This window comes from Papaver somniferum, chromosome 1, assembly GCF_003573695.1.
Source record: "Papaver somniferum cultivar HN1 chromosome 1, ASM357369v1, whole genome shotgun sequence".
In the NCBI taxonomy this organism is placed as follows: domain Eukaryota; kingdom Viridiplantae; phylum Streptophyta; class Magnoliopsida; order Ranunculales; family Papaveraceae; genus Papaver; species Papaver somniferum.
The window spans coordinates 146,485,820-146,557,908 of record NC_039358.1 but is presented as its reverse complement, the minus strand read 5'-3'; the positions used below and the strand labels follow the sequence as shown (position 1 = coordinate 146,557,908).

At 36.9% G+C, this 72,089-nt stretch overlaps 4 protein-coding genes and 1 long non-coding RNA gene across 6 annotated transcripts in view; 3 read left to right on the top strand and 2 right to left on the bottom strand.

The window, feature by feature from the left end:
* The first annotated feature begins 26,690 nt into the window (after nucleotides 1–26,690).
* Nucleotides 26,691–29,018, top strand: LOC113333286. Of its 2 annotated transcripts, none has more exons than XR_003351890.1 (4): nucleotides 26,691–26,724; nucleotides 26,853–26,918; nucleotides 27,051–27,129; nucleotides 28,961–29,018. It is a non-coding gene; the product is annotated as an uncharacterized LOC113333286 (long non-coding RNA). The 2 variants fall into 2 exon arrangements; XR_003351894.1 differs by lacking the exon at nucleotides 28,961–29,018 and adding an exon at nucleotides 28,139–28,167.
* A 23-nt stretch (nucleotides 29,019–29,041) lies between these two features.
* LOC113351872 lies at nucleotides 29,042–31,545 on the top strand. The gene is made up of 4 exons (XM_026595786.1): nucleotides 29,042–29,099; nucleotides 29,558–30,014; nucleotides 30,421–31,047; nucleotides 31,304–31,545. Exons 1-4 carry the CDS (start codon nucleotides 29,085–29,087, stop codon nucleotides 31,543–31,545), a joined length of 1,341 nt encoding a protein of 446 aa, XP_026451571.1. The 5' UTR covers nucleotides 29,042–29,084.
* Nucleotides 31,546–32,438: 893 nt separating this feature from the next.
* Nucleotides 32,439–33,099, bottom strand: LOC113351864. The gene is made up of 2 exons (XM_026595781.1): nucleotides 33,020–33,099; nucleotides 32,439–32,787 (listed from the first exon to the last, which is right to left on the bottom strand). The coding sequence occupies exons 1-2, from the start codon at nucleotides 33,055–33,057 to the stop codon at nucleotides 32,439–32,441; spliced, it is 387 nt and encodes a 128-aa protein (XP_026451566.1). The 5' UTR covers nucleotides 33,058–33,099.
* A 14,686-nt stretch (nucleotides 33,100–47,785) lies between these two features.
* On the top strand, nucleotides 47,786–50,699 carry LOC113303644 (endoglucanase 11-like). Its single transcript, XM_026552695.1, has 5 exons — nucleotides 47,786–48,117; nucleotides 48,210–48,422; nucleotides 48,536–48,736; nucleotides 48,867–49,121; nucleotides 49,816–50,699. Exons 1-5 carry the CDS (start codon nucleotides 47,893–47,895, stop codon nucleotides 50,476–50,478), a joined length of 1,557 nt encoding a protein of 518 aa, XP_026408480.1. The 5' UTR covers nucleotides 47,786–47,892; the 3' UTR covers nucleotides 50,479–50,699.
* A 20,580-nt stretch (nucleotides 50,700–71,279) lies between these two features.
* LOC113303634 overlaps nucleotides 71,280–72,089 on the bottom strand; it is a 5,321-nt gene continuing 4,511 nt past the window's right edge. Inside the window, exons 11-12 of the transcript XR_003337640.1 lie at nucleotides 72,037–72,089; nucleotides 71,280–71,545 (exon numbers count right to left, since the gene is read on the bottom strand). The exon at nucleotides 72,037–72,089 is cut by the window's right edge and continues 61 nt beyond it. The gene's annotated coding sequence lies outside the window, so the exon portion shown is untranslated. The remainder of the gene's footprint in view (nucleotides 71,546–72,036) is intronic.

Genomic DNA, 72,089 nt, shown 5'->3' with positions numbered 1-72,089 from the left:
TACTGTCTGAAATAGGGTAGATGATGCCTGCATCTAATAGCTTAAGAACCTCAGTTCGAACTACTTCTTTCATATTGGGGTTTAGTCGACGTTTCATCTCCCTAGAAGGTTTGGTGTCTTCCTCTAAATAGATCTGATGCATACAAACAGTAGGACTTATACCCTTAATGTCTGCTATAGTCCACCCTAAAGCTTCCTTGTTGTTTTGAATGACGGTTACTAGCCTACTTTCTTGATCTCCATCCAAGTCGGAAGAAACAATCACAGGTAAAGTCTCAGACGGGCCTAAAAACACATACTTCAGGGTATCTGGCAATGGTTTTAGGTCCAACTTAGGAGGCTCTTCTAAAGAAGGAACTAGGGTAGACTTAGAAACTGGTAGTGGTTCGAACTTAGGTTTCCATCCATTACTAGTATCTAACAAAGGGGTTGAATCTAACAAATCATTCACCTCATTAATTACATTATCATCATCAAAATCAATCCCAAAGTGAGCTAGGCATTTTTCTAATGGATCTTCTAACAAAGTGTTTGGTAATGACTCCTCGACTAATGTTCCTATCATGTTCACCTCTTCTACATTCGAGTCATCTAGTTCAGAGGGTAGCTTACTAATATTAAAAATATTCAGCTCAATAGTCATATTACCAAAAGACAAATTCATAATACCATTTCGACAGTTAATGATCGCATTGGATGTAGCTAAAAACGGGCGACCTAAAATCACTGGTATTTGGTTCTCTGGGTCAGGGACAGGTTGGGTATCTAGGATAACAAAATCCACTGGATAAATAAACTTGTCAACCTCTATGAGAACATCCTCGATCACACCACGAGGAATTTTAACGGACCTATCAGCTAACTGAAGTGTCATCTGGTTAGGTTTCATCTCACCAAGTCCTAGCTTAAGGTACACATGATATGGAAGTAAATTTACACTGGCTCCTAAGTCAAGCAAAGCTTTCTCAACACGGTACTTACCTATTGTACAAGCAATGGTAGGGGACCCTGGGTCTTTATACTTAGGAGTATTGGTATTCTGAATAATAGAACTCACATGACTAGCTATGAAGGCTTTCTTCTGGACACTGAGCTTACGCTTTCGCGTACACAAGTCCTTAAGGAACTTGGCATAAGAGGGAATCTGCCTAATTGCATCTAATAATGGAAGGTTGATATTAACCTGCTTAAAAACCTCCAATATATCATTAAAGTTGGACTCCCTCTTATTCGGAACTAGCAGCTGGGGAAACGGGGCTCTAGGAACAAAGCCGGGCTTAACAGGACCCTCATTGGTCTCTTTGGAGACTCTATCAGTCTCCTCATTTTCTGGCTCAGCAGGGTGAATTACAGCATGTTCACTATCAGGCATGGAGACCTTGTTGACAACTTTCTTTCCACTCCTAAGGGTTGTGACAGCATTCACATGATTGTACGATTTCTCTCCTTTGGGGTTAGGATCAGTATGACTAGGGAACCTTCCATTTTATCTCTCACTTATAAACTTAGCTATTTGTCCTACTTGAAGTTCTAATTTGGCAAGACTCTGGGAATTATTCTTCAATTCTTGCCTAGTTTCTTGTTGAAAGCTCATGTGGTTCTTTGTTAGCATTTCATGGTTATTTGCTAACATAGTGAGAGTATCCTCTAAGGTAGAGATCTTTTTCTCGGAAGTGTTCTGAAACTGGGTTTGACCTGAAGAGTTCTTAAAACCAAAACCTGGGGGAGGCTGAGAATTGCTAGACTGGCCTTGACTCTGGCCCTTAGACCAAGAGAAATTAGGATGGTTTCTCCAACCAGGGTTGTAGGTTTCTGAGTATGGGTCAAACTTCTGACGGTTCTCAAACCTAGAGTTGTTATAGACAGCATGGGCTTGCTCTTCACTAACCTGACCTTCCCAAAACGAATTATCGGGCTCTATTCCACAACTAGAGACTTGAGAGGCTCTATTAGGTTCTACAAGGGACCTATTTTTAGACTGGCCCATTTCCAAAGCTTCTAACCTTCTAGATAAAGCAACAAACTTAGCATCTGAACCAAAACTTGTATCTACCACATTGGTGCTACTTCTATTGACCAAGAGTCTTTTAGGGGGTTCAACACAAGATTCCCACTGTTGGGATTTTTCAGCGATAGCTCCTAAGAAGGCAAAAGCATCATCAGCATTTTTACTAGTGAACTCACCAGCGCACATAGACTCAACCATGGCTTTGGTCGAATAGTCTAAACCATCATAAATAATCTGTACAAGTTTCATATTATCAAATCCATGGTGAGGACACTGAGATAGGAGATCATTGAATCGCTCTAAAAACCTATAAAGAGACTCTCCCTCTTGTTGCACACTAGCACTAATTTTCTGCCTAACAGCTGCAGTTTTATGCTTAGGGTAGAATTTCATATATAAGGCAGCGATAAGTTCCTGCCATGTTTCTATGGATTCAGACGGTAGGTTGTTAAGCCAGGTCTTGGCTTTATCTCTCAAGGAAAAGGGAAACATCTTAAGTTTCAAGACTTCATCGGTAAGGTCCTTTATCCTAATTGTCCCACAGATTTCCTCAAAGTCCCTAATATGAAAATAAGGGTTCTCATCATCTTTTCCTAAGAATATAGGGATCATCTGAAGAATACTAGGTTTTATCTCGAAATTAGCCGTAGTGGCTGGCAATTTAATGCATGAAGCTCGGTTGGTCCTAGTTGGGAACATGTAATCTTTCAAAGTTGCCATCGCTGGCACAACAGAAGTACTAGGGGTACTTTTATCACTCAGAGATAAATTCTCAAAACTGAAGTTTCCAAAAACAGGGCTCTCCAAAGAAGAGTCTTCGAGCTCCCTGCTTAAATCAGAAGAACTACTAGGTTTTTCGCTAATCAATCGACCTAGAGTATCTCTTTTCCAAGCCCTATTAACAAAATCGGGCATACACTAAAAAGAATTCAAAAAGAAATAAAAAAATCCTAACAGGAAGGTTCTAGCAATCACACAGCAGGCTGACTCGACTTTACCACAGCAAACCTAAAGATTTCTAGCAAACAACAAGCATGATGGCTCCACTTAGATTGTTTCTAGACCAGCTTCTAATCCTTCGAAAGGGAATTCGTTACAATTTGAGCAAACCCCTCTGGAATCAATCCGAGTTTAAGCAAGTTGAATCGAGGCGAGGGAAGCTCAGTGGAGCTTTGATACCCAAAACCTCACCGATCCAATGCGGCGCAGTCACGCATTCAACTCGCAGAAACCTTCAAGAACTTCGAGGTGTGCTTAAAAGAGTAACCAATATTTTTCGAATGATTGTCCTGTTAAGCTCGATACCCTATAGGTCTCTTTATAGTCCAAATTTTAGGCTTAGGTTCGCTTTAGGTTTCGTTTTCCTAAGACGGGCAAGAAGGGAGCGGTGATGAAATCCGAACCCTTATCTTATATGGTCCAGTCCTTGCCCTTTACTAGGAATTTAAAAACAGTCCATATTCAAGTCCTCATCATATATTCACCTTAAGGAGTCCAGTAACCCGCTTGCAGGAGATTCGCGGGTGTTTAGAATTTTACCTCCCGTACCAGACGGGCGAAGAACCGCTGAAGTCGACTCGGGCCACGACTCCTATGCCGTGTGCGAACCCGAGGGGCCGAGGTGATATTGTAATCACCGTCCTTCCCTGCAAACAGTTTATATTTAAGGGTACCCTTCCGTAGGGTTTAAAAATAAAAATAAAAATGTCCCAAAATTAATGTCCAAAGTCCATAAAAAAAAAATACAAAAGAAAAGAAAGTCTAATAAAAAAAATTACAAAAAAAATGTCTCTCTTTTTTTATCTCTTTTTATCAAAATAAATAAATAAAATTCTTCTTCTTTCGCTCCTTTAGCTTTGCTTTTCGCTCCCAAACTTTAAGTAAATCACCACAAGCTTTGGCAAAATTGTCTTTAGCTCCAATCTTCAAAAATCTGCAAGGAAACAAAAAAAAAACAAAAACGTAAAGAAGAACAAAAATAATAAAAATAATAAAAATCTAAAAAAAAATGCTAACTAAACACAGGTCCGCGTCGGCGGCGCCAAAAATTTGATGGTTTATCAAAAGTGATTGTAGTAGTGGTAAAAACAGGGTCTTTTCAGACTTGTGAAGGTAACAAAATTTCTAGATTTAAATAAAATTTAGAAAAAATAGCAAACTGAAGTAAAATTTTATGGAGAAATAGGGGTTAAGATTCCACCAATCAACAATACATATGTGATCTAAATTTTTTTTACTATGCAATTTAAATAATTGGGTTGATTCTAATTATTGCCAAGAGCAGATTTTCCAAAATATCAAATGTTAATCACAAGTATAATGCATCAAGAGTCTAAAACTAAGCATGCATTATCAAGGGAAAACACAGTTGATTAATAAAAACCATTTAAATCATTTTTATCAATGCAATTAATCATATAAAAATATTGCATAAATTAATAAAATAGAGATTACCACATAATTATTGTGAGAATGGCTTCCTCTGTCACCCCTGGGATTGGGTTTAGCTCCTCATCTCAAAAACACACTCACAAGATGTATTCATGGCTAAATAAGTGTTTTTATTGATGAAAATAATTGATAATTGAAGTTTGTAACGCTGTTATACTGTTGCAGCGTCACTGTTACAAAGGGGTAGTGCTGAAAATAATCGATAGAACACAAGTGTTGTATAACAACGACACAGAGAGCTCGCTGTTTGCACTGTTGAAGAACTACGACCCGCAGTGGACAGTCGATGTCACTGTTGATAAACGACGGCCTTGGAGAGTCTGTTCTTCACGTTCTTCCTCCTCGCAGCAGCAGCAACAACAATCAATGGTATCTTCCTTGTTTCGGCTCTGAACTCTCTCCTCTTTCTCTCTAAACTTTTCTAACCCTTTTTATGACTTGAAACCACTCTTATATATCCCACAGACCCCAAATATCTCGTATAAATTCCGACTTTTTCTTTTCTTTTTCTTCTCTGCGCTGTTGAGAGAATAATCCCTTCTGTTGAGCTTTTTCACGTGCTGTTAGCTATAAAATAGCTACCAAACTCTTCCCTAGACTTGAATAAGACCGTGTACATGTTAATCCATCGTCAAAGTCCTCCAGAAATCTCTCAAAAATCTTTGAAAGTGCACAACAGGACACGTCTCTCTGTTTTAACTTTGATTGCTTCTCCCGGATATTCTAGCCCAATTAAGCCCATGAAATCATCCATACTAGAATTTTATATCCATATCACGTCCAGCCCAATCAATTTCCGGTGTTTAATCTCCCTAAAACAGCTCCAACAATCGGATCAAAATTCAACAGCGATATGCATGGCCTTTCCCGCCAAAAACCAGTATTTGAAATTTGAAGAAGACCTCCCCCTATCCAGTTCTGGTGTCCCTTTAGCAGCTGCCTGGAAATGGGTCACCCCTTAGTAATTAGGTTACCCCTTATCCAAAGTGAGAGCCCGTATAGTAATTTTCTCCCACGAGCGCAAAAACCACTTTCTTAGCCAATTTCGCCGCAAAAGCTTATTTCTCCGGAAATACCTACAGGGACATAAAAAGCCATAATAAGTACAAAAATGGGTACTAACACAATATACAATGGGGCTATATTAGACACATAAATGCGTCTGTCACCAACACATATTTCAAGAAATAGATACGCGAGATAAACTCGGCTCGAAATAGCAAATGTGTATAATCAAAGTCTGTATAGCAATACAAATTTTTTCTCAAGATAGGACATACAGTAGATAGACTTTTGAGTGATAGATAAGTTCAAGTCTCCACATACCTTATAGTCGATGAAGTTCAAAAAGTTCCTTGAGTAGTTCTTTGCCTTTGTGTTAGAGCATAGCTCGGTCGACCTCGCATGCTTTGCTATCTCAAGCATGTTTGTCAATGTTAGTGATCAAAACTATGAGTCTTGATTTCTAGCCTACATAGCTAAGTCTCGGACTAGGATAGAAAAGTGTAGTTGAGCTCAAGGACTTCATGGCGATCCATCATACAACGAAGATCTACACAAGGAACCGTGGAACTTCATCAACAAAAAGGTATGTGGAGACTTGAACTTATCTATCACTCAAAAGTCTATCTCTTCTATCTCCTACTTCTTATGAGGCAAAAGTCGTATGCTATATAGACTGGATCATACACATTTGATATTTCGAGCCGAGTATATCTCGCCTATCTATATCTCGAAATCATGTGTTGGTAAAGCGTTTCGCTTTGATCAAGTTTATCTTCACCTAGTGACGAAAGTCATGAAAAGTTTCAATTACTTTGAGAATTGCTCTGGCGTGGAACGGTCTGTGAATAACGGCTATATAATGTCCTCTGAGAATGTCTCAATGATTGGAATGAGAGTTTAGATTACATAACCATGTATTCCTTAATCTGAAGTTTTTGAACTTTGTTGATTGAGAGAAACCGGAGGAATTGGCTTTGCCAAGTCCGCGAACCCAGTCCGCGAACTTAGTCCGCGAACTGACGGAAGTTCTCATACCAAGAATTTCTGCTGGGATTTTCCAAAAACTCGTTTGCGTGTTAGTCCGCGAACTCAGTCCGCGAACCTAGTTCGAGAACTGGCGGAAGTCACTTTGCCGAGATTTTCTGCTGAGTTTGAAAAACTCTGTCGGTTGTCTTAAGTCCGCGAACTTGTTTGTGAGTTAAGTGGTTATGATCTAAAGATGTGCTCTGAACATGAAACTTAATTTACCAAGGAACTCTTTATGTAAACCGTGGCTATAAAGTTCATGAGCCGATTCATCGAATCGAATCATCTTTGTTTCAATTGTGTCTTGTGTAGTTACATAAGATCTCGTTGCAAATGAAAAACTCTCTAACTAGTTCATTTGAGTCAATTGAACTAGTTATGGTGAAAAGAACGAGGTTAATATGAAATGCTCATATGGTTAACCGTTTGGGTTACTATGTTGAACCAACATACACGTACACGTTTGGGCATGGTTTTCGCAAACCCAGCAAGCGTATACCCAAGTGTGTGTGACAAGCTAAGTTTTCGATCTAACGGTTAAGAAATATTAACTTGAATCTAAATCAGGTTTTCATCTAACGGTGAATATTGATTGCTTTGTAACTAAGGCAAAGCCCTGATTTGAAGGCTATATAAAGGAGACATCTAGCATTGTGCAAACTAATCCCCACACGTTTGTGTGATACTAGTGCTCTCGCTAGAGTCGATTCTCCTTTAACCTTTGGTTTTCTTCTCTAAAACCAGGTTAACGACTTAAAGACTTCATTGGGATTGTGAAGCCATACCGATACTACTTTTATCGTAGTTGTGTGATATGATCTTGCATCTTCTATCGTACGAGTACAATATATTGATTGGCTTGAGATCGTGAGAGTTCTCCGATAGGCAAGATAAAGAAGTCACAAACATCTTCGTCTTACTATTTGTGATTCCTCGACAAACCGCCTGTGTAGTCAGGAAGGATTGTAGAAAGGTGATTGATTAATCTAGGATGTTCTTCTGGAATATAAGACCGGATTATCAATTGGTTCCTGTTCACCTTGATTTCATATCTTAAGACGGAACAAAACCTAGGGTTTTTCTGTGGGAGACAGATTTATCCTTTGATAGACTTTTCTATGTGAGACAGATTTGTTTATTATCAAGTCTGCGATTTTGGGTTGCAGCAACTCTTGGTTGTGGGTGAGATCAGCTAAGGGAATCAAGTGCGCAGTATCCTGCTGGGATCAGAGGAGTAGGAGTACAACTGTACCTTGGATCGGTGGGAGACTGGTTTGGGTTCAACTATAGTCCAGTCCGAAGTTAGCTTGGAGTAGGCTAGTGTATGTAGCGTCTTAATACAGTGTGTATTCAATCTGGACTAGGTCCCGGGGTTTTTCTGTATTTGCGGTTTCCTCATTAACAAAACTTCTGGTGTCTGTGTTATTTGTTTTCCGCATTATGTTTGTTATATAATTGAAATAATACAGGTTGTGCGTTCGTGATCATCAATTGGAAATCCAACCTCTGGTTCTTGATTGATATTGATTGATCCTTGGACATTGGTCTTTGGTACCGTCTAAGTTATCTCTCTTTGATAAAGACTCGCAGAGTATATTGGAGTTTGTCCATACAGATTGCTAAGCGAAATATTGGGTGTTGTTGTTAGACCCCCTCTTTTTCAATTGGTATCAGAGCAGGCAAATACGTTTAAAGACCTAACCAGTCTGTGTTTGTAACGGTCTGACTATATGGACCATAAAATCTCAATTGACGCTTCACCAGTTTTAAAAAACAACCATAAGAAAAGGTCTGATAAACTTGCTACTCTTCAAAAGAGATTGGAAGAACAAATCCGGATCTATTATGGTCTTGTTGCAGAAATTGGAACTCTTAAGGGTTTGATATCTAGTAAGAGTCTCTCATTGAATCTGGGAGAATCCAGTTGTTCCTTTCTAAAGAATTGTCACCATTCAGATAATGTTCAACGATCGCCTGTTGAGAAAACTGATGTGACTAGGAACCACTCAGACAAATGTCAAGAGTCTGACTTATATGGATGCTCATCTGATCATCCTCAACAAGCCTGTATGTTTTCTTTAAGGAGTCTGGTGGCTGAAAGTAATCCTTGTAAGAATACTTTGCAACCTTGTGTTACTCAAAAAGGACATACAATTCTGTCAGGAAATTCCAATCAGAAAAGTACTGATAATATGAGTAATCTTGCCTTGATTTCTACCTCTTCCCTTCAATGGTGTAGTGACAGTCGTTGCGGTCTTTTTCTACATGTGCTAGGCAATTCTCCACCGTGTGTCGTCTATCGTTTCTTAAAGAGGAGTAGACTCTACAATCAGAATAAAAGGAGAACTTCCGGTTGGTTGTTATTCTTCTCAATTAAAACCAGAAAATATTGATACAACTCTAAACAAACTATTTGGGAAAAAAGATAATGGATGATGAGGTTGATCAACTTCATAGACAAGTTGTGTGGAGTCTTGTATCGTACAAGTCCAAAGTCTATATATTGGTTCTAAATGTGTATCCAGGAATAAGGGAGATTATTTAAACAGTTTCAGAGATAATCTCAGGCTCATTTCTCAAGGACACTCACAAGTTGAATAATTTGAGTCTAAAGAAACGTTTGTTACTACGGAATGCTCCTTATCTTTTCAACCTACTTATAACTGTAGCAAGTTCTATGTGACAAGCACTTCCAGGAATAAAAGAAGAAGAATCTCTGCTCATGTGTCTTACCTTAGAAAGTCAGTATGGGATAAACAAGGGGAGATTTTTGGTCCCATCGTTTCTATCTAACCCTAGACCTTCGCGTCCCCATGTTTGTCTTGAGAAAATGGGGATTTGCGTCTTTTTGGCTCAAGGAGTGTATTTTTGGTTATTGTTTTGTTTTTATCTATATATATCTCTAAAAATACAAAAGCTTTTGTTTGTCCAGGGTTTTAGTCGTTCGCAAACGGAGAGTCTCAAAGTTTTTGTTCCATGGCACCTGTTACTAGATGCAGCACAAGAAGGAATGCAACTCTGGCAGCTAACGTACGTCGGTGTACTGGGATTCCCTCCACAAGTTTGAAGAAAGTGAAGGCTACAATTAATGGTAAAAATCCTTCCTTAAACCGGTTCTTGTCTTCTTATCAAAGTTATGAAAATTTCAGGAACCTGGTAAAAGAATTCATCGGCAAAAGAAATAGCTTAAAATCTCGGATCGCTGCATCCTTAGATGATATAATTCACTACGAACGAATGTTGTCTCAATCTACAAACACTATACGAAAACTAGAAAAGGAACTTATTAAGTTGACAGTGTTTTCAAAAGATTTGGAGGAGTTGAATAATCCCGTTGTCAATGGACTTTTCAATAACGAGAAGGAGTTCTCTAAAGAAACTTTGGAAAAAATTCATTTATGCCAAGTATGTCTTCTTTTTGGTTTAGTTGGAAGAATAACTAGTGCTTTGAATAGCGAAGATTGTGATTACACATAGCTATTTTTGTTTTCATCTTCTTATGTTATTTTTTAGGTTTATTTGTTTTAATTTCTAAAAATATTTGGAGGATGATATTATTGCAGTATTGATCTTTATGATTTTGTGATATTGCAATTTGATGATGGGATATGTATTGTTTGCGTGCGTGAACTTGAATGTCCCATATGCTGTCAAAAGTAAAGTCGTTCATAAATTGATACTCGTATTGATGAAAGGAAGAATGGACTTTTGACAATTACAAAAGTATGCCTGTGCAGTCATTTATTTGATAGAAAATAGGATGAAATCTTTTGTTTTGACACGGATAAAGTCTATTATGTCGTTATGGTGGAAAATAGAATAGATCCTTGTATGTTATCCACGGTGTTGATCTTCATTGATCCGTTTTGTTATGTATTACCGTGAAGTCTCCATTGTGTGTCTTACGTTGAGCACGATACAACTAAGTCGATTATTCTTATTGGCTTTGTTGGTTGTTCCATAAGATGCTATATGTTGAGCATTATGAACTAAATTAATCATCTCGGTTGGTTATTTAGTTATTTGCTCCGAAAGTATTCTTTTGTCGAGCAAAACTTTTAACAATTAAATTGATTACTTTTTTGATTAGTTTAGTTGTTTGTATTCCAATTAGATTAATTATGGGTTCTCTTGTAATTAGTCTAGTTGAGTTTTCATATATTCCACAAGTCTTTGTGTTGAGTATATGAACGACTATACAAATCATGTTCTATTGGTTGATGTAGTCATATATTCCGTAAGATTTTTTTCCTTATGTTGAGTATGTAAACAATTAAGTTAGTCATCTCCGTATGATTACCTTAGTCGTAGCTCCGTAAGTTTACTTATGTTGAGCACTTTCAATTAAATTGATCACTTTTGTGGTTTGATTTAGTTGTGTATTCCAATTTAATTAATCATGGGTTTTTTTGTGATTAATTTGGTTGAGTTTTGGATATAGAAAATCATTTCTATGGTTTTTGGTGTCCAATTAAAAATCCTTCTTTTCTTTCGCAATTAAGGTCGCTCTTGTTGTTCTTTCGGGAATGACGTCGAATGAGGGAGAGTTCTTTTGAACTTCTGCTTAATGGTAATATCTTGCGGGTGTGCGGATGTGGAATTTTATAGGGGTTATATTGTATCTTAAAACTCCTTGATGAATGCATTTAGCTTCGGCTTTATGATTGCATCTAAATTAAGTTGGTATGTATTTTTTTCTTTTAGTCTATGAAACGTCTCTTCTCGGAAATTTCATTAGGATCCCGTTCTTGTACCTTTGCCAATTTTATTGACAAAAAGGGGAAGAATTAATGTGTAGTTCTACTACATATACATATGGTTTTCGGATCATTGTGTAAGGGGGAGTGGTTTCCATGTGAGATGGAGTATTGACTAAGGGGGAGTGATACATATCACCGTAGTATTATTGTTAAAGTCATGATGTAATTGGACTTTGAGGTTACATAATAATACTATGTCACTGTATAATGATGATCGAGAATCTCGATTTCTCTCATTGTTATAGCTACGGATCTTCAACAACGGTGATGCTAAACTTACAACCTTTGGGATCATTGGAGTACTTGGAAGGACGAATATTTCAAGGAACGTTGAAGATTAGACTATGGAATATGAGCCACTAAAATTTATCTTTTTTGTATTTCATATGTATTAATAGTTTTGTAACTAAAATTGACAAAGGGGGAGATTGTTAGAGCATAACTCGGTCGACCTCGCATGCGTTGCTATCTCAAGCATGTTTGTCAGTGTTAGTGATCAAAACTATGAGTCTTGATTTCTAGCCTACATAGCTAAGTCTCGGACTAGGATAGAAAAGTTTAGTTGAGCTCAAGGACTTCATGGAGATTCATCATACAACGACGAAGATCTACACAAAGAACCGTGGAACTTCATCCACAAAAAGGTATGTGGAGACTTGAACTTATCTATCACTCAAAATTCTATCTCTTCTATCTCCTACTTCTTATGATACAAAAGTCGTATGCTATATAGACTGGATCATACACATTTGATATTTCGAGCCGAGTATATCTCGCCTATCTATATCTCGAAATCATGTGTTGGTAAAGCGTTTCACTTTGATCAAGTTTATCTTCACCTAGTGACGAAAGTCATGAAAAGTTTCAATTACTTTGAGAATTGCTCTGACGTGAAACGGTCTGTGAATAACGGCTATATAACGTCCTCTGAGAATGTCTCAATGATTGGAATGATAGTTTAGATTACATAACCATGTATTCCTTAATCCGAAGTTTTCGAGCTTTGTTAATTGAGAGAAACCGGGGGAATTGGCTTTGTCAAGTCCGCGAACCCAGTCCGCGAACTCAATCCGCGAACTGACGGAAGTTCTCATACCGAGAATTTCTTCTGGGATTTTCCAAAAACTCGTTTGCGTGTTAGTCCGAGAACTCAGTCCGCGAACCTAGTCCGCGAACTGGCGGGAGTCTCTTTGCCGATATTTTCTGGTGAGTTTGGAAAACTCTGCCGGTTGTCTTAAGTCCGTGAACTTGTTTGTGAGCTTAAGTGGTTATGATATAAGATGTGCTCTGAACATGAAACTTAAATTACTAAGGAATGCTTTATGCAACCGTGGCTATAAAGTTCATGAGCTGATTCATCGAATCAAATCATCTTTGTTTTAATTGTGTCTTGTGTAGTTACATAAGATCTCATAGCAATTGAAAAACTCTCTAACTAGTACATTTGAGTCAATTGAACTAGTTATGGTGAAGAAGAACAAGGTTAATATGAAATGCTCATATGGTTAACCTTTTGGGTTACTTTGTTGAACCAACATACACGTACACGTTTGGGCATGATTTTCGCAAACCCAGTAAACGTCTACCCAAGTGTGTGTGACAAGCTAAGTTTTCGATCTAACGGTTGAGAAATATTAGCTTGAATCTAAACCAGGTTTTCATCTAACGGTGAATGTTGATTGCTTTGTAACTAAGGCAAAGCCCTGATTTGAAGGCTATATAAAGGAGACATCTAGAATTGTGCAAAACTAATCCCCACACGTCTGTGTGATACTAGTGCGCTCGCTAGAGTCGAATCTCCTTTAACCTTTGGTTTTCTTCTCTAAAACCAGGTTAACGACTTAAAGACTTCATTGGGATTGTGAAGCCAGACCGATACTACTTTTATCGTAGTTGTGTGATCTGATCTTGCATCTTCTATCGTACGAGTACAATCTATTGATTGGCTTGAGATCGTGAGAGTTCTCTGATAGGCAAGATAAAGAAGTCACAAACATCTTCGTCTCACTGTTTGTGATTCCTCGAAAAACCGCCTGTGTAGTCAGGAAGGATTATAGAGAGGTGATTGATTAATCTAGGATGTTCTTCGGGAATATAAGACAGGATTATCAATTGGTTCTTGTTCACCTTAATTTCATATCTTAAGACGGAACAAAACCTAGGATTTTTCTGTGGGAGACAGATTTATCCTTTGATAGACTTTTCTGTGTGAGAAAGATTTGTTTATTATCAAGTCTGCGATTTTGGGTTGCAGAAACTTTTGGTTGTGGGTGAGATCAGCTAAGGGAATCAAGTGCGCAGTATCCTGCTGGGATCAGAGGCGTAGGAGTACAACTGTACCTTGGATCGGTGGCAGACTGATTGGGGTTCAATTATAGTCCAGTCCGAAGTTAGCTTGGAGTAGGATAGTGTATGTAGCGGCTTAATACAGTGTGTATTCAATCTGGACCAGGTCCCGGGGTTTTTCTGCATTTGCGGTTTCCTCGTTAACAAAACTTCCGGTGTCTGTGTTTTTTATTTTCCGCATTATATTTGTTATATAATTGAAATAATACAGGTTGTGTGTTCGTGATCATCAATTGGAAATCCAACCTCTGGTTGTTGATTGATATTGATTGATCCTTGGACATTGGTCTTTGGTACCGTCCAAGTTATCTCTCTTTCGTAAAGACTCGCAGATTTCTATTTGCTTGAGTAAAGATCTAATCGAGAGATTGAGATACAAACTCTTTGTTTTTTTTTTATTGATTGAGTCTGACTGTCTAGTTGATTCTCATAAAAAGTATATTGGAGTTTGTCCATACAGATTGCTAAGCGAAATACTGGGTGGTGTTGTTAGACCCCCGCTTTTTCACTTTGTATGATGATCGTCATGGAGTCTTGAGCTCAAATACACTTTCCATCCTAGTCCGAGACTTATCTATAAGTAGACTAGAAATCAAGACTTATATTTTTGATTATTAACATTGACAAACATGCTTGAGATAACAACGCATGCGAGTTCGACCGAGCAGTGCTCTAACAGTTTCATTAATCGATTAAGATTATTGTGAGGTGATTGATAATACTAAGCTGTTCTTCGTGAATATAAGTCCGGTTTATCATTTGGTTCATGTTCACCTTGATTTATCAAAAGACGAAACAAAAACTCGTAGGTATATCTGCGGGAGATAAATTTATCTATTCAATAGACTTTTCTGTGTGATACAGATTTATTTATCAAGTCTTCGACTTTGGGTCGTAGCAACTCTTAGTTGTGGGTGAGATCAGCTAAGGGAATCAAGTGCGCAGAATCCAGCGTGGTTCAAGAGGCATAAGGAAGGCAATTGTACCTTGATCAGTGTGAGATTGGTTAGGGATCAACTACATTCCAGTTCGAAGTTAAATGGTAGTAGGCTAATGTATGTAGCAGCTTAATACAGTGTGGTGTTCAAATCTGGACTAGGCCCCGGGGTGTTTCTGCATTTGCGTTTTCCTCGTTAACAAAATTTCTGGTATATGTGTTATTTTTTTCCGCATTATATTTGTTTATATAATTGAAATATCACAGGTTGTGCGTAAGTTCAATCAATTAGATAATCCAACCTTTGGTTTTTGATATAAATTGATTGAAACTTGGATACCGGTTTTTGATACCGTCGAAGTTATTTCTTATATTCAATCAGGCTCGCAAATTCCTATTTGTTTGATTGCGGATTGAATTGAGAAATTGAGATATAACTCTTTGATATACTTTTCTTAAGATTGAATCTGACTGTCTAGTTGACTCTCTTGAAAGTATATTCGAGTTAGTCCATACAGATTGTTAAGCGAAATATTGGGTATGGTTGTTAGACCCCCGCTTTTTCAATTGGTATCATAGAAGATAAACACGTTTAAGACCTTAGTATTTGTAACGATCTGACTCTATGGAAAATAGTGTTATCTCTGACAACGCTACACCAGTTCCGAAGCACTCTGGTTTGGTTCAAATTCTTGAGTCTTCTGAGAAATATTTCATATCTTCTCATTTGACTGAAACTGTGTTCAACTAGAAAAATACCTAGATGAACAGTTGGATGATCTTTCAGATGAAAGTGATTCATAAGAAGGACAAGGTGTTGATGAGGAAGTCTCTCAATATATTAAGATTTTTGACCATATCTTAAAAAGAGAAAAGTCAACATCTTGCTTGGCTGAATATCTGACACCTCTCTGTCAAGAAAATAGGAAATTGAGAAAACTCTTTAAGGGTTATGATTATGGTTACAAACTCTTACACTGTTAAAGATCGTGAAGAAGATGTGCGTTCAAAAAGGTCTGAATGTGATAATCTTCGTCGAAATCTCTTTGTGTTGAAATAAAGACTTGCAAAATCTGAAGCAAGATATGACTCTCAACAAAAATGTTTTAATGACAGAGAAATCAGTCTTCTCGCCAGAGAAAAAAATTGGAGGCTGATTTAGCTGCTGCTCTTGATAAGGTCAATTCACTGGAAGTGAATCTGAAAAGATTCAATGCTAGCTCTACACAATTATCCTCTATGCTGGGAGCATGTAAAGAACATCGTGATACACGTGGTATGGGCTATAAAGGAATAGACACTTCAAGTACTAGTAAGATCAATTTTGTTTGTGCTAATGACAAGTTTCTAAGTTAAAAATCACTAACATCAAAAGTAAAAAACTTCACTCAGCAGCTGATGTTCCAAGGAACAAGGATTGTCAACCTTCGAAAACAGCTCATATGAGAACAGTCAAGAACATTCCCTACAACTGTTATTATTGTGGAAACAAATGTCACCTTGAAAGGAGATGTCGTTTCCGACTGCGGAATGAAAAACTTCATAACATTCTTGTATGGATGTCTAAAGAAGTAATTAAACCTGTTTCTCATCTTGCTGGAGTAAAAAGTCTTGTCTGCAATCAACAAAAGTGCTGTGATGAGCCAATTCTTGATCATAAATATGACACAAAATCTGTCTACAATTGTAAAGGGAAGAATTTCATATGGATAACTGACTCTCAAATTACTTTGTGAAGAGAAAAAGTCATCGGAGGAAAAAGAAATGTTCAATCTCCTTGCCTCTCACTAAAGAAAGTCTTGAATCTAAAATGTCTGCTCCAGACTACATTCACATTAATAATCGAGTCTCGGAGCCCAACACGAGTTTAGACGGACTCAAACGCAGCATTAAGAAGGCAAGGAAGGCTGCAGTTTCAGGTATCTCTTGTTCTCCTCTTGTTAATTCTTTTTCGACTAACCCTATTGTTTTTTCTGAAGATCTTCATGAAAGAAAAAGGGAAGATGTCAATATCCTTGATGAGAAAAATGCTCATCAAAATACTACTTGACTGCTCAAAATATCATCCTCCTTGTAACTGTGTGAGGATGCTTATAATTCTCAAGAAGTTTTTTTTGTCTTGAGAAAGTAATCTTTGTTGTATTATTACCCTTATTTTTTTAAAAACAAAAAAATAATATAATGATGATCATGCTACTGTTGAGCCCTGCTCCAGCATATTATTACATATTGTAATATATTTGATCAATAACTCTTGAGATTTTTTTTTTGTTGCTTACCTTGAAAAACTTATGTTTTCTTCCCTTTGATGGGTGAGTTGTTGTTTATCAACAATTATCTTATGTTCTTTTGAGCTAAGACCTGTTTGTCATTTTGTTTAGAATTTGTCTTTGATTTTCTATCAAAAACTACTTCTAAGTATTACTTTCGTGGTTTTGAACCTGGTTCATAACCATAAGTGCTCGTACACATGACCCTTACTGAATGTATACGAGTAACCCTAGGGTTTCCCTATGAAGCACTCATACATATATGTATCATGTTTTTCATCTTCTTCTGATACATAAATGTTCCGTAACGTCAAAAGTTCTCCTGATGTTTGTGGTGTGCATAATGGATGGATGCAACAAGGAAGACAAAGTTGAGAAGGGCAAGGTTATTGAGTTTCACGAGAACCCTGTTTTCATAAATTGCTACCATGATGTTGATCATGAAAACAAACTTCCAGTTCAGATGTCATATCAACTGGTAGGAAATCTTCTTCGAGATTTTGATGTTGTACGTGAACAACTTGGAATTGCAACAAAGAATCTTAAATTTCTGAAAAACGAAATGAAGAAAGCAACTGATGAACTTGTCTATGTTCGATCTTTGGTTGCTGGTCATGTCTGATGATTTTCGGTTGCGTTCTTCCTAGGAGTTATAATTCTTAATGTCTAGGAAACTTCTTATGAGAATTTATTCTTGTGTTTTAAGAAGGATAACTAGGGTTTGGAATAGCCATTATTGTGAATACACGTAGATATTTCCAACGATTGTTATCTTGCAATGTTTTTAGATTTATTTATTTAAATTCTAAAGTTTATTTGGAAGATGATTTTGCAGTATTAATCTTTATGGTTTTATATATTACAAATTATTATGGGATATGTGTGTTTGCGTCCATGAACTATGATTGTCTCATACGTGGTCAAAAGTTAAGTCTTTCATATGTTATTATGCAAATATTGATAAAAGATTGAATGAACTTTTGACAAACAAAAGTTAAGCCTATTACGTCATTATGCAAATATTGATGGAAGATAGGATGAACTTTTGTTTACAAAGATTAAGTCTATTATATGTCTGTATGCAAATATTGATGAAAAATAGAATGAATCTTTGAATATTCCGCAGTATTGGTTGTCATGATCCACATCTTTGTGTAAATACTGTGCGGCTCCGTAAGTTTTCTTATGTTGAGCATTTCCAATTAAATTAATCATGGGTTCTCTTGTGGTTAATTTAATTGAATATTTTGGATACAAATTCATGTTTCATGTGATTTTTTAATGTCCAAATAAATCAAGTAAGGTCGTTGTTGTTATTCCTTTGGGGATGACATTTTATGGGGGAGAGTTCTTATTTTATCTTGTGATTAATTTCCAAATCTTTGTGGGGAGTGCGGCTGTGGAATATTATAGGGGTTATCTTGTATCTTTATAGACTCCTTGATGAATGCATTTAGCTTCGGCTATATGATTGCATCTAAACAAAGTTGATATGGGGTTCTCTTTTGGTCATGAAGTATCTCTATGGAAATTTCATTAGAATCCCACTAGTTTTCGTACCTTTGCCAATTTATTTGACAAAAGGGGAGAATTAATGTGTAGTTCACACAAAAAATACATATGGTTTACGGATCATTATGTACGGGGGAGTGGTTTCATGGGAGATGAAGTATTGACTAAGGGGGAGTGATACATATCACCATAGTATTGTTGTCGAAGTTGTAATACAATTGAACTTTGATGCTGTATAATAATACTATGACACTGTATAACAATGATTGAGAGCTATTGTTTTCTCATTGTCATAGCTATGGATCTTCAACAACTATGATGCTGAGTTGAACACATTTAGAATCATTGGAGTACTTGGAAGTGACGAAGATTTCAAGTAATGTTGAAGAACCAAGGAGATCAAGCATTTGGATGAGAAGCTACAAAGTTTATTTATTTTGTAATCCATATGTATTGATAGTTTTGTCACTAAAATTGACAAAGAGATATTATTAGAGCAATGCTCGGTCAAACTGGCAAGCGTTGCTATCTTAAGCTTGTTTGTCAAGTTTAGTTGACAAAACTATAAGTCTTGATTTCTAGTCTACTTATAGCTAAGTCTCGGATTAGGATAGTAAGTGTAGTTGAGCTTTAAACTTCACGACATTCATCGAATGAAGACGAAGAACTACTCAAGGGAACTTGTGGAACTTCATCAACAAAAGGTATGTGGAGACTTGAACTCATCTATCACTCAAAAGTCTATCTACTCTATCTCATATTTGAGACAAAAGTCGTATTGCTATATAGACTTCAGTTATACATATTTGATTTCTCGAACCGAGTTTATATCGCTTATCTATTTCTCGAAATATGTGTTGGTAAGCTTTTGCTTTAACCAAGTTCATCTTTTATTCTTGACGAAAGTCAAAAGATGATCATGTGAAAATTTTCTTGTAACATCTTACATGATTTGTGTGAGACAGTCATTTGATGTAGGCTCAGAATGTTTCTTATTCATCATTCAATCACTTGAAAATTGCTTTGAAGCTAATAGTTTGTGTGAGACAGCTATTGTCGTCTTCCAAGAATGTTTCAATGATTGAAATGAGGGTTTATAACATGTAACCATGATTGGATATAAACATAGTGCGTATTCACATTTGTGTAAAGTCCAAAACCGGGAACCATGGTATGCGTACCCGTACACGTATTGGTTGGTTGTTGGAAGTACGGGAAGTAAGTATGCGTACCCGTACGCATACTGGTGGAAGTTCAAGTTCTGTGAATTTCTGTTGGAGTTTGGAAGTATAGTATGGTATGCTTACCCGTACGCGTACTGGCGTAACCAAACTCAGTCCAGCTACTTTGGTATGCGTACCCGTTTGCATACTTAAGTATTTTGTGTTCTAAAATCGATTTGTTCATGAAATAATACATTTATATAATAAGAAATGCAATCTTTTGCAAACCGTGGCTATAATGTTCATGAAATGATTCGATTGAATGAAAATCGATTTTGCTTCAATTGTGTCTTGTGTAGTTACATAAGATTTCCTTGCAATTGAACAACTCTCTAACTAGTTTCATTTTGAGTCATTTGAACTAGCTGTGATGAAGATGAATAAGGTTGATATGAAAGTGCTCGTATGGCTAACCACTGGTTAACTATTGTTGAACCAACTAAGTGTACACGTTTAGGTACGGTCACCTTTATTAAAATGGTGGTACATTTCATTTGTGTATAACAATCTAAGTTCGATCTGATGGTTGAAATATATTAGCTTGAATCTAATCAGGTTGTCATCTAACGTTGAATATTGAATGCTTTGTTACCAACGTAACATTGATTGCAAACCCTAATTTGGAGACTATATAAAGGAAAACTCTAGAAACTGGGAAACTTAATCCCCACACCTCCTGTGTGATACTAGTTGCAACTAGAGTCGATTCTTCTTTAACCTTAGGTTTTTCCAAAATCCTGTAGGTTAATGACTTGAAGACTTCATTGGGATTGTGAAGCCAGACTCAACTATTTTCTCTGTAGTAGCGTGATCTGATCTTGCTGTTTTCTATTGTGATTGAGTACTATCTTCTTTAGGATTTTCTCGAGATTTATTCTCCGATAGGCAAGATTGAAAAGTAGTCAGAAACATCTTCGTCTCATCGTTTGTGATTTCACAATATCTTGTTTCGTTAATCGATTAAGATTATTGTGAGGTGATTGATAATACTAGGATGTTCTTCAGGAATATAAGTCTGTTTTATCAATTGGTTCCTGTTCACCTTGATTTATCAAAAGACGGAACAAAAACTCGTAGGTATATCTGTGGGAGACAGATTTATCAATTCAATAGACTTTTCTGTGTGATACAGATTTTTTTATCAAGTCTTTGACTTTGGGCGGTAGCAACTCTTAGTTGTGGATGAGATCAGCTAAGGGAATCAAGTGTTCAGAATCTAGTGTGGTTCAAGAGGCGCAAGGAACGCAATTGTACCTTGATCAGTGTGAGATTGGTTAGGGCTTAACTGCATTCCAGTCCGAAGTTAACTGGTAGTATGCTAGTGTCTGTAGCAGCTTTATACAGTGTGGTGCTCACATCTGGACTAGGTCCCGAGGTTTTTCTGCATTTGCAGTTTCCTCATTAATAAAATTTCTGGTGTCTCTGTTATTTCTTTTACGCATTATATTTGTTTATATAATTGAAATATCAAAGGTTGTGCGTAAGTTCAATCAATTATACCTTTGGTTGTTGATGACACTTGGTTGTTGATTTTTGATACCGTCGAAGTTATTTCTTATATTCAATCAGGCTCGCAAATTCCTATTTGTTTGATTGCGGATTGAATTGAGAAATTGAGATATAACTCTTTGATATACTTTGAAAAGGGAAATTTGATTCTAAGATGAAGGTATCTTTCTTGGCTATGCTTCTGATAGCCGTGGTTTTCGAGTATTTAATCTCAGAACCCAACTTATGATGGAATCTGCAAATATCATCATTGATGATCTGAGCAGTTTTCGTCATGATAACCCTCCTGCTGAGTTGCCCCCAACTAAGACAATTGAGAAAGTCAAGGAAATCCCAGAATCAGTTGAAGTTGTTCCAACAGTCGTTGATCCTGATATTTCCAGTGACGAGGAGAAGACCACTGTTCAGGATATTCCTGTTGAACAACAACATGTTCCTCCACGTCACCTCTGGGTTCAAAGGAATCATCATACTAACAGTATTATTGGAGGAAAAGATTCCACAACCAAGAAAAGAGGACAACTTCAAAATATTTGCAATTTTGGTTGTTATCTTTCACAAGTAAAACCCAGAAACATTGATGAAGCTCTTAACGATCCATTTTGGGTGAACGCAATGCGTGGAGAGTTAAATCAATTTCAAAGACAGGATGTATGGGAGTTTGTACCTTGTCCCTCCAATATTAATATTATTGGTACCAAATGGATATTCAAGCACGAGTCTGATGAATTCGGCACCATTTTCAGAAACAAAACCATACTTGTCGCTCAAGGATACTCACAGATTGAAGGTATTTATTTTGACGAAACCTTTGCTCCTGTGGCACGCCTTGAGTCCATTCGGTTGCTATTAGCTCATGCATGTTTTCTTAAGGTTAAGCTGTTTTAAATGGACATAAAATCCGCGTTCCTAAACGGAAATTTAAAGGAAGAGGTCTATGTTGCTCAACCAAAGGGATTTGAAAATCCTGACTTCTCAAATCATGTCCTTAAGCTCAAAAAGGCATTATATGGGTTGAAACAAGTGCTTCGTTCTTGGTTCGAAAAACTAACTACTTCTCTTCTCAAGAAAGGTTTTTCAAGAGATAGAGATGATAAAACTTTGTTTACAAAGTGCAGTGGGAAAGATGTTGTAATTGCTCAAGTTTATGTAGATGATATCATCTATGGATCGACTTCTGAGAAACATGCAAAAGATTTTGAAGTCTCCCTCGGTAAGGAGTTTGAAATGAGCAATGTTGGTGAATTAAAATTCTTTTTAGGATTACAGATTCAACAACATAAGGATGGAATTTACTTATCTCAAGAAAAATATGCAAAGGATCTTGTGACAAGATTCAATCTTGTGATAAAGGAGTAAATGTGGATCAAAATATTTATCGATCTATCATTGGAAGCCTTTTATATCTTACAACTACTAGACCAGATATTGCTTTTAGTGTTGGTTGTTGTTCCAGGTTTCAGGCTAATCCAAAGGAATCTCATCTTGTAGCTGCGAAAAGGATCATGCGATATATCCAACACACTATCAGGTTTCGTCTATCCTATACTTTTGATACTAACACTGATCTTACTGCGCATTCAGATGCATATTGGGCAGGATGTGTGGAAGACAAAAAGAGTACTTCTGGGGGATTTTCTTATGTTGGTTTGAATCTTGTGGCATGGCATAGCAAGAAACAAAACTCACAATCGCTGTCTACATGCGAAGCAGAATACATTGTTGATTATGGAATTGACACTGGTGTAATGAAGATCTTTTGTGATAATTCAAGTGTGATTCGCATCACTGAGAATCCTGTTGAGCACTCAATAACTAAGAACATTGACATAAGGTATCATTTTATTAGAGATCTCTATGAAAATGGTATCATCAATATGAAATTTGTGCCTTCCGAACAACAATTGGCTGGTATTCTCATCAAACCTTTAGATACTGCTACATTTCAACACTTACGAAAGTCTATTGGTGTTGTTTTGGATGAATAGTTTTCTAGACTTTTTCCCCTGAACTTATTCGTATATTTTGGGAAATCAAGGCTTAGAACGTTAGTATAATTTTGTTTCAATTTCGTATTTCTCCGTAGAAAATAATTTTGTTAGGAATCAAAGTATACCTTTAAATCCTTTTTTTCTTGTGAAAGTAAGGTCGCTCTTGTTGTTCTTCCGGGAATGACATTTTATGGGGGAGAGTGCTTAATTGAACTTGTGCTTAATTGCCAAATCATTGGGCGGAGTGCGGCTATGGAATATTGTAGGAGTTTTCATGTATCTTTATAAACTCCTTGAAGAATACACTAAGTTTCGATTATGTGAAATCACCAAAACAAAGTTGATATGTTCTATTTTAGTCATGAAGTATAACTATGAGAATTTCATTATGATCCCACTAGTTTTGGTACCTTTGCCAATTTGTATTTACAAAAAAGGGGGAGAATTAATGTGTAGTTCACACTACAAATACATATGGTTTACGGATCATTATGTAAGGAGGAATGGTTTTCATGTGAGATGAAGTATTGACTAAGGGGGAATGATACATATCACCATAGTATTGTCGTCAAAGTTGTGATACAATTGGACTTTGATGCTGTGTAATAATACTATAACATTGTTGAACAATGATTGAGAGCTACTGTTTTCTCATTGTTATAGCTACGGATCTTCAACAACTATGATGCTGAGTTGAACACATTCAGAATCACTGGAGTACTTGGAAGTGATGAGGATTTTGAGTAATGTTGAAGAACCAAGGATATCAAGCATTTGGATGAGAAGCTACAAAGTTTATTTATTTTGTAATCCATATGTATTGATAGTTTTGTCACTAAAATTGACAAAGGGGGAGATTATTAGAGCACTGTTCGGTCGAACTCGCAAGCGTTGCTATCTCAAGCTTGTTGTCAAGTTTAGTTTCCAAAACTATAAGTCTTGATTTCTAGTCTACTTATAGCTAAGTCTCGAATTAGGATAGAAAGTGTAGTTGAGCATTAGACTTCACGACATTCATCGATCAAAGACAAAGAACTACTAAGGGGAGCTTGTGGAACTTCATCAACAAAAGGTATGTGGAGACTTGAACTCATCTATCACTCAAAAGTCTCTACTCTATCTCCAATTTGAGACAAAAGTCGTATAGCTATATAGCCTTCAATTATAAAAATTTGATATTTCGAGATGAGTTTAAATCGCTTACATATTTCTCGAAATATGTGCCAGACCCAACTATTTTCTTTGTAGTTGTGTGTTCTGATCTTGTTGTTTTCTATCGTGATTGAGTAGTTTCTTCTCTAAGATTTGCTCGAAATTTAATCTTCGTATCATAGTTTTGCTACCATATGATTAAGATTATTGTGAGGTGATTGATATTTCTATGTTATTCTTCGAGAATATAAGTCCCGAATATCAATTGGTTCCTGTTCACCTTGATTTATCAAAAGACGGAACAAAACACATAGGTATGTTATCTATTCAATAGACTTTTCTGTGTGAGACAAATTGGTTTATCAAGTCTTCAACTTTGGGTCATAACAACTCTTAGTTGTGGGTGAGATCAGCTAAGGGAATCAAATGCGCAGAATCCGGCGTAGTTCTAGAGGCGTAAGGAACGCGAATGTACCTTGATCAGTGTGAGATTGGTTAGGGCTCAACTACATTCCAGTCCAAAGTTGACTTGGAGTAGGCTGGTGTCTATAGCGGCTTAATACAGTGTGGTGTTCAAATATGGACTAGGTCCCAAGGTTTTTCTGCATTTGCGGTTTTCTCGTTAACAAAATTTCTGGTGTCTGTGTTATTTCCTTTCCGCATTATATTTTCTATATAATTGAAATATCACAGGTTGTGTGTAAGTTCAATCAATTGTGAATCCAACCTTTGGTTGTTGATTTAATTGATTGACACTTGGATATTGTTTTTTGATACTGTTCAAGTTATTTCTGATATTCAATCGGGCTCGCAAATTCCTATTTGTTTGATTGAAGATTGAATTGAGAAATTGAGATATAACTCTTTGATACACTTTTCTTAAGATTGAGTCTGACCGTCTAGTTGATTGTCTTAAAAGTATATTCGATTTAGTCCATACAAATTTCTAAGCGAGATTTGGGTGTGGTTGTTAGACCCCCGCTTTTTCAAAGTCTTTAAGTCGTAAACCTAATTATGTTTCTCAGAGGAAACCTAGGTTCATATAGGACAGCTATAGCAAACAACTAGGACACAAAAATATCAGGGATTAAGTTTCCTAATTGTTTGAGTCTCTTTATTTATAGATTGTCAAAACCGAGAATAACTTAAAATTCAAGCTAAGATAACTTAAGATTCAAGCAAACACTTTCTCTGTTTGGATGAAACTCTTGTTAGGAGTCCATGTTAGCATGTGATAAATATATGTCTTGAAATCACATTGAAGAATACACAATGGTCCGAGTATAATGATAGTTCTTGACAAATATGCCCCTCGAACTTAAAAGCAACATCGTGTTCATTTAAACGCTTAAGATTTAAATCATGATTCTCAATACAAAGTGTTTTAGTGATCAATAATGTCTTAGAGATGTCTATGAGAGTCTTAACAATGTTAAGCATGTTTGGGAAAATAGTCTATAAGCATTTGCATGATTCGTACTGGGTAGGTATGCAAAACGATACGCGTACCTATGACCAATTCGTGATTTCAAGGACCAACAATACGCGTACTAGGTACGTGTACCGCTTGGTTGTTCACCAACTCAGATACTTTACAATACATGTAGTAGGTACTTTTCATGTACCCGTTCACGAATCAAGAACCTTTAAGGTACACATACTAGGTACATGTCGCTACATGAATCCAAGTTTTAGTAAGTTCTTGAAACTTTCTTTTGACGTTTTGAAACATTCCCAAATATTATGGATATAAAATATCATTGCTTGTGCAATTTTCAAATGATCCATATGACACAAACATAGTTCTTGAACATTAAATTTCTTCTAACTAAGATTGTTCAACAATGAATGTTCTTGAACATCTATTGTTTGAATCATATTTCAAGATGTTTAACAAGACAGGCTTGACTAATTGATTATTGTTTTGTTATATTGTTTGTTGTTTTCTTTTCTTTCTCTCTCCTGTCCTTTCATCTTCTCTCTTAGAAAAAAAAACCTAGCCTCCATTTGCCTCTTACTCAGATTTGGTCCTTTTTGGACCAGATCTGAGCAATTTTTCTTACGGGAAATTAGGCTCAGGCCCAACCCATGGATAACCCATAATATGAGGCCCCTAGATAAAAGAGTTTTATTAGTAGGCCCTGAATTAAAAAATAAATTTAATAAAAGCGAAAAGACTAAATTAGCCTCAAGTATATAAGAGGCGTCACCTACCTTTCTCTCGTTCAGACGCCATTATTTCATTTCCAAGGAGAGAGAAAACAAATCTCACTCACCTGAAACAGAAAGAAATCTAGAAAAAAACCCAAAAAATCAAGAAATCTTCCTGAAATCTGTTCCAAAACAAAGATCGAGATCAAAAACTATTCATCATTTGCTAACCCCTAAATCAGAGAAACAGATCGAAAAAGTTTCAGATTCAAAAACCAAAAAAAATCAAAAGAAACAGTTTCAGATTCAGTTTCAGATTCAAAACCTAAATCGTCGTTGTTACTGATTCCTGTTGATGAAATACTCCGACGATTAATCACTAGGTAAGTTTTGATTTGAAGCTGTTAGTTTTGATTCCTGTTGTTACTGATTCGTGGGTCGAAAATTTCTGAACTAGGGTTTGTAATGAGATTACAACAAACATAACTCATTCTGACTGATAATTTTACAGATCGGAGAAGGAGAACAATCGTTTGTGCATAAAATCCATGAAATAACTGATTAAATAGAAACAAAGGTAAGTCATGGATGTGATATAACTGATTGATTTAGTTGATTTCATTTCTGAGATGTTACTGTTTGAAAACCCTAGAAACTCTAAGTTGAATTGCAATCAACTAACTTGATTTTATTACTACATCAACTGCAGATTCAGAATCAAATTTCTTTTGGAATAAAAATGGTGAAAGGAAAAATGAATCCCCCTAGAAAAGATGATACAATTACAGGTACTAAGTTGTGAAAACTATTGTTGTCATGGTCTCATGTTTATTTCTCATATAATGCTTGTGAATATGTAATTACACAGACAAGGACATGTGTAACTATAAGTTACACACTCAAAATGTAACCACTGACTGTGTTGTGGTTTGTATATTGATTGTGTAACTTATAGTTACACATACCAAGTGAGCCTGTCACCACTGACTTGCCTAGGGATGTGTAACTAGTAGTTGCACATAAAAAATTGGTTGTGTTTAGGATGTGTAACTTGTAGTTACACATAGAAAATTGGTTGTGTAAATTAAAGTTACTCATTAATATGCATGTGTAAGTTAAAGTTACACCTTGTAGAATGTCTAGGATTGAGTGTGTAACTTGTAGTTAAAATCTACTAACTGAAGAAATTTAAAAGTTTCTAATGTAAGTGATGCTTTTGAATGTATAACTACGCAAACAAGGGCCTGTGTAACTTTAAGTTACACATTCAAAATCTCACCACTATGTTGTGGTTTGTATATTGAGTGTGTAACTTGTAGTTACACATACAAATGAGCCTTGCAGAAGTGGTTGTATAACTTGTAGTTACACATCTTAACTGTGAGTTACACATTCAAGATGTTACCAATGACTTGCAAAGTGGCTGTGTAACTATAATATACACATTGAAAATCTAATCACTGACTTTCCAATTGACTGTGTAACTACAAGTTACACATGCATAATAACATAACTGATTTGGCAATTGCCTAGATAACTAAAAGTTACACATGCAAAAATATAACCTATGACTGTATTGTGTTTGTAAATTATAGTTGGACATAAAAAAATGACCCCTTTAAACCTTCATATGCATGTAAGTTAAGGTTACACAACACAGAATAGAATGATTCAGTTTGTGTACTTGGAAAATACACATAGTTTGTAACATGATTTTCATTTTGTAGTTAAAAACGAGTGTATTTGATAAGTACACAACATACTGACTCATGCTATTTTTGTGTGTGATGTGTACAGGAAACCTAAGGCAGTCGTTGAATGCAGTAAAGGATTTAGTAAAGGTGATAAAGCCTATAGGACTGACTGATAGGGCTCATAGATATCTTAGGAGAGCTGCTTACGGAGAACTCGTAATGATGTATTACGATGACTATGATACAACTGTACCAACTACAACAAGACAGATAACTACCAACAAACACGGCGTCTTGAAGCTTGAACTGCTTTGACATGGATTGTGAGACACCATGTTCATTCAAGTTTGCTGATGATAAGATTATAGAGTCTACACCGCAAAGCTGGCTGGTATATTTTGCATGCAGAGGATTGGAAGCAGAAAGGGTCAGAAGCTGTTAAAGTACTATTGTCCTAGTGATTTGACTGACAATGTTTTATACACAAATACTTCACCGATATCAAATCTACAAAGCATCAGACGACGGTGACTAAGACAAACATTTTAGAGAAGATAAAACAACTTATGGCAAAAAGGAGAAAAAGTGGGAAAAGAAAGAAAGTTGATGAAAAGGATCTAGTTTGCCTGATAGGTCTTTATCTTTGCTGTGTATTGTTTTTTGGCGACAAAAATGCCAATGGAGTGAACGCGAATATCTTAGTATCGTTAAACTTATGATACGGTGCTCAAGGTGTCGTGGCCTGATTTAATACACGAGCACTTGTTTGAAGAGATTCATACTAATCTTAGTTGTTTGTCAAATGTGAAGGCTTGTGTGCAATACCTACTGGTAAAAGCTTGTGTGTAATTTCTATTCCAGCAGTTTTAGTGTTACGTGATGGATATTTTTGTTCAATCGACTAATTAAAATTTATATGTTGCAGTTATTGTTTGCTGAACACACGCCAGCAGGATTAATCCCGAAAGTTGAGAACCACGAGGAAGATATCCCGATGGGTTGGGAGATGGGATATATACCAGATTTCTGATTACATTTGGAAAACAGACATGACACAGTTTTCGGTAAGTGTTATATGTCAGTTGGTTTAGGTTTTGTAAATTTATGGTAATGTAATTTAGATAAAACTTTGATGTAATCAAAATTGTCATGTGTAGCTATAAGTTACACATTTAAATGTGCTTGTGTAATTTATAGTTACACATGCAAAAGATAACACAAGTGAATGCAACTATAGGTTATGTAACATATATATCCTGTTTGTATATATATCCTGTGCTTATGTAACTATAGGTTACACATTTTATATGTATATCCACTTTACATTAGATATATGTGTAACCTTTAGTTACACATATCCACTTTACATTAGATATATCTAATGTGCTTATGTAACTATAGGTTACACATATAAAATGTGCTTATGTAACTTTAAGTTACACATACAACCGAAAAATGTATATTTAGAATGTTCAACTGTTTTTTGCAATCTCTTTTTAACCTCTCCATCTGTTAATTGCAGCCAACTCCTAGCTTTGTGGCTGAGTTTTCACAGCTTGAGAAGCAGCTGGGTATATCAACCGTGGTACCCAGCAAGGACGACCTGCAAAGTTGGCTGAAAGCGCAAACTATTGAGAATAGCCATCTGAAAGAGCAACTGCAAGAAAAGCAAGCAATGCTTAAAGCAGTGTATGCAATTGCAAGAGAAGGGATATCAGAAGGGGACCTTTCAGGAACAGCGGAATTCAAGGTTCACAAATTTAGTTGCCAAATTATGCAAGCAATGGGTATTGATCCTTACAAAGTGACCCAGGAAGAGTTTATGCAACATGAAGATGATGTACATGGAGGTACTGAGCATGGAGCTACTGAGCATGAAGAAGAAGAGTTACAATTAGTTGAGACAGAGCAACAAGGAGATGGAAGTACTGAGCAAGAGAAAGAGAAAGATGACGCGGAAACTTCCTTCCATGAAGAATGTAAGTAGTTGTTCATTTTTAATATGCTTCTTTAACTTGATAGAGGTACCCAATTAGTTGACACTAAGGTCTTTGAACCTTTTTAATTTCATATTTTACTTGTTCATTTTTAACTTGCTTGTTTAACTTGATTAGACTTAATAAATGTTGAGTAAACTGATCATATGGATGTGTAATCCCTAGTTACACATGCCACATGCATGTGTAACTTCTGGTTACACTAGTTAGATGCATGTGTAACTCCATGTTACACTAGGTATCCATGCCATATTCATGTGTAACATGAAGTTACACATATTAGTTATCCAAGCCAGTCGATTACACATGATATATTCTTCTTGAAATTTTATTAAAAAAATTTAACATCATCATCATCATCCTAATTCTCGTTTCAATACTTGTGCAGTTCCATGTATGAGCCTTGCAGCTGGAAATACGCCAACAATTCTGCAAGCTCAAACTGCTGCAGAGGGGCACAAAAGACCACTCAGGACATATAGTTCGAGTATGAAGAGTGTGACAACTTGCAAGACTCCACCAAAGAAAAGGCCTGTCGCAAAGCAAAAGCCCACTCCTACAAATAATGTTGATGAGGAGCAGAAGAAAGATGTTGAAGAGACACCTGTTACGGATGAGGCACAGAAGAAAGCTGCAGATGGTGGAGTTGTGGATGGGGCAGGTGATGATGTAGCTGCAAAAGCCGTAGGTGATGATGTTACTGCAAAAGTCAATGAGGATACACCTGCAACTGTTGGTGACGGTTTGGTTATGACTGCTCCAACTCAGCCAACTCCTGGAACTTTTGATGACAGTTCTGCTTCAACACAGTTTGAGGACTCCATGGTGATAACTGCTACAACACCGCAAACACAGCCTGACAATGCTCAGACCTACAGGTTGGTGCAACTAGGAGCTAACCCCGATGATATGACGAATGTTGAAGTGAGTGAAATGATAGATGAGATCGTCAGCAACATTAACAAAACTGAACATGGACCCGCAGTGACGGAGAATGCAGAACCTACCTCAACTGGTAACCACTCTTCCGTTCTATGTTTTGTTTGTAATGGAAGTGTAACTTCAAGTTACACATTGTAAAAGGCATGTGTAGCTTGAGGTTACATACAGTGTGTTTTGTTTGTAATGGAAGTGTAACTTCAAGTTACACATTGTAAAAGGCATGTGTAGCTTGAGGTTACATACAGTACATTATTATTTTGGCTTGTGTAACTTTAAGTTACATACATGTGCTAATTTTACTGAGATTCTGCCTATATTTGTTTGCGCAGCTACAACGCAGGAAAACGTTTTTAGCCTTGGATTAGAAAAAACTCCAAAACCTGCAGGAGAGTTACTGAAGGAAGCTGCGAATACAATAAGAGAAAGGCAACCATCATTCATACAACAACGTGTGCTGAGGAATAGAAAAATCCCAACACAAGATCTGAAACAATATCAAATAAATTCAAAGAGGATTAAGAAGACAGCTAATGAAGAATCTCAATGCGCCCCCACAAGGTACAATTCCTGACTGTCTTCCATGTGTATGCAATTACATGAAGATCAGGATGAAGAATAAACCACTTGACAAAAAATTAACCTCAACTATGATGCTATGGTGGACTGACAAGCTGAACCGCATGAGAGGAAGCATGCTATACAAGATTCTTTCGGATCCATCTAGAGATGTGTAAAGCAGTCATTAGGATTAGAAAAAATTCTATACTCGCAAATATGTTGTTAGCCACAAACAGATGTTAGACTTGGAAAATATGTTGTTAGAAACTTTTAAATTTCGTCAGTTAGTAGATTTTAGCAGTTCTTAGTTTTGCAAAATATTTTTGGGTTGAAATTCTTTGAATTAAAAACTTTTATCTTGTTAGAACTACTACTGCTGTGTGTACAGGTTTCAGAAAGTATGCAACAGGTTAAGTAACTACACATCTTAATTTGATGCAGAAAGTGTAACCTGAGTTTACATATACATTTATCATGTGTAAGCTAATGTTACACATCCATATATTTGAGTGTAAACTGAAGTTACACAAGCCATTGATCGGATTGCCCAATAAATCAAAATAAAGTTACACCAGCATTTATCATGTGTAAGCTAATGTTACACATGCATTCACAGCAGTGTAACTTCCGGTTACACATCCATATATTTGAGTGTAAACAAAAGTTACAGAAAGCATTTGACCACTGATCAGACGTATACAATAAATCAAAAATAGAATAAAATGCATTTCAACTGTGAACTGACAAAATATAAAATCTGAATGAATCATCCTTACACATAATCAACGTTGAAGAAAAATAAAAACGTTTGGTCCATGAAAACCAACATGAAGAAAACTAAAAAAACAAATAATCAAAGATAAATAACAATCAAATCATTAGTTGCAGAAATGAATTTTGTTAGGCTCAAGCTAGTGGGGTGTGAACTTCCGAGGATTCCTGCAACCTGCCTTGTTGTGACCTGTTTCCTTGCAGTTGCTGCAATGAACTTTCCTCTTCATTCTTCTCGTGTTTACTTATAATCCTTTTCCCTGGTGGTCTACCTGGTTGCTTCTTCACGGTAGGTGGGTTGACGGTGTCGTCTGGATGATATTCAACAGGCCTGTTGTAGTTGGGAATCGGCTGGATGGCATGCATATAAGTCTTCCTAAAATAGTCGCTTGTAAAATACGGTGAAATGAAATCAATAGCCTCACGTTTAATCTTGCGTATGGCTGCAAGAGCATGAGCACAAGGAAAACCATATACGCGCCACCTGGAAGAAAACAAAAAACAAATCAAAAATCAGTTAGTTGCACATACAAATCATAAAACACTCAAAATTAGCTAGCTACAGGTGCATGTACAGGATGTGTATCTTTAAGTTACACTTGCAAAATAAATTTGTAACTATTATTAACACATGCATATATCTAATGTAAAGTGGATATACACATTCTTAAAAAAAAGAACATACAAAGAGAAGAAAAAAGCATAAGAAACCAAACCTTTGACAGGTGCAAGTCTCGTGTTCGAGGTCCACCATGTGAGACCTTTCACTAATAACTTCAAACACGGTAGGACTAGCAACCAATACTTCCCAAGCCAAACCTTCATCTTGAAGAGCCACAAGCTTTTCTTCATACTCAGGGGTTAATGGAGTCATCATATTAGCACCAATTTCACGACGCTCCGCCATCAAACACATTATTTTCCTCCTAATCTGAAAAGGAGAAAAAAACTCATCAATGCATAAAGTGACAAAACATGAAATAAAAAGACAACAACAAAACAAAACAAACACACACACTCAATTAACCTGATCAAGAAGAGCAGATGCAGGCATCTTCTTGTGAACCAGAACCCAGCTATTGACTGATTCTGCTAGAGTACTAGATGTTCGTCCATACCGACAACCTTTGAAATAGGCATTCGCATATGCTTCAGGTGGGATTGTCTCGATGTAATCAGCCACCCAATCGCAGTTCAAATCTCTAATCTTCTGTATGGCTTTCGCATGGTTTTCAGGTGAGAGTGCGTATGTCGCCTCTCGGAAATGGTCCATCACAAGTGAGTACCTAGGATCTGTTGCAGTGATGGGTATATTCTTCGTCAAATGATAGTAGCAGAAGCTGTGGAACCCATCTGGATAAACAAGTGGAACACCTTGCAAGAGTCCTTCATGGCGATCCGAAAGGAAGGTGATTGGCCTCCATCACCAACAACTTCTTTCAAATTCCTTAAAAACCACTCCCAGTTGTCGATCGTCTCAGAATCGACTAGTGCAAAAGCAAGGGGGAAAAATCCTACAAAAAAATTGTGCAGAATCGAAAGAATAATAAGTTTCACACATGCTAAAACAAATATGTAACTTAAGGTTACACATGCTAAAACAAATATGTAACTTAAGGTTACAGATGTTGTTTTCTTAGTTACACACTGAGTAAAGTAATGTGTAACTGAGAGTTACACATGTGTAACTGTTAGTTATTTGTCAACTGAAGTTGTTCATAAAAAAAAAACACATAGAAAAAACATACCTTTACCACCATTGATCCCAGTAGCTGCCATCAAGCAACCTTTGAATGTACCAGTAAGGAAAGTAGTATCCAAGTATACCATGGACGACAAAACCGGTACCCTTTGATGCATGCAGCAAATGCGATGAAAATCCGCTGGAACTGTTTATTTTCACGTTCAAACTTTATCACACTACCAGGGTTGGTTTCCCTTATAGCATCAATATACCATACCAAGTGCGAGTAGGACTTGACATCGTCGCCATAAATCGTATCATAAACCTTTTCCCTAGCATTATATGCCTGGTAGTACTCCATGTTGATCCCATAGTTGGTCTGGAAATCAGCAGCAATTTGCTTGGGCTTCTTGTGAGGATTTTTGCGAACTTCTTCCTCAATCAAACTAGACGAGAAGCTGGTGGAGTAAGTTTGGTTCAAGTTGCGTCCACCAGCACACAAATGTGCTCAGGGTTATAAGACCTGACCTGAAGAGATTCATACAAAATATAAACAATTCAACCAAAACACAATATGGTGCCAAAAACATCATGTGTAAACCAAAGTTACACATACTGTAACAAAACATAACATATGCTAAGCATTAGATGACAGAACACGGAAAACCTACCTGAAACATTTCGTTCCTTTCATCGATAGAAGCTGCATGGAATTTCCAGCCGCATTTTTCATCTGCACACTTAGCCGTGAACCTAGAACGCTCATTGTGAGTTACAATCATTTGGAAACCAGTGCGAAGACGATACTTGGTAAAAGCAACCCTGACTTGCTTAACTCCTTCAACAAACACATGGCCAATATCACCAAGAACCTTGGGCCAACCATCCGATAACAAAGGTTTCGCTGGCTTACTTTTATCTTCCAAATACATTGCAACAGTAAGATTGTTTGTGGACGAAGACGTACTACTAGACCCATTAGAAATAGAAGAATCTGCCCTAGAGCTAGAGGAAGAGGCCACACGAGGAACATTTTGCAAGAAAATATCAACACTGGTCTTCTGTTTACTATTTGTGATAGATATAAGAGCTTGCAAAGAAAAATCACAGTCAAGCGGAAAATCTTTCCCACTTTCTCGAAAGAAGAAAGTAATACCAAGTGGAGTAAACTGCTTCCATTCCTTGCAAACTTGTTCCTTAAACTCATCAAGTTTGATATCAGTATTAACACGCAGGTAATGAAATCAGAAAAGTAGCGAACAACAGCAATGCAACTAACAGCAGCGCAACTAACAACAGCCATGACAACCTGAAAATATCAAATACACAATAAGAATATCAAAATTTGAAAACGAACGCAATTCACTCGGGGGCGTTGCCCCCTCGTGAGAAGTATATTCTATGCGGCAAGCTAAATATAAGTAAAAGATACAGATGATACAATTGTTTACAAATAAAACATGTTACAGGACATATATATGTAACTTCAACTTACACATTCTTAAAATACAACAGGATATATATGTGTAAACTAAAATTACACATGTTGTAACTAAAAAAACATCTGCATCTTCCTCACACATGCTTAAAAATACAAAGAGGATATATATGTGTAAAATAAATTTACACATGCTGCAACTAAAAAACATCTGCATCTTCTTTAAGCATGCTTAAAATAACATGATATATATGTGTAACCTCAAGTTACACATACTGTAACAAAAAAAACAGCATGTATACAAATCAATTTGAAGTTGTTTTTTTGAAACAAAATTGTTTCTTCATACTTCTCTCAGTATCAACAAAAAGTAAAACAACAAATTAACAGATCGCACATGAAAGAACAACAAAATAATTCAAAAAAAAATTGAAAACAGATCTGAAATCAAAAACAACATAAAATTCTTACCTAGATTTTTGTTTTCTTTCTTCTGAAACAATGTTTATTTTGTTCCTCTTCTCAGTATCAAACAAACATGTGTAAGCATCAACAAAAACATGTGTAAGTATCAAAAGTGACAAAAATAGATCGAAACGGTAAAATCAAAATCAATTGAATTTGAAAACTAAATCGAAATCACAATTCGTACCTATTTTGATTTATGTATTCCCAACTGTCTTCTTCCTCTTCTCAGACTCAACAAATTCGAAACAGAACAAAAATCGTAATCAGTAGAAGATCGAGATTCAAAAAATCGATGAGAAAACTAGTGAATCAAGCAACAGAAAAGCTAAAATCGAACAAACCTATTTGTTGTTCATCAATGCAGCTTCACTATCTCGTCAGATCTGAAAAACAGACGAATACACCTCAACGAATTGAGAGAAAATTCGTTTTCTTCTTCTTCTCGTTTATGTTGTTCTTCTTCTCGTTTTCTTCCTATCAAATTAACGAAAATCAGTATGAAACTATCAAAATTCACGAATTCGTCTGAAGAAAAATCTCCAATTCTGTTTCTGAACGAGAGCGGAGAGAAGAAAGAGCTGAATCTGATTTGGTTTTCAGTTTCTGGTAGGTATAAAACGTCTATAAATAGGGAAGGTTAATTTCGGTATTTTTACTTTTATTAAAAATCCTGATGACGTCAGCAATCCGGGAAAATTGAAAACCAGGCCCCAAAAAAAAAAATTCTGGGCCTAGAAATATCAAAAACGGAAAGTGTGGAGTTGAGGGTGTAAGATCCATTTTGTGGGGCTTGTATATGGTTGAACCCATATAGTAGGGGGTTCTAGTATTTTTCACTTTTTCTTATTCTTTTAAAGTTTTAATTTAATAAAATCATATTTTGTTTTTATATTTTTGATGTCTCTTGACATATTTCTTCGCTATTTGGAGAGATTTTTCTTCGCCATTTTGGGTGAGTTTCTCTTCGCTTTGAGGGAGATATATTCAAACCTTGATCGCTGGTTCGTTACTTGTTATTCTCGATTCAAGAACATCGACTGTTCAACACGGTATTGCTTTGAATCCATATTCAATCCAAGAGATTTAGGGCATCCAGATTAGTTTGGGTCTACAAGATTTTGGGAAAATTACTCATTTAATCTAGGAGCATCTCTTTTAAAGAAGAAGAAAATCAGATTAAATGGTCAGAATCAATTCCGGATTATACCATCATCCATCCCTATTACACTTCCAAAAGTTGGATATGTTTGCAGTTTATATCTCTCTCTCTTCGCGATTTGCTTGTAATTGATATCTTCATTTGTATTAGGGTTTTGATTATCTTGTTCTTTGATGTTTTTGTTATTCTTGTAAGCGATCATGTAATCACGATTTTGATTTGGATAAATTGAAATTCGTTGATTGACCAAAAAACAACAACAACAAGACAAACTTGACTTGAAACTTCTTCTTTGCAATATTAAATCTACTAGAAGTCATACAACATAGTCTCATATAGATAGAATGGTAATCCACATGAGTAGATAAAATGGTTTAATCTTCACATACCTCTTCGAGGGTTATTCAATGATGTCTGATACTCAACTATAAACTTCTAAACCTAGTCCGAGACTTGACTTTAATAGACTACAATCAAGATATAGTTTTGTATATCTAATATTGACAACAATCTTGAGATAAAAAAACTTCCAAGTTCAACTGAGCAGTGCTCTAACATCCGTTGTATATAACGTATTGCTTAATTTCCCTGTAACAAACTTGTTACTCATAAACCAACAGAAACCGCTAGTTCTAACACTAATAACAACTTATCCGTTAACGATGAATGTGGCAGTCAATCTAAATGAATTATTTGGTAGCATATGAGCCATAACCAACTTGAATACAGTTAGTAAAAAGAAGCGAAAAATGAGACAAAGAGGAGAAACGAAGAGTAAAAGGAAGAGGCGGAAGAAAAATTGTATGTTTAGTTGTTTTTTTTTTTTTTGATTTTGATTTTTTAATTTTGTATGATAGAGTTAAATTACCATATTACCTTAATCTTTGGCGAAAGCTTATTACACATATGTCTCATGCAGTAGGTTTTTATAAAACGTGGAAAGAAACGTGATAATGTAGCATATTTATATATCAATTTTTCAAACTGCACAATATATTGGATTAGCATATTCAACCCACCTTTTTTAACTGGTAATTCACTCATGTTTTTGTCATTAACTTTATTTTACTTTGGTCAAACCTAGATGGCTGCTATAACAGTGAGACTGGCGAAAAGATGACCGCTTAATGGCCGATGAAAACATTACGTAATCTTGATTATGATGTGAATTCACAATCACTATATTAAGTGTCCAAATATCCAATAGATGCAAAGAGAAAACTTTTCACTTAGAAGATATTTTAGAATGACAATGACTAAATACAACCTTCGTTTATATTAAATACAACCTTCTTTTAAAATAAAATTTGGTAACAACTACTAACGTGGGTAAACAAAACCAATGACAAATTTTAGAATAAAAACAGTTCCACCAAAATATAAAATTGTTCATCTCCTTTCGTTTTCAAAAGTTAACTATTCAAGATTTTGTGATTGGTTGATCTACATAAATTAGAATGACAGTTTCCATTTGAAGGACGACAATCCAAATCAACTTTAAACCCCAAGCCTCAACTTGATAAAGAAAATTTCACATTGTTCTTCGTAATTTTGTTTCTTGCCATGTAATCTACAATAACAATTATGATTAATGGAGAAGATTGAACTGATGAATTAGGTAACATACTGTATAATGAGAAACATGTAATCTTTATTATGATGAGAAAATAATCTGTGACCAGTTTTCACCGACTTGGACGTATATAAACAATTGTAAAAGCTTTCGATTTATGATAATGAGCTCGTCTATGCATTATTGGAAATTGACGGTGCGGCTACGATGTGGTCGGGCCACATACTTCAAGTATGTGGCCCTTCTTTAAATGCTGACACCTCATATAAAGTAAGAAAAAGTTTGGAAAACTGTTTTATTACATAACTGTTCTGCCTTTTATATTTTCAACTTCCAACTTTTTCTCGAAAAGTGAAACAATTAAGGGGGTTTGGAGGGGGTAGTTTTTTTGGTTGAATAGGTGTCAAAAAATAAAAAGAGGCCACATACAAAATGGATGTGGCCCGACCACATTGTAGCCGGGGGGAAATTAATTGTGATTAATAATTAACATAAATAAAAAGGGATAATTGGCCTTTGGCACTCAGGTTTTGTCCAGGACTAAGTTTTGATCTAACATTTGTTCAACGTTAGTGTTTGGTACCTGGACAAGACGTTGACCTACGTTGACTAGGTTAAGTTGAATTTTAATTAATGGACCCGAATTACTTTTTACTATTTTATATAGACTGTTGATCTTGTTACGCATGGACGGCCAAAAATATCTCATAATAAATTAACCTAAATCTCTTATTTTTCTTTTCATCTTCTTCCTCCCCCACCGAAAAAACCAGCCACCATTTTCTTTCCTGCCTCAACCACCACCTCTTCCTCCGACATTTTCTTCTTAAGTTTTTCGTTCGTGGATGATAGATTAGCTTAATCAGAATCAGTATTGAACTTATTTTCTTCTTTCCCTCTTATCACTCTGCAGCAATTCCAAACTGCTCCAGTTCAATCCATTAACAACAATATTCTCAAAACCGTTTTAGATTCCTTACTGCAAAAATCAAATCTTTAGATTCTTCACTTTTTGTTAAAATTGAACTTGACCCAAATCACAACCCTAACATGAATATATTTGAGTTGAACACGTTCCATCAACGTTATCATCTAAAATTACAGCAGCATCTTCATCGGAGAGATCTAAAAGTTCTTCAATAATAAATTGTTGATTACCGGTATTGAACTATTACTTGCTCAATTTGGTGATGGTTGTTTCTGGGTGTTGATTTAGGATGTTGAATTTGCTCAATTTGGTGTTGATTTAATTTGGGGATTTTAATTTGAGCATCAATTTCATTTTTAGGGTTAGTAACTCATGGGTTCTGTCTATTGTCTCAATTTTAGTGGAAATTGAAATTTAGATTTGTATTTGTAATTGGGTATCTTGCAATTGAAAAGTCGTCATTTGTGAATTGCTCAAAATATTGTATTGTGAAGTTCATCAGTTGAGAAGATGGAGATGATATGAATATAGGGTTCTTCTGAATTAGGCAAAAAATGGGGGAAATTAGGGATTTTGTTGTCAAGAATCACCATGGAATCGGGGGAATTGGGAATAAGAAGACAATGAATTAGGGTTCTTCTAAGAGAGTTTAGGTTTAAATCTAAGGGTTTTGATTTGTTGTTGCTATGTTATTTTTTTTATTAGGAAAGATAAGTTTCATTCAAATTTCAACGACGGACTATTTTTCTGTTGTTGTTATTTTGATTACCTTGATTTTGGATTCTCTGGGTTGTGAATTGGAAAAATTTTAGAGTGAAAGAGAGATAGATGGTGGCGGTGATGGGCTCGGAGAAGATTGGTAATGTAAATGTTAAGAAACCCAAGGTTATTATAGTAAATCTGTATAATAGTTTCATTTTATTTTCTATCTTAATTAATTAATTGACTTATTAATAAATGTTAAACAGAAGTCAATATTTGGCCGAGTCAATGTAGGTCAATCAAAACAAGTACTAACGTTGGATAAATGTTAGACCAAAATCTAGTCCTGAGCAAAAACTGAATACCAAAGGCTAATTTCAAAATTATGTGACTCGAAAAGTAAGTCTCAATTGCTCATGAGCCGGAGGTATGGCTCATGAAAATAACTACATAGAAAGAAAATGGGTTTTGATTACCCAAAAGATATTTGGTTACAAATATTATGGTTTCTAAACGAACATTGTATTTAACCTAAATAGGAGTTACATTTAGTCGTTGCTTTTAGAATTAATCTAAATTTTAACTTAAAAATTGTAAAAATAATAAGAGAAAATACAAATTTAAATTGGATTCTAGTTGACCCATCGAGTTATGTTGTGATTCAGGGAGTTTCATTTTAGACAATAGGTTAAATTGATGACGAACATGTTTCGTATAGAATCAAACAAACATTTGCGGTTCAAACTTCTTTAGAAAAACACAACACTAATACAGAAGTAAACTATTATGGAAATTGTGGTTGATTTTTTTAATGTGAAAATAGAAGTTTTGGTCGATTTTTTTAATGTGAAAATAAGCTGGTTATAATACAGAAGAAACAATTGTACAGGCTGAGCACAATTTTCCCTAAAAACAACCTTAGAAGAATTCAAGGATGATAGGGTAATAATCTACTATTTGTATAGTAAAGGTTTTCAGTTGGTCCCACTACATGTTTCACTCGGTGGTTTCTTCGAAACAGCTATTACGGTCAACCTAGAAATTCTCAAAGAAAAACATCAAAAAATATTGTCACTATATATATCCAACAAAAAAATTACAACGGTTAAAACTGACATATTCTTCTTTTACTTAGTCGAGGGTAACTGGATACAAAATTATAAATTTAGAAATCTTTTTGCTTGGAGTAGTTTGTCACTATATATATCGAACATCCGGGGAGTAGTTTGAGAGATAAATCATTTTTCTAAATTTTACTAGTTATTATTCACAAGGGTATAATTATAAAAAATGTTTAAAAGTACTATTTTTCTTGATTGCTTTAAAAATTGTGCAAACTTAAACTAGGTCAGTTAATAGTGGGACGAAGGAAGTATTAAAGATCCAAGCATATGATCAATCCCGAGGGGCCTGGAGTTATATATCAGGGGTATGAATTGAGATCCAATCCATTAATATGGAATCGGTAGGTATACCTATTTCATTTATACCGTGTGTCCGTTTTCTCCTAGTTCCACCTATTTATTTGTAATATATTCAATTATTGCTATAGATTCAATTATATCAACTTGGCGTAAAACATTCTATTGATTCCTGCAAGTTAATTTGTTTTCAGTAAAATGTACAAAGTTTTATTGGTTAATTAGGACCCTTGTGGGCTAAATTAACCTTAGAAAGATGCTAATTTTCTGGTCATACTGCTTCGATGAGTAAGGTTTTGCGCCTGAATGAGCTAATCCCTATGACTCCTTAAAATTTTTTGGGGCGTTTTCACTTCGTACGTTATTCCCACAATCTAGCTCAGATGTCGGCTAGGAAACATCGCAGGGTCCATGACAACTCGTCAAAATTTTAAAAACAGCTCAAACCAATTAGTGTTCACTCAATGACGGACCTACGGTTGGGCTAAAGGGGGTTTTAGCCCGGATAGGTTTCCCAGTGCACAAACTAAAGATTTTTTTTTTTTTTGCTCGACCAAGATTTCTAGCCGGGACCTTAAAAAGAAATTTATCTTTCCTGGATCCGTCCCTGTGTTCACTCGTACTGGTGGATGATAGGAGCAAAAAAAACCTTTACGACTTGATTACACTTGCCATGGACGGATATCCATCAGGGATCTAGTGGCTAGTATATCTCCGGCTGGTGCTTTATAAATAATTATTGATCCGTAGTTAAGAGCTGAAGACATCAACATCAGATGAAGAAAGTATCAGCTCTGACAAAGGATCTAGGTACTGGATAGTATTTCTCCAACAAAGCCGTACAATGCCGACTGTCCTGAGTTGGAGCTGAAGACATCATCATCAGATGAGGAAAGTATCAGCTGCGACAAAGTAACACAAATATCAAACGGGGAATGGCGCATGACAAGAGTTTAAATGGAACTTCAACTTAGCAATTAAGCAGTAAAGGACTCTCAAGAGCAGCTAGAGTCATATGTTCCAGCCCCATATATGTGACTTCAATATGTGTGTCGTGCTTAGTTATTACACGCATCACACCTCAATCCTGCCGTGCAGGCATACATGATAAATAGGATTAGAGATTGAATTTAAGTTGTCGACTAAGAAGGATACCACCAAAAAACTAATTAGCATGTCCAATTAAGCACTGTGTGTGGTTAAAATGTGACCATATTACCGCTTTTCTAACAGCGTTGGAACTCTGATACTGTTATCGAGTGTCATTCCACAATATAGAAATATAACAAGATTTTACTTTTAAGATCTTGTATAGTCTTTGGGACAACTTTTCTAACAACTTTTTTAGGTTCATAAAGATATCGTTAACAAACTCAGACATAATACAAAATGCCAGGGGTAATTAGTCGAGGGTAACTGGATCATTGTACCAAAATATAACTTGAATGAACTTTAGGGATAAAATATGTGGTACCTCAGTATGTTGGGCAAGTAATACGACTAAGCCAGGAATCTAACACCCGTGTATAAACGGTATCTATAGCTTTTATATGTGGAAAATGGATCATTTGTCAAAATATTTTTAAACCACGGTTCAAGTGGACGAGTAAAAAATAGTTTGGGTGAAATGGCCAAAAAAAAAATAGCAAGGATGAAACTGGATTCATCGTAGCTTAAATTTAAAAAATAGTAAGGATGAAACTGGATACATCCTGTGTAAATTAAAAATAAGAAAAAATATTTGAAAATGGGCACGATGAAACTGGTTGCATCCTGCCTATTTTTATATTTTTGTCCATTTAAATAGTATCAAAATCCAACTGTCCATTTCACCCAGGAATTGTTGATTTTGGTCTTTTTAACCAATTTTATGTTTTATATGTACGTTTTGGCTTTAGGTTGTCGGGTTCCACAGCCTAGTACAACAGTAATACCCATCTCCTATGGTCATGGTGCGGGCGGGTATCTATTCTCACTAGGGAGTGTTGGATTCCTTGTATTCTCAGGATAGGGTTGGTTAAGAGCTTGTATGTTTGCAGCTGACTCGGCGTCTGGGTCTGAGTCAACCCCTGACTCGCGCCGAGTCAGCAGTCAGACTGTTTGTTTTGTAAATTTAGCAACCCCTGACTCGACATCTGAGTCGAACCTAACCCCTGACTCGGGCCCTAGGGAGTCAGGCATTGAAATGCTGTTGAGTAGGTGGCTCAAACCCCTGACTCACTGAAATCGACAAAAATGCCCTCACGTTTTATATAAAAAAATCATTTCCTTTCTCATTTTCTTTGTTCATTCCGTCGGAAGCAGAGATGGGTGATGAGGAGCCAAACCCTAGATCTATTCTCAACTGATATCTTCTTCACCTCTCTCAACAAATCGAGTAATTTCTATCTCAATCATCACTCTCGTCTCATCTTTCCATCTCTTTCAAATCATTTAAAAGCTTCTTTTAGAATCATTCATCATCTTCAGGTATAATTCTTCATCCATACTCATTTTCATATGGGTTTTATGTGATTCGGAACATGGGTTTTTATTAATATTTTATGGTCGAACATGGGTTTTTTCATTTTCATATGGGTTTTATTTGATTTAGAAGATGAGTTTTTATTTAGATTTTCTGGTTGAATATTTGATGGTGTTTGTGAAAATGCCTAGGGGAGAAATATAACTGTGCTTGCTAATTATGATAGAACATGGGTCTTTCCTGTTTATAGCTAGGATACTAGACCATACAACTAGGGATTTCATTTTGTTTTTCCTTTTTACAGTTAGGAGAGCAGTACTAGTAATTTTTGTTTTAGCATATGAGGACCAGAGTACACTACCGAACTGTAATTTTTGTTTTAGCATCTTGGTAACCAGAGTACACTACCGAACTGTAATTTTTGTTTTAGCATCTTGGTAACCAGAGTACACTACCGAACTGTAATTTTTGTTTTAGCATCTTGGTAACCAGCAATGATAATCTAGATGCTAAGGTGGATCCATGTCTCTTGGTAACCAGCAATGATAAAAAAATTTCCCCTATTGTCTCTAGAAAACCCTGTCATTTGTTTAGAAGCATAACTTTTTGAATGAGAACATGTTCCAGAGAGGAATACACACAATCGAATATTATGCATGTTGTCCTGGCTTGTTAAATGGTTTGTTATGGATTAGTGATCATTACTTTTGGCGAATCTCTCTTTTGATATTAGGACAGTAATGAGGATCTGGTGCCAACCATTGCTTTTACTTTTCGCTGTCAAATATTCTATCTTCATTTTAAACCCGTATATCCTGAATGCATAAAGATCATGCCTAGTGGTAAATTACTTTGTATGGTAATTCTCAAAAGTTAGCACACTCTTTTTGTTTCAAAATACCCACGTCTTGTATTTGTTTTACTTTATGCTAGTTCTCTATGGAGAAAAAGGAAGATGAGAAAGCAAATAAGATAACTTTTAGGAACGTCCCAGAATTTAGAGGGTTATTTATTGACCAGTTTTTGGCACAAGCTACTGAGTATGGATTTTCTGGAACATCTTTGAAGCAAACTTCGTGGGGAAATTTGTGCAAGTTCTTTTCTGAGAAGTATGACTGCACCATCACACAAAAAAAGTTGAGAAACCACTGGGATTACTTGCAACCCAATATGTCACTTGGTCCCGTCTCTTAGCAAGAACCGACCATGGGTATAACGCGGAGACGAACACATTTGATTGGAGCGAAGAGCAATGGATTGAATTAGACAAGGTAAGAGACTATTTCAGTTTTGTGTTGGACTTTATGATTGAATTAAATTTATGCTTGTAAGCCCTGGTCTGGCTTACTTCTATCGTTGTTTTTCTTTAAATGCCGCTCTGCCATCAGGTTAAGCCAGTTAAGGCAATGTGTTTTGGCTTTAGGGCCAGTTATCCACTTCAATTAGAGAAGTTAAATGTTTTGGTACAGACAATTCGACAAGACATGTTTTGGTTCAGATGGAGGGATAATAAGTTTGGTCAACCTATAAACTAAATCATGTTTTGGTTCATATGGAGGGAAGACAACTTTTGATCAACCTACGTGATCTGTTAATTTATGATTTTGCTACAGTTTGGTCGTGGAAAGCAATTATACCCGCTTGAGAGGTATTTTAGGACTTGGGTCAACAATGTCTTTCTTCACTATTTGCTCTTAGTTTCTTTAGATTTTCTATTATATGTTCACCATTTTATGAAACAAGTTTCTATATAGTTGATTGGGGACAAGCAATTAAACTTCCGTTATAATCCACATTGTATATATACTTTATGAAACAAGTATATATTTTATGAAACAAGTTTATATATAGTTCATCAGGTTAAGCCAGTTAAGGCAATGTGTTAAATGTTTCCATAACTTTAATGAACCGTAATGTTCTGTTTGGTGCATCTAATTATAACTTTGATTGTATAAACATCTATATATACCGTATGTGAGATCTCCCGTATGAATCCAACATTTGCTTCTTCATCTTCTTCTATTTTTATCTTTTCATTTTTTTTAAAGTTTTTGACGGTCCCTCATGATAATCACTGTAGTAACTTATGGTCATCAGTAGGTTCTTAGTTTACACCTAATTATTTTATTAAGGGAACATATGAAAGCGTGAGACAGTAGTCATAGTAGTGATTAGCTCTGTGCCTACCCTCCTTAATAGCAGAGAGGCGCCCGGTTTCTTTGGCAGATGAGGATGTGATTAGAGTTTGGACTAGCATATATGTTACCTCTTGCTGCAGTTTCATCAGCATGACTTCATAATGTTTTTGTTGAAAATTTGCAGACAAATACTATCTATGTGATGCTGCGTACTCTCATACACAAGGGTTTATGTGTCCGTATCGCAACATAAGGTATTGGATAGGTGATTACCGAAGAGTACCTCCAACGGCAAAAGAGGAGAAGTTTAATCAAGCCCATGCTCGATTGAGGAATGTGATTGAGAGAGCATTCGGGGTATTTAAAGTAAGATTTCCCGTCTTAAGTAAAATGCCTTCTTACTCATTTGAGACTCAAAGAGATATCGTTATTGCTTGCATGTCAATACATAATTTTCTACGTCGTAATGCATTGGATGATTGGCTATTTAAAGAATATGAGAATGAGACATTTGATATGACTGAGACACAGGTGGAAGTCGAAGTGGAAGCGGAAACGGAAGAAAATGCACCTCGTCTGTTTGGACGACAAGAGCAGATATATATGAACAACTTACGTGATGAGATAGCTAGTCTCCTTTAGATTTTGTTGCTTCTTTTATGTTTGTAGGACTTTAATCTTTAGATTTTATTGTTTTATGATGTTTAATATGTTTAATTCCATCAAAAAGGGAAGTTGTTTAGACTGGAATGGAACAATTTGTGATGTTTCAGTAGTGATAAATGTTATGGTTTGAAACGTGCACAAGGGCATTTTCTGTCCAAAAAAATCCAGTCAGCTGAGTCAGGTCTGACTCACAAAAAAAAATATATTTTCTGACTCAGACCTTAGTGAGTCAGATCCAGATGAGTCAGGTAATTTCACTCAGATCCAGACGACTCAGATCCAGATGACTCAGATGAGTCAGCTGCAAACAAACAAGGTGTAAGAATGGATTTGTTGTTCAGGTGACAGGTTGAACTAGCAGTGAGGCTGCTTAGGAGGGAAAAAAACATGATTCAATGCCCTAATATGTTCACATAGTGTCCAGGTGACATTGAATATCCTGTCAGATCCAGATCCTCTCTTTATTAGAATCTCTAAAATTAGTATCTGTTGGATCATTAATTAGAATGAAAAAATAGCAAATTACAATTAATATAAACATTAAAAATCCCATATGTGCAGGGATTGTCATGATTTGTTACTCTCATTAATTAAATAAGCATGTAACAACATTAATTAGGACACTAATACCTTATATTGACTCCTTAATGAGAGAACTATACCCCCATATCAAGTAGTCAGAAACAAAGCAATACTAACCGTTGGATCCAATAAGAACTGAAAACAGAGTATCCTAAAAGAATTTTTGTTATAGTACAACTTTGATTACCCCGAAATGAAAACGAAATGAATACCAATTCCATTCCGTACTCTTATATAAGAAACATTGAGAGTTTCATTCCATTTCCATAATACACAGAGTGAGAAAAAGGAACTACATAAATAACCATATTTTCCCTTCCCTTGCTGAACTGTTAAAAGTTCTTTCAAGGGGAGGAGTGGGGAAGAATGGTAGAGAAAACCCAATGCAGATGTCTAATTAGTTCAGTAAAACTAGGGGTTTCTTTGGTTTTCCTTCTTTCATTCACTTGTCTATCCAAGGCTTTTGATTACAAGGATGCTCTGAAAAAGAGTGTTCTGTATTTCGAGTCACAACGATCCGGTCGATTGCCGTATAATCAACGGGTACACTGGAGAGATCATTCTGGACTTACTGATGGATTGGAACAAGGGGTAAGTAAGCTCATTCGGTCATTCCCATTCTTTAGTTGTGGTTGTTATTTTTTTAATTTGATCTGTTTCTTGCTATTTTTGATGATTATTAGGTTGATTTAGTTGGAGGATATTATGATGCTGGCGATCATGTAAAATTTGGTTTACCCATGGCTTTCACTGTCACAATGCTTTCATGGAGTGTAATTGAGTATGGCGAACAAATCGCCAACTCTGGTGAATATGAACACGTACTTGAAGCCATCAAATGGGGAACAGATTATTTCATTAAAGCTCATACTTACCCGAATGTGTTTTGGGCTGAGGTAATTTCTCGGATATTCATCATTTTAAGAATTTTTTATATTAAGTGCCTCTACCAACATTTGACAATAGTCATTACAAGAGTTCTAAAGTTCGATTGATGTTTATTTACAAGGTTGGAGATGGTGACACTGATCATTATTGTTGGCAACGACCGGAAGATATGACAACATCTAGACAAGCTTATAAAATCGACGAAAATAACCCGGGATCAGATCTTGCTGGAGAGACTGCAGCAGCAATGGCAGCAGCTTCTATCGTCTTTAGGAAGTCTAACCCACATTACTCTCACTTACTCTTACATCATGCTCAACAAGTAAGTCTGTTAGAAATTATGGATTTTCTGTGTCATTATTATTAAACTCTGATAATTCTCCATTTATTAATTGTAAATATTTTTTGTTGATTTTTCACTAACATTGTGTTTTCTTCTTCTTTTCCTATAGTTGTTTGAATTTGGAGACAAGTATAGAGGAGCATATGATAGAAGTGTAGAAGTGGTGAAAAGTTACTATCCATCAGTGAGCAGTTATAAAGATGAATTGTTATGGGGAGCTTTGTGGTTGTACAAAGCCACCGACAATATGAATTACTTCAAGTACATAATCAATAATTCTCATGAATTTGGTGGCACTGAATGGGCTATTACTGAATTCAGTTGGGATGTTAAGTATGCTGGCATTCAAATTCTTGCTTCCAAGGTAAAGTTCAAATCTTTTTCCCACAAATTTTTTGATCTCTCTGTGTCTTCTCTTTTACAATTTCAAATCAACAAGCTTTTCACTTTAGTCTTTAAAGTATGCATAGGCTAGAGGTACACCATTTAGTGAGCCGGCCTAAGTCAAGGTACAGAGAAACATGTATGGTAACAGCTGAATTGTGCGGTATCTCTGTGCTTTAGAATATTAGATTAGGCACCCATTTATAGATCTTACAGTTTCTTCTATTAAGTCGGATTTTGGTTCGGGTATCTACTTTCTAAAGGTTAAAACCATTCCACTAATTTAACTTCAATTTGTACTATTTAAGTCGTATGAAATGAGACTTTTCAATCACCATCAATTTCCTCCCTGAAGTAGGAATTTATGATGGTGATAGGCCTGGTCCAGAGTTGTTGATGATGTTCTAGCAAAATAAGGAACTATTTTGGCGACATTACATCAGTCTTTATGTCCAAATTAACTAGTTTTAATGTATTCGAATTTTTGAAATTTTTTTGCTAATAATTTACACTGTTTATTCTATTACAACTCATGCAAGCCCGACAAGGGAAGTATCAGTACGTTTCTATTTTTAATTAGTGCCAATCTTTTGGCCGAATTCGTGTAGAAAAAGGTTGTCAATTCATTTGCTCGTACAGGAAATTAAACTCTTCAAGTTATTTTTGTTTTACAGTTGTTGATGGATGGAATTCATGAAGATCGTCATACTCAAAACATTCTTGAGCAATATCGTTCCAAAGCCGAGCACTATCTATGCTCGTGTCTTGGTAGAAACAATGACAGCAATGTGGAGGTAACACCAGGGGGGCTTTTATTCATCCGAAAATGGAACAACATGCAATATGTATCGACTTCGGCTTTCCTTCTTACCGTATACTCTGATTATCTTAAAAACGCAACTCAAAAGCTCAACTGCAACGGAGAAATGGTAAAACACCAAGATTTGTTTGCATTTGCAAAATCTCAAGTCGATTACATATTGGGTTCTAATCCAATGGGTATGAGTTACTTAGTCGGGTTTGGACCCAGATACCCTAGAAGAGTGCACCATAGAGGTGCATCCATCGTTGCATATAAAAGAAGCAAAGGGTTCATTGGTTGTACGCAAGGGTATGACTATTGGTACAGTAGAAATGAACCAAACCCAAATGAAGTAATCGGGGCTCTTGTCGGTGGACCGGATAGCCATGACAATTTCAACGACCATCGCGGAAATTACATGCAAACTGAAGCATGTACGTACAATACTGCTCCATTGCTTGGAATTTTTGCAAAACTACACCAACTAGATGAGGGCAAAAACACATCTCAATATTCATCTTTTGCTTCTTATTAGGATTACAAGTGTCTAAAATACAAATATATAAAATATGTAGATTGAAATTGTACTTTGTTTTCGTATAAGTTTGTTTTCGGTGGCTTAATATGTGGCCTGAACTATACCACCGTTCCATACATATTTACAGATTACAGCAGTTGAGACTTGAGAGAACTGAAGATTTTAGTTTTGTAAATTTGGTTACTGTTAATGAAGGTTTTGATTGTCTTCCAATTTGATGCCGGGGTCATGTCCGTGTTGCGTGATTGTGCTTTTGTTATCAGATGACCCATCTATTTTTCAAATAGTGTAGGAATATGCATGTGATGAACACTGAATGTGTATGGATTTGAATGGAAGGACATGTCCTATCCTATCAGAAGAAAACTTAGCTGGCTATATAACTACAAATTTGAATGTGGGATGTTTAGCGCTTAACAGGTTACACGTGTAAAGGAAGCCTTAAATTGAAAGGCCTAGACTTTAAGCTAAAGATTATAGAGATGGGCATAGTAATTTTATATTTTATACTGTTACCTGCAAGGGATAGGGCCGAAGTTATTTTCATAAAAGGAGCAAGTTGCTCGCACTTTTGGACAGTATGAACCATGAAGTAATATTATGCAATTTTTGTGCCTTGTAACGAGTTTCTAGTCTAGAGACTCTAGAGATGATTCAAGATTTCTACCGACTGATTGTTGTCATAACTCGTTGGGAATCAAATGAGATGTGATGTTTGATTCCAGGGTCATCAAAATAGCCATAAAAAATCAATTTTGCTCATTGTGTGGGACAAAAGAACAAAGTATAGGCTTTTCTTATATTTTTATAGGCTTTTGTTATATTTTTTCTTGTTGTTCAAAATGAAACTCTAAAGGGTGTTCATTGTGAATCAAGACTGTGTTGCCAAATCTAAGAACTTCGATTCACAGGCGTGTTGTGTATATATAGCATTGAAAGATGCATACTAATCCAGCTAGCATGAAAAAGAAAAGGTCATGACATCGTCGTGGACGTGGACGTGGTCCTCACTGATTGCTTCAAAATTCTAAGACAAAAACTGCAGAATGTGTTTGCCTTTTCTATTTTGTACCATCATAAAATGTTATTGGTATGAAATCTGGAGGAAATAAAGAAAACAAGATATTAACGTGGTTAGGTCAATTCGATTTACATCCACGGATAAAACCCCATAGGGTGATAATATTATTGATCTCAATAATTCAGGAGAAATAATTTACATGTACACGATGATTCATATTTATATGATTATAGGATAAACAATATACCTAGACGATACAAACTATTTTGAAAATGTAAACTAAAGCTTATCTAACTAGAATACAAGATTGACCGGCTAGATTACATAATCATGTAGACTTAATCTTGTGATGTTAGCCTACAAGTTGAACTCAGAGAACATAGCAGCGTACAACTTAAACAATCTCTTGAAGACGACAAGGCGGAGTAACTAACAACTAACAAATGATATTGATGAGGCACCTTAAAAGCAACACCTTATGGTTTGGACGAAAACACCAAAAGTAAAATAACAACAGTTGATGAAATAGCAAAAAATGCTCTTTACACTTTTGAGTATAACCATTGTACAAAATTGTACAACTTACACTTTTAAGTATAACTTACACTCCATTATAGTAAACTTCAGAAACCGTAGTGCAACTGTTGTACAAAACCGAACCGTTGAATCTTCATTATATCAGCGCCAATTTGGTATTGGCTAGACATGGCTTCGATCTGATAAAGCAAAATAACAAAAACATCATATGTGATCATAGTGCCGCCTATACCATCAAAAACAAAGAAAAATGGCAAAAATGGTTCTTAAGGCCAAATCAAAGATATCAATCTTATGTAACTCACAAACACTGCAGAGAGACCAAACTTAAGAAAATTGAAATACTGGATATAAATGAAAAGAAATATTTGGCTCACACATATATAGACGAAGAGATATAAGTGGACTCAGACTTAAATGGTAACGTCTTGACCTAAATGACATAAACGTTATTCCATTGAATAAAAACCCATGTTGTGTAGCGATCATGAAAATACACAACAAATAGTGAATAAAAAAAATGACATCCAAAGATCATACTGAAATCATATGATTATGGTGATGATATGAAAACAATTTGGGAATAAAGATTATGATCGGAAATATAAAGATTTTCAAAAAATAAAACCTTTTGGGATTTTACCGTGGTCTATCATTAGGGATTTGTGTGGAGGAATTGGAACCGAAAACTTATTCCGGAAAAACATAAAAGTAAAGAACTGATTTGATAGGTTGAAATTGATACTGTGAAAAAAAATCGAAGGCTAAATGGAAACAGCTTGCCAAAAATGGAATGAAGATTTTTTTTTAACTAAACCTCAAACGAAATCACAACGATTATTGAAAACTAGTAAAAAAAAATGATGAAATTTGATATCAACTGGTCAGAAAATAAAATGCTATAATGATGCTAAACTTAGCTAGAATTCACATTATGTGACTCTAACATCTTTAAAAGTTGAAAATTTAATGCAAATATTTACACAAAATTTGAAAATTTTACCTAGGGATGTGAATGCTAACTAAAAACCTAAGACTCTATATACTACATACTCCCTGTCACCAAGGTTGTGAAATCGTGAACCACAATACAATTAGTTTTCAAGAATTGAATCGTATAACAAATTCTGAATTACAGATTCACTATCATTCTTAAGTACACCTTGGAAACAAAAAAAATATGTATGTCTATTCGCAAGTAATATTGATAGGGGGTTGGATGGGAGCGATATTCAATGAAGTCCCGCAAAACTATATAAAAGTATAATAAACATATATTAAAACCAACAAGGTAGCATAACATATTGATTTAGCTATTACTGAAGTGTACTGAACTATGGGTCGCGAAATCGACTCTTTTTATATTCTTTTTTCGCTTTAAACGCTATTTTATAGATAAAAGGTAAATTGACTTGGTCAAAATTGGACGTGACTTGGTCAAGAATCTTATTTTTTGAAGGATCTTTCTGATTTTTGGAAGAATCGATTCATGGGTTAGATACTGGTCGATCTGACAAATATTTGACTTGTGAATCCGAAAAATAGGAATCGTACGATTCGACTTGTGACTCATAGGTGTTGATGGTGGTTTTTGGTTCAAGGGATAAAATCGTAAACCCTGTCTTTAATGCGTTGTCATCCTGCAAAGGAACATAAGCCATTTAAAAGCAATGAGTGCTTAAGACTCTTTGCTCACATATGTATTGAGCAATTCAATATATCTGTATATATGAAATTTACTCAGACTGGTGCATGCAACAGCAATCCGAAAATATTCTGTGAATTTTATCTTCCACCAGCACTAATGCATGACTTGCCTAGTATTTTTCTATGCTATGTTCCCAGCCGAACTCTCAATATTTACATGACGATTAAATGTTCACTCTCAGCAAAGTAGCATGAATCTCCCGTAGTGTCAGTATTGAGATCTGGATGGAAGTATTCACACAGGCTGCATCGCTCTCTGACCAAGAGAATTTTGTATCGACGCACTTTTAAGTTAGCCCGATCAAACATGCTTAAATTCCTTAGGGAAAATCTAGACTGCTAATATCAGTCTAAAAAATGATCATGGCCACACGATTTGGCTGCGCGATTTAACAATCTTAGACTACTCCTAGCAGAACTAGGCAATCACCATAGTGACCACCGGCGGTCCCACTAGTGCCCTAGTCGATCGAGGCCCATTTTACTCATTCACAAGTGGTTCAAACGCCGACCCAAACATGGGTGTTCGCGCTGTATAAAGCAAGCCCAAACGAGCTAAGACCGACAAAAACGGTCTCAAAAAACCATCACATCCGTCTAACTTATCCAACCTAGTTGGACGGCTTAGATCACATCTCAAGTGATTAAAGAGGTGTCAACGTGTTCGCCGTTGGCCCAACTTCTCCCTTGGTCGATCAACCTCTCCACGGCAAGACCAGAGAGCATCAAATCGTTTTCCCAAACTCGAGGAAACACGCTATTTCAAAACCCTAAATTTTGGGTTGCGGCAGTATATTATTGTCGCAAATCATCACACCGTCCAACTTAGCCAGCCTAGTTGGACGGCTTAGATCGCGTTTCAGACGATCAAGGAGGTGCACATGAGTTCACCACCGACCCAATGTTATTCCCACTCGATCGAATTGCCCAAGGGAAGTCAATGACGCGTCAAACCGCTTGATCGAACTAGGGTGAATATGGCCGTCTCTAAACCCTAATTGGTGTTTGCGGCGACATGTTACTGTCGCAAATCGATCACGACCGCCCATCTTCGCCAGCCGAACCGAATGGCTTAGATCTAATTTAAGATGGCCCAGGAGATGTCAGCATACTCACTGGCGGCTCACCTTCATACATGGATGATCGTCCTGTTCAAATTAGCGCTCAGCACTTTGGTTTGTTTACCCAAACTAGGGTTGGCCGCACGGTTCCCAAACCCTAAATCAACGGCAGCAAACCTATGCCGCAAAAACTATCTCGTCCGTCCAACTTCGCTAGCTTGGTCGGACGGCTTGGATCAAATATCAGGCGATCAATGAGGTACCTCAATGATCACCAGCCACCCCCTCCTGCAAGGAGCGATCGACTGAGCTACGGCTAGCCCGTGCGATCCCGGATAATTGCCCAAAGATGGCCCTTTGCGTTGCTTCAACAACAGTAACAAACTGCCGCAAATCGTATCGACCAATCAACTTGGCCAACCGATTTGAGCGATCCGGATCTAATTTAGATCAACCGGTATGATTTTAGAATGGATACCATCCGCCACTCGCCTACAAGGAGTGATCGACCAAGCAGTAGCTCATCCCTAGAGCTACCAAACGATTGCCAAAATGTGTCCGGTCGTGCTCTTCTTTTAAGACGATCAACTCGCGACTAATTTAGACAAGCTCAAAAACAGCGATGCTTTACATACATCGATTATAATCAATGCTTTATAAATATCGGTTTTACAAATAATTTATTATTTGACCTAAAAGCAATGTGTGCTGCTTTCAGTGACGAGTCCCACGACTCGACCCACTTACTCGAGACATCAAACATGTCACAAACTGGAGGATGCTTACTGGGGTATTGGTCTGGAGGTTTACAGCGTGCGGCGTGCAACGCGCCCATTACGAGAACGTGTTAGGAAAGAACGGACAATTAACAATAATGAGATAGTGGGTAAAAGCGTGACCAGTTTCCCCTCGTAGTGGAAACGTGGTGATCACCACTCTTTACACAATTCCACTCCTCCATTTTCCTAATCACCTCCACTTCCTACGAGATCAGAGTGTGCTCGAACATGACTTGTATAAATAGGTTTTTCAACATATTCAAACGAACACGACAAGTGTTATCAACACAAGTATCCAGAAAACACCAAGAACTGATAGCTCTGCAAGCCAGTTCCAAATTCTGATACAAGTCATAAACAACAACACCTTCATAATTCAACATTCTGATCTCAAACACCTTCTTCGCTTCCCTCCCTAAGATCAACCCCTTCTCCTTCACTTTGTGACCGAATTGAATCTGGAAAAACCATTTCTTGGTTTAGGCAAGAGTCTTACAGATTGATCTCTCGAATCTAAAAGTACTCCCGTGCAGTGCATTGTTTAGGGTTTGAATCGGTTTCTCATCAACACACCCAAATTTACCAAAAACAGCAAAACCAGTTTTTACCCTCAAATAATTGGCGACCACAGTGGGATATTAATCTCTCGGTTACAAGATCATTTTCGATTTCATTTTAATTTTCTCAAAATTCAAGATGGTGGATCTTAGGTCTGGATCAGCGACAAATCCTGATGTTATTGGCGCTGACAACACCCCTGGTGTCCACATTCCTGCCGGTGACACCAATGTACCGCCTACCAGCACGATCAACGCATCTCGCGGTACTACATCCTCAACCACCAACACCAGCGGCACAGAAGACACTCCCTTAGGCGTGACACCTCCAATCACCTGAGCCAGAGCCGCTACCGCCACCAATATTTCTTCCAGCGTAACGCCGCCGGTCATTACTAGAGCTACTGCCACTTCTCCATCAGGATAAGAGACAGGAGGAGCCAGAGGAGGCTAACCCCTATCACCATTGTTGATTTGATGGAAAGACGAGAAGTTCTCTCTAAGGCTCAGACGGACATGGCTACAACTCAGAAATAGGTACTCACTTTCCTCAAGACGCTAATGGAGCGACTATCACAAGAGTCGTGTCAGCACATAGAATCAAAGAGGATTACTTTCAACACTTTTGGCGCAAGCACTTCAACAGGGCGTGCATTCATAGATGAAGAAGTTCGTGTTGCTCCTGATCGCTCAAGGGAAAGGAATCAACCGTTCAATTTCATCATGTGTGAGGATCTAGAACGACTTATCCAGCATCGAGGCAAGGAAAACCCGGTAGACCTGCACCAGCATCAGCCTCCTTATCCTCCTGATGTGCAAAGAGTTCATCTTCCGAGAGGATACTCTTCTCCTCAATTTTCCATTTATGACGGAACTGGTAATGCTCGTGAATATATCTCTCGTTTTCTAGAGTCATTAGGAGAGCACGAATACAATCATGTCCCCCGCTTTAAAGAGTTCTCAAAGTCACTCATTGGGAGAGCGTACACCTGGTACAACAACATTGCACCAAACAGCGTATCCAACTGGTGTGAGATGGTAACCGCTTTCTACAAGAAGTATTTCTTCGTATCCGATCAAATCACATTTCAGATTTTGGGAGGATGTTCCAACGAAACAATAAGCATCCAAATGATTATGTCAAGAGGTTCAAAATCCAGGCATTGGATTGTCGCGATCCAAATATGATTGAACAATGATTGGTGGAATTATGCATTAATAGGATTGTACCCATCTATCGTGTAATGCTGGAGAATCTGCAATTTCAGAAATCCTCTGAACTTCGTGAAGCTGTTAAACGCTCGGCTACAACAACACCTGCCCTGCTAGAAAGAACCAGGCCTTCCAGGAATGAAGAGCCTCATGATATTCGTGGAAGCATACATCTCACCAACATACAATACAACCTTCATCCTTTTGTAAGCAGCTTCACTGAAGCAGCAAGAGGAAAACCACCGAGATACAACATCCTACGCGTCAAAAACCTCCAACTCCAACCTCTGTACCACATGCACGACTGTTAGAGCATTGCTCGGTCGAACTCGCATGCGTTGCTATCTCAAGCATGTTTGTCAATGTTAGTGATCAAAACAATAAGTCTTGATTTCTACTCTACTATAGTTAAGGTCTCGGACTAGGATAAAAAGTGTAGTTGAGATCAAGAACTCCATGGAAATCATCATACAAGACGAAGGACTACTCAAGGAACTAGTGGATCTTCATCGACTAAAAGGTATGTGGAGACTTGAACTTATCTATCACTCAAAAGTCTATTTATCTCTTATCTTGAGACAAAAGTCGTTTTGCTATATAGACTTAAATTATACACATTTTCTATTTCGAGCCGAGTTTATCTCGCCTATCTATTTCTCGAAATATATGTTGGTAATCTTTTGCTTTAGCCAAGTTCATCTTTACCTAGTGACGAAAGTCATGACAAGTTTTAATCACTTTGAAAATTGCTTACTTTGACGAAAAATAGTTTGTGAATAACAACTATAGAATATCAACGTCCTCTAAGAATGTTTCAATGATTGAAATGAGAGTTTAGATTATATAAATATTGGAGGATATAAGCATTGTTGTGGGTACGGTTACACAAGCCTAGAAATGTGCATTTCATTTGTGTGTAACAAGCTAGTTTTCGATCTAACGGTTGAAAGATATTAGCTTGAATCTAATCAGGTTTTCATCTAACGGTGAATATTGAATGCTTTGTTAGCAAGCTAACATTAATCACAAAATCTGATTTGAAAGACTATATAAGGGAGAACTCTAGCAACTGGGAAATATAATCCCCACACCTTCTGTGTGATACTAGTTGTGTTAAGCTAGAGTCGGTTCTCCCTTAACCTTTGGTTTCCTCTTCTAAACTAGGTTAACGACTTAAATACTTCATTGGGATTGTGAAGCCAGACCGATACTACTTTCTCGTAGTTGTGTGATCCGATCTTGTTGTTTCTATCGTACGAGTACAAATTGTAATAATTGGCTTGAGATTGATATCTCCGATAGTCAAGATATAAAAGAAATCACAAACACTTCGTCTCATCGTTTGTAATTCCGCAATATCTTTTTCGCTGCGTCGATTAAGATTATTGTGAGGTGATTGATAATACTAGGTTGTTCTTCAGGAATATAAGTCCTCTTTATCAATTGGTTCATGTTCACCTTGATTTATCAAAAGAAGGAACAAAACTCAGAGGTATATTCGTGGGAGACTGATTTATCTATTACCGTAGACTTTTCTGTGTGATACAGATTTGTTTATTAAAGTCTTCGACTTTGGGTCGTAGCAACTCTTAGTTGTTGGTGAGATCAGCTAAGGGAATCAAGTACGTAGTATATTGCTGGGATCAGAGACGTAGGAGCATAACTGTACCTTGGATCAGTGTGAGATTGATTGGGGTTTAACTACAGTCCATACCGAAATTAATTTGGAGTAGGCTAGTGTCTGTAGCGGCTTAATACAGTGTGTGTTCAATCTGGACTAGGTCCCGGGGTTTTTCTGCATTTTCAGTTTCCTCGTTAACAAAATTCTAGTGTCTGTGTTATTTCTTTTCCGCATTATATTTTGTTATATAATTGAAATATCACAAGTTGTGCGTTGTTCAATCAATTAGAATATCCGACCTTTTGGTTGTTGATTTAAATTGATTGATACTTGGATATTGGTCTTTGGTACCATCCAAGTTATCTCTCTAGTATTTGATAAAGACTCGCAGATTTCTATTTGCTTGAGTATATATCAAATCGAGAGATTGAGATATAAACTCTTTGATATACTTTTTATCTAGATTGAGTCTGACTGTCTAGTTGATTCTCTAGAAAGTATATTGGATTTTTTCCATACAGATTGCTAAGTGAAATATTGGGTGTGGTTGTTGTACCCCCGATTTTTCAATTGGTATCAGAGCAGGCAAACACGTTCAAGACCTTACAAGTCTGTGTTTGTAGCGATCTGACTCTATGGACAAAAGTATTATCTCAGTTAAGGTACCACCAGTCTTCGATGACTCTAATTACGTATGGTGAAAAATTGCTATGAGAGATTTTCTTCAAGCACGTGATTTTCAATCATGGGTATATGTTTTTAATGGCTATAATGCTCCCGTCGTGGCAGTTGGAGACGTAAACATTCCCAAAGATATTGGTGAATACACCCCTGCCGAGATAAATGTTGCAAAGCAAAATTCCGACGGTTTGAATGTCATTATACATGCCATTACCCAAAATCTTCAGCACCATGAATCAAATTGCACTAAGTCTAAAGAAGCTTGGGATATCTTAGAAACCGTATTTGAAGGAAATACCAGTGAAAAGGAAGCTAGGCTTCAAAACCTTAATTCCGATTGGGAAAACCTTCGTATGGCAGATGAATATATATTTGATGAGTTTAATTACAGAGTGTCTGAAATTGTTAATGCATCTTTTGCATTGGGTAAGACTATTCCTGAAAAGGACATTGTGATGAAAATTCTCAGATCGCTGCCATCTAGATACGACTCTAAGAAGCATCCTATCGTTGAGGGAAATAACCTTGATAATCTCTCCAGAAATACGCTGGTTGGGAAGCTTAAGATCTTTGATCACGAACATTCATCCAAAACTAAGGATGTTGCGTTCAAAGCACAAAAGGACACTAAATTACTTGATAAGAGTAAACAAGTGTATATCTCTGAAGATGATCACTCTGAGACAGATTCATCAGATGAAGATCTTGACAAATCGGTGTCGATGATCACAAGACAGTTTAGGGTCTTCTGTTGAATAGAAGTAAACAATTCCCTAGAGATAAGCCTAAAGCATCAGTTAAACCTCATAATCGTATTCCTCCTAAAAACAGGGAAACATATGAAACTGATGATGAGGATATGCCTTAGTGCTTTAAGTGTAAGGGATTTGGTCATTTTGCAAACGAGTGCCCAAATCGTAGAAAATACACCGGGAACAAAGGTCTTGCTGCAACTCTTAATGAAATGTCTGAAAACTATGATTCCAATGAAGACGAGAAATCAAGTGTTGCACTTCTTGGTGAAAATATTGATATTGATAACTGTAGCAATACATACATCAATCTCGATATTCTTTCAGAAGAGAACCCAACTAATCTGGAAGAAAAAATTGACCCATTTCTTAGAAATTCTGTTTGCAATATTTCAGGTTCCACCAAATGTCTAGCTGCGTACACAGCTCAGAAGCCTGACTTTTATCCCAGTTTGACGTGCTCGTATTGTTCTCTAAAGGGTCATGAACTTTCAAGGTGTTACAAGTTCAAACACCAATTGAGGCACGTCAACAAACTTCAACGAAAAGCAAATAAATTAGCAAATAAGCTTAAACTTGCTCGGAAGACCGTTGAGGTATATAGGATTTTATCTTCGTCTAAGAATTTAGTTTCCAAGGATAAACCAAGACCATTAGAGAAGAAAGTATGGTCGAGTCGTTTTGATAGACAGAGGTCCGTGGATTCCTCTCAAGTGGAAAATGGTGGAAAAATTGTTGTTCACCACAACGCAACTTGATTGTGTTGTTTTGGAAATCATGTCTCATGTGCTTGATCAAAAGAGAAAATGATTTTGTACCTCTCAGGCTTTAGGAAAAGTTTTTTTTCTTCTCTGTCTATCAACAAAGGAGGATTATTATCGACAATTCTACTCTTTATAGGGTTGTGAGTTGGACGTGTACGAACCTGTTTAAAGGTTTCGAAACCCCACATTCCTTTTTCCTTTCTGAAAACCTCTTTTTTATCTCCAGACTACTTGTTGAGTTCTATTTGTGATTTCCTATGACAAACCCATACGTTATGGATACTCCAAGCATGATGTCTTCAGATGGAAAAGATGTTAATATGATTGTTAAGCCATCAATCATGAAGGAAAAAGAGAAATCTCCGTCATCTCCTACCTTGAAAATAAAAAGAAGGAATGTGAGGAAGCCAAGAGCCGTTCCTTCAAACTCTCAGAAGTTTTCTGATGTTCTTGAAGAATTGAAGGAGATGCGAAAGGAGATTCAACAAATAAATGCTTTTGTGTATAAGACTCATGAGATTCATAAGGCCCTAGTTCCACATCATCAGTCAAGAAGGTTTATTGATATAAACTCCTACCTTAATGAACCTTATGTCCCAATGACCGTTGACGACAAGGAGTTCGGGGACGATAAAGAATTCTTTAAAGGTCTTATTGCCTAGCAAATCTTCTATTTTTCGTGTTTTATTTAGAAGAATAACTGGAGTTTGGAATAGCCATTATTGTGATTACACATAGCTATGTCCAACGTTTTCATCTTCATATTTTTAGATTTATTGGTTTAAATTCTAAATTTGTTTGGAAGATGATTTTTGCAGTATTAATCTTTATGGTTTTATATATTGCAATATTTTTATGGGATATGTGTGTTTACGTCGGTGAACTATGATTGCCACATACCTTGTCAAAGTAAAGTCTTTCGTATGTCGATATTCATGTATTGATAAAAGAATGAATAGACTTTTGATAGATACAAAAGTTAAGCCTATTATGTCAATTATTGATGGAAGATAGGTTAAAATATTTTGTTTGCAAGGATTATGTCTATTGAATGTCGTTATGCGAATAATGATGGAAAATAGAATAAATCCTTGTGTATTCCGGAGTATTGATCTTCCCTGATCCATATTTTATGTTTTACTGTAGGGCTCCGTAAAGTGTCTTATTTTGAGCACTAAACGACCAAGTTGATTATTTTTATGATTATCTTTGTTGTTGTTCCGTGAGGTACTTTATGTCGAGCATATTCAACTAAATTAATCATCTTGTTTGGTTATTTAGTTGTTTCTCCGTAAGTTTTCTTATGACGATCATGACCAATTAAATTGATTACTTTTGGGATTAGTTTGGTTGTGTATTTCGATTAGATTAATTATGGGTTCTCTTGTGATTAATCTAATTGTATATTTTTGAGTCTCCATAAGTTCACTTATGTTGAGCATTTTTCGATTGAACTAATCATGAGTTCTCTTGTGGTTAATCTAATTGAGCATTTTGGATTCAAATTCATACTTGTATGTGATTTGTTATGTCCAAAGAAATCCTTCTTTTCTTTCGAAATTAAGGTTGCTCTTGTTGTTCTTTCGGGAATGACATTTTATGGCGGAGAGTTCTTAATTGAACTTGTGCTTAATTGTCAAATCTTTGTGGGGAGTGCGGCTTTGGAATATTATAGGGGTTATCTTGTATCTTTATAAAATCCTTGATGAATGCATTTAGCTTCGGCTTTATGATTGCATCTAAATAAGATTATATGTGTTTCTTTCTTTTGGTCATGAAATGTCTCTCTCGGAAATTTCATTAGGATCTCGTTCTTGTACCTTTGCCAATTTTATTGACAAAAAGGGAGAGAATTAATATGTAGTTCACACTACAAATACATATGGATTTCAGATCATTATGTAAGGGGGAGTGGTTTCCATGTGAGATGGAGTATTGGCTAAGGGGGAGTGATACATATCACCATAGTATTGTTGTTGAAGTTGTGATACAATTGAACTTTGATGCTGTGTAATGATACTATGACACTGTATAACAATGATTGAGAACTCTTGTTTTCTTGTTGTTATATCTACGGACTTTCAACAACGATGATGCTGAACTTACAACCTTTGGGATCATTGGAGTACTTGGAAGTGACAAAGATTTCGAGTAATGTTGAAGATTAGGCATGTGGAATAGGAGCTACAAAAGTTAATTTATTTATTTTTTGTATTCCATATGTATTGATAGTTTTGTCACTAAAATTTACAAAGGGGGAGATTATTAGAGCATTGCTCAGTCGAACTTGCATGTGTTGCTATCTCAAGAATGTTTGTCAATGTTAGTGATCAGAACTATAAGTATTGATTTATAGTATAATATAGCTAAGTCTCGGACTAGGATAGAAAGTGTAGTTGAGCTCAAGAACTCCATGGAAATCATCATACAAGACGAAGGACTACTCAAGGAACCGGTGGATATTCATCGACTAAAAGGTACGTGGATTCTTGAACTTATCTATCACTCAAAAGTCTATTTATCTCCTATCTTGAGACAAAAGTCGTTTTGCTATATAGACTTAGATTATACACATTTGCTATTTCGGGCCGAGTTTATCTCGCCTATCTATTTCTCGAAATATGTGTTGGTAAGATTTCGCTTTAGCCAAGTTCATCTTTACCTAGTGACGAAAGTAATGACAAGTTTCAATCACTTTGAAAATTGCTTACTTTGACGAAAAATAGTTTGTAAATAAAAACTACAGAATATCAACATCCTCTAAGAATGTTTCAATGATTGAAATGAGATTTTAGATTATATAACCATTGGAGAATATAAGCATTGTTGTGGAAACACATATATGTATAAGTCCTTATTCCTTGAACCGAAGTTTGCGAACTTTGTTGATCAAGAGAACCGGTATGGTGGCGTGAGCCAAATCCACGAACTCAGTCCGCGAACTGGCGGAAGTTCTCGTCCCGAGAAATTATGCTGAAGTTTGTAAACTCCGTCCGGGAACTTAAGTCCGCGAACCAAGTCTGTGAACTTGAGTAGGTTATATCTAAAAACGATGTTTGTGAACTTATTCTTATATAAACTAAGGAATGCAAATTGCAAACCGTGCCTATATAGTTCATGAACCGATTCGAGTGAATCAAATCGTTTTTGCTTCAATTGTGTCTTGTGTAGTTACATAATATTTCCTTGCAATTGAACAACTCTCTAACTAGTTCATTTGAGTCACTTGAACTAGTTATTGTGAAGAAGAATATGGTTGATATGAAAGTGATCATATGGCTAACCATTTGGTTGACTATTTTTGAACCAAGTAATGTACAAGTTTGGGTACGGTTACACAAGACTAGAAACGTGCATTTCATTTGTGTGTAACAAGCTAGTTTTCGATCTAACGGTTGAAAGATATTAGATTGAATCTAATCAGGTTTTCATCTAATGGTGAATATTGAATGCTTTGTTACCAAGCTAACATCGATTTCAAACCCTAATTTGAAAGACAATATAAGGGAGAACTCTAGCAACTGGGAAACCTAATCCCCACACATTCTGTGTGATACTAGTTGTGCTAAGCTAGAGTCGATTCTAACCTTTGGTTTATTCTTTTAAACCAGGTTAACGACTTTATGACTTCATTGGGATTGTGAAGCCAGACCGATACTACTTTCTCGTAGTTGTGTGATCTGATCTTGCTGTTTCTATCGTACAAGTACAACTGTAATAATTGGCTTGAGATTGATATCTTCGATAGGCAAGATATAAAAGAAATCAAAAACACTTCGTCTCATCATTTGTGATTCCGCAATATCTTTTTCGCTGCATCGATTAATATTATTGTGAGGTGATTGATAATACTAGGATGTTCTTCGGGAATATAAGTCTGGTTTATCAATTGGTTCCTGTTCACCTTGATTTATCAAAAGACGGAACAAAACTCGTAGGTATATTCGTGGGAGACGGATTTATCTATTACCGTAGAATTTTCTGTGTGATACATATTTGTTTATTAAAGTCTTCGACCTTGGGTCGTAGCAACTCTTAGTTGTGGGTGAGATCAGTTAAGGGAATCAAGTACGTAGTATCCTGCTGGGATCAGAGACGTAGGAGCATAATTGTACCTTGGATCAGTGTGAGATTGATTGGGGTTCAACTACAGTCCAGACCGAAGTTAATTTGAAGTAGGCTAGTGTCTGTAGCGGCTTAATACAATGTGTGTTCAATCTGGACTAGGTCCCGAGGTTTTTCTGCATTTGCGGTTTCCTCGTTAACAAAATTCTGGTGTCTGTGTTATTTCTTTTCCGCATTATATTTTGTTATATAATTGAAATATCACAGGTTGTGCTTTGTTCAATCAATTAGAATATCCTACCTTTTGGTTGTTGATTTAAATTGATTGACACTTGAATATTGGTCTTTGGTACCATCCAAGTTATCTTTCTAGTATTTGATAAAGACTCACAGATTTCTATTTGCTTGAGTATATATCAAATCGAGAGATTGAGATATAAGCTCTTTGATATACTTTTTATCTAGATTGAGTCTGACTTTCTAGTTGATTCTCTAGAAAGTATATTGGATGTGGTTGACTTTTTATCAGATTGCTAAGCGAAATATCGGATGTGGTTGTTGTACCCCTGCTTTTTCAACGACTATCACAATGATAAAACAACGTCCAAGATATACCATATCTGTCTTGACGGCAACAAAATCGGTGATAGACGCTTTCAGAATTTCATCACCCGTAGAAGAAGTAGTTGTATTACCGAAGGAGGTCGCACCCGAGACTTAAAAGGTACATACGAACTCTCCATGTCAAGAGCTTCTTCATATTTGCACAACCTGTTAGTTAAGTCATCCGCATGAGGGAACTTCCCTACTCCTCAAAGACACGATCCAAAGATGATAAAGGCAAAGGAGTGTAGCTGGGGACTGCTCAACACTACCAATCTCAAAGATGCAAGCAAGCTATCACTATGATTCCAAGATGTCCAAAAACGAGGACATACTCAAGAGAGAAGACGTATTGTCAAAGACCATCGATATGCCTGGACGTCTATGAAACGCAACGTAGACGCAAAGACGGTCTCATGATCAGCAACTCACATTGGGTTCAAATCCAACTCTCTTCCAAAGTATTTCTTCAGAAACCCAGCGCATCTATCAAGTTGAAAGCTCAATAGATACCCGTGGGCAGGGAACTATCTCCCTCTTCTCCATTCCATGATAAACATCAAGGAAACCATCGATTCCATCATCAGCTTCTCCCTCTAATAGCGACACGATCTCTACCATTATATGAAAACTGCCAAGTTCGCGCAAGTAGCTACCGTGCCTCTCCCTGTCGGTCTCTTCTGATCACAGCTGCTGCCAAGAATCGTTGTTGCTCGCCAGAGCTTCACCACATCAACAACCACTACGGACAGAGATAGAGCCATGTAACTCACGCTTGGGGACTGAGGCTCGACATAGAATCCCTTCACTCTCAATGACTTCTTTAACACAAGAGAGACGGTCAATCAAGAATCATGTAACTTGCAAAGGAAAATCAAAATGAAGGTCTGTCGAATCCTTAACCATTATTGTTATCTCCCATATTTATAATTACCGGAAGAAAGCGTTGCATGCATTGAGATGTTATAATAGAAACGGTATTCTTTCACATGAGTAGAAAACACGACTTGCCGGCCAGCACTATTTGTATGTCGTCTTCCTATCTGCCATATCGTATCGCCTCAGAAGAATTGGAAGAACTCATTTTTCGAAATCGAGGGTTAAGGGCGCCCTCACTGGAGTTCTCTCCAAAAGCCGCTTCAACGCACACTCCAGAATAAGCTTCAACACTCACTCCAGAAGTCGCTTCAACACACGCTCTCTCCCGAAGCCGCTTCAACGCATACTCCTAAATCCGCTCAACGCTCTCTACTGAAGCCGCTTCAACGCTCTCTCTTGAAGCCCAATGCTCTCTCCAGAAGAATCCGCTTCAACGCACGCTCCAGAAGCCACTTCAACGCACGCTCCAGAAGCCACTCCACGCTCTCTCCTGAAGCCTCTTCAATGCTCTCTCCAGAAGAATCCGCTTCAACGCACGCTTCAGAACCGCTTCAACGCACACTCCAGAAGCCGCTTCAACGCATGCTCTCTCCTGAAGCCGCTTCAACGCTCTCTCTCCCGAATCCGCATCAACACTCTTTCCCGAAGCCACTTCAGAGCTCTCTTCAGAGGCCTAAGCCGCTTCAACACCTTACCAGCAAATGCAATGGAAGTACGTCTTTCAAGACAAAATAAGCTCGGGATAATTACACCTGGGGACTGCCAGCACAGGATGCCTTCACGTCCCTCAACCGGTTTATTTCTAATATCAGCAATCATCACTGTTGAAGCTTTACGAGCCGTAGAAAACTCTCACATGAAGACGTACATGTGCATCAAAGACTCCAAAGTACAAATCAGAAATGTTTCACGTGTCTAGCCACACCATCGATCCTGAAGTGTAACTGGGGACTGCTCATCGCATCCCATTCCACACAACCATCCAAGATTCAGAAGAAGGTTCAAAAGATGTCGCTTGGAACAAAGTCCTTAAAGATTCGCGACACATCGTCCATCCGTCTACCTATCTAGCCGGCACACCACAAATCTTCAAGAAGCATGTAGTCTGCAAGGGGAATATCAAACAAAAGAATGGGAGAGATCAGATTGCAAAATCATGCACACAGGCTCTACTCTAACCTTACCGAGGAGCACCACGTCTAAAGTTTCAAGCATGAATGAGGGATTATTATTCGATCAAGCCCTGGCTCCAGCCACATGAAACGAAGACTATTAAACATCAAAGAAGTGTCATCAACACCAGGGCCAATAGTACCTTCACTAGAGTCCTCTTCGGAGATGCTTCAACATCCTCTCGAGCCGCTTCAATATCCTCTTCATCTGCTTCAAAATCTTTTCAAAAATTGCTTCAGCAGCCTTTTAAGGATATTCCTCATGATAGGGCTTGTCCACATCAGAGTCGAGGATTTTGACGTCGTCGTGAAAAGGGAATTCATGTTTATCCAGGAATTCATGTTATGCTCCACCCTCCTTCACTTTAGCCGGGCAACAAACCTTTCATCCCTAACACTTGTTAGCTGAGATGCTTCATCGCGCCTCCACTTTTCCTCCATGCTAACCGAAGCCAGGAAAGCTTGGACACGCTCTCGAACGATACTCAGATGTACAAGGGGCTTGAAATTCAGTTTGAGATCCCAACCAACAGTATGCCTAATCTACCTGGGGCCAACCGACATCATGTTAGGGGAATGCTTACCAGGACACCTCTTGAACATGACATGTTCCAAGGACAGTCCGACCCATCTCTCCTGGTAACATCTAACTTTGTCTCATAAGTTTTACCTTTATTTGTCACCATATAGTCCTTACCCGCAACAATGTCAATGTTACGTACTAACCAGGGACTTAATGTTGATGGTGGTTTTTAGTTCAAGGGATAAAATCGTAAACCCTGTATTTAATGCGCTGTCATCCTGCAAAGGAACAGAAGCCATTTAAAAGCAATGAGTTCTTAATCCTCTTCGCTCACATATCTGTATATATGAAATTTACTCAGACTGGTGCGTGCAACAATAATCCCAAAATATTCTGTGAATTTTATCTTCCACCAGCATTATTCACTAATGAATGACTTTCCTAGTATTTTCCTATGCTATGTTCCCAGCCGAACTCTCAATATTGACATGAAATGACGATTAAATGTTCACTCTCAGTAGAGTAGCATGAATCTCCCGAAGTGTCAGTATTGAGATCTGCATGGAAGTACTCACACAGGCTGCATCACTCTCTTACAAAGAGAATTTAGTATCGACGCACTTTTAAGTTAGCTCGATCGAAAACACTTAAATTCCTTAGGGAAAATCTAACTGTTAATATCAGTCTCAAAAATGATCACAGCCACACGATTTGGCCGTGCGATTTAACAAGCTTAGACTACTTGTGGCAGAACTAGGCAATCACCATAGCGACCACCGGAGGGCCCACTAGTGTCCTAGTCGATCGAGTCCTATTTTGCTCATTCACAAGTGCTTCAAACGCCGACCCAAACATGGTTATTCGCGCTGTATAAAACAAGCTCAAACGAGCTAAGACCGACAAAAACGGTCTCAAAAAACCATCACATCCGTCCAACTTAGCCATCCTAGTTGGATAGCTTAGATCGCATCTCAAGCGATCAAAGAGGTGTCGACGTGTTCGCCGTTGGCCCAACTTCTCCCTTGGTCGATCGACCTGTCCACGGCAAGACCAGAGAGCATCAAATCGTTCTCCCAAACTCGAGCAAACACGCTATTTCAAAACCCTAAATTTTGGGTTGCGGCAATATATTATTGTCGCAAATTATCACATCCGTCCAACTTAGCCATCCTAGTTAGACGGCTTAGATCGCGTTCCAAGCGATCAAGGAGGTGCACATGAGTTCACCACCGACCCTATTTTATTCCCACTCGATCGACTTGCTCAAGGGAAGTTAATGACGCATCAAACTGCTTGATCGAACTAGGGTGAATATGGCCGTCTCTAAACCCTAATTGGTGTTTGCGGCGACATGTTACTGTCGCAAATCGATCACGACCGCCCATCTTCGCCAGCCAAATCGAATGGCTTAGATCTAATATAAGATGGCCCAGGAGATGTCAGCATACTCACTGGAGGCTCATCTTCACACATGGCCAATTGTCCTATTCAAATTAGCACTCAGAACTTTGGTTCGTTTAACCAAACTAGGGTTGGACGCACGGTTTCCAAACCCTAAATCAACGACAGCAAACATCTGCCGCAAAAACTATCTCGTCCGTCCAACTTCGCTAGCTTGGCCGGACGGCTTGGATCAAATATCAGGCGATCAATGAGGTACCTCAATGATCACCGACCACCCCCATCCTGCAAGGAGCGATCGACTGAGCTACGGCTCGCCCGTGCGGTCCCAGACGATTTCCCAAAGATGGCCCTTTGCGCAGCTTCAACAGCAGTCACTAACTGCCGCAAATCGTCTCGACCACTAAACTTGGCCAACCGATTTGAACGATCCGGATCTAATTTAGATCAACCGGTAGGATTTTAGAATGGCTACCATCCGCCACTCGCCTACAGGAAGTGATCGACCAAGCAGTAGCTCATCCCTAGAGCTACCAAATGATCGCCAAAAGGTGTCCGGTTGTGCTCTTCTTTTAAGATGATCGACTCGCGACTAATTTAGACAAGATCAAAAACTGCGATGCTTTACATACATCGATTATAAGTAATGCTTTATAAATATCAGTTTTACAAATAATTTATTATTTGACCTAAAAGCACTCTGTGCTGATTTCAGTGACGAGTCCCACGACTCGACCCACTTACTCGAGATATCAAACATGTCACAAATTGGGGGATGCTCACTGGGGTATGTTCTGGCGGTTTACAGCATACGGCGTGCAACGCGCCCATTTCGAGAACGTGTTAGGAAAGAACGGACGGTTAATAGCAATGAGATAGTGGGTAAAAGCGTGCTAGTTCCCCCTCGTAGTGGAAACGTGGTGATCACCACTCTTTACACAATTCCACTCCTTCATTTGCATAATCACCTCCACTTCCTACGAGATCAGAGTGTGCTCGAACATGACTTGTATACACTACACCATTTTTAGGGATTAGCAACTGGGATCCCAACGGTAGATACACGTTGCAAAACACGGTGTTGCATTTTTTCGCAACGGCATATGCTCCGTTGCAACTCTTGGTCAGCAACTGAGATTCGCAACGTACTGAGCCGTTGCGACGCTATTTATTCGCAACAAAGGTCTGCCGTTGCTAAGCTGTTTCTAATTACAGGAATACCCCTACCCGGAACTAAAATGTTGTTGGTTCTGGTTCTAATGTAGCAACAAATTAAAGACGTTGCTAATATTTTGCAACATAAAAAAAAGGTCAAGTCTTCATTGACCTGGTCAAAATCCATTTCCCTCCACATTTCCCCCCTGCTGTTACCCAGTTCCCCATATTCATCATTTTCACAGATATACATACATTCATTCAACATATAAAACTGTATCATATTATGAAAATGGATTCTTCAATTGGTTTTAACAAAAAGTATGCGTATTTGATACAAATGTATTATAATTTATAAGTATCACAACAAACTAGTGTACATATTAGAAACATACTTGGTTCCTAAGTTCAGTTCATGGAAAGTTACGAAATTCCTAAGTTCTTCTAACTTAAATCACTATAAGGAGATACTACATAAAGTTACAAATCTTGCACCTGCTAAGGGACCTAATGGCTGCTGTTTTGTTCTCCAACCTTAATTTTTGATCTCATAACATATCATCATTCAATCAACCTGCAAACAAAGCATCACAAATTCTTCCAATCAGATAACCAATATGCTTATAAAGATCGAGTCAAAAACTGATAAAGAAATAATATCTTGTGCAAGTACAAGCAGTCAAAATCTGTGGAAATGATGAATATGGGGAACTGGATAAGTTTCCATTGTCTCTAATCCTTCTTCCAATGACCAAAGTTAAAACAATGATAGATCAAAAGCTTGCACATATAATTGGTGTTCTGTAAAAACATTGAATTTGCACCCGAATTTGGGATCATCTTGTAATCCCTCTGAAGTCGGCCAAATCCTAAATTACGCTGGATTCTGTGATATCTTTTTAGGTATGCACTAGCATCTTGTAAGCATAATACACAAAACTATCCCCTAAAACTGTTCTTGTTCTATTTAGTACAAAACATTCACCAAAATCTTGAGTCTTGACTATACTAAAAACGAAACTAAGAACTGGTGAACTACTAAATAATTTAAGATATACGACATACCATCAGTCATCTTGGCCTCGATGTTGGAAACATCTTTATCATCATTCACACGG

Bases quoted from the DNA above. Each gene is read 5' to 3' on its own strand.
- LOC113351864 (XM_026595781.1), bottom strand. From the start codon at position 33,057: ATGGTGGACCTCGAACACGAGACTTGCACCTGTCAAAG. The intron at 32,788-33,019 runs GTTTGGTTTCTT...GTTTTCTTCCAG, and splicing joins GAGACTTGCACCTGTCAAAG to GTGGCGCGTATATGGTTTTC.
- LOC113351872 (XM_026595786.1), top strand. The intron at 30,015-30,420 runs GTAAGTAGTTGT...ATACTTGTGCAG, and splicing joins AACTTCCTTCCATGAAGAAT to TTCCATGTATGAGCCTTGCA. The intron at 31,048-31,303 runs GTAACCACTCTT...TTGTTTGCGCAG, and splicing joins TGCAGAACCTACCTCAACTG to CTACAACGCAGGAAAACGTT.
- LOC113303644 (XM_026552695.1), top strand. From the start codon at position 47,893: ATGGTAGAGAAAACCCAATGCAGATGTCTAATTAGTTCAGTAAAACTA. The intron at 48,118-48,209 runs GTAAGTAAGCTC...GATGATTATTAG, and splicing joins CTGATGGATTGGAACAAGGG to GTTGATTTAGTTGGAGGATA. The intron at 49,122-49,815 runs GTAAAGTTCAAA...TTTGTTTTACAG, and splicing joins TTCAAATTCTTGCTTCCAAG to TTGTTGATGGATGGAATTCA.